Raw genomic sequence first — 70,062 nt, 5'->3', positions numbered from 1 at the left:
ATGTATTTATTATTTGTTAAAGTCATAATTAAGTGATTAAATTTATCTATTCTTATGATCAGCTTAAGCTTTTGGGATAACTGTACTCTATGTGAGGAGTAGTGTTAAAATCATGATTAAGTGATTAAATTTATCTCTTCCTATCCGCCTAAACTTTTAAGATAACTGGTAATTTAACATTATTTACTGGGCAGTTATGCATTGCTGTTTCCTACTTCCTATAGGGTGACTATTGTAGAATTGGAATTCCTTATAATTAATTATTCTAATTATATATACGTAAACTCTTCCATGTAGGGCCACAATTCGAGCGAGCACTTAAAATAAAATTAAAAATAAATGATTCATTATTATGCAGTAGGAGGAAACACTAGCTTGTGCAAAAAGAATCAATTTCTTGAATATGCAAATCTCTTCTCATTCCATCAAAGATTCAGAATATAAATTTCTTACATCACATATCATAAAACTCTTACATAAAATGATTCATTATTATGTAGTAGGAGGAAACACTTGTGCAAAAAGAATCAATTTTGAAAAAAAAGAAAGGGGCAATAATGTCAGATGCTGCCCGATCATGTTGTCTAATTATACGAACGACCTTTACGTTTTTTTTTTTTTTTTTTTTAATAATAATAAAAAAAAAAAATATCCAACCTTTATATATAGCCAAGTGAGCACATTTTTTTTGTGTGCCCCTTCCATGAATATGTTAAGTCATTTTAAATCATTGTTTGGAGAGAATATAGTTAAGTTCTCCTTGGATTGTTTAAGATAAAGATGGCAATCGCATAAAGCTTTAGACAGCGGAAACTAGAGGCGTTTTCTCAAGACCAATTAAATTATAGACTGACTTAATCATATTAGGACATCAGTGGTTTTCAAGGCCATTTTCAAGGGTCGGTAAAGGTTGGAGTTTTTTGTTGGTTTTTTAATCCGCATCGGCCATAGGTTGATAGGGTGTATCCTCAAATCATATCCAATTACAATCCTTGGATTGTTTAAGATAAAGATGGCAATCGCATAAAGGTTTAGACGGCGGGAACTAGAGGCGTTTTCTCAAGGCCAATTAAATTATAGACTGACTTAATACTATTAATTAGGACATCAGTGGTTTTCAAGGCCATTTTCATGGGTCGGTAAAGGTTGGAGTTTTTTGTTGGTTTTTTAATCCGCATCGGCCATAGGCTGATAGGGTGTATCCTCAAATCATATCCAATTACAATGTCAACAGAGCAAAAAATCAAATTTATATACCTATATAACTATAATTAACCATATGTCATATATTATTATATTATATGTCTATGTATATAGTTATATACTTGCATACTAACTATTAAATATGTTAGATATTATGTATAAAGTTATATAGTTATATACAAAATTATTAAATATGTTAATTAACCATGTCATAATATTATATACCATAGTTATAACCATAGTTAATATACAATAACACATGGAAATATATATATATATTGAAAAGAAGAGACCCAACCCAAAATCTACGGGCCATTCTCTTCTCAAAATAAAGGCTTTTCGGTTCCAGATGGGCCTGGAATTATTGGGCCTATGCTTTTCAGTTGTCTCTAGCGAGAAACGCCCATGAATATTGTAATCCATCTTGGGCCTATGTTCAAGGGCAAAGAATAGGATGCCTTCAAACGCTCTTGGCAAAAGAGAGGGGATTCATCTACGGGACCCTATTCCTACAATTCCAGAAATTCAGATAATTAAATAAATTGCTTTATTTTCGAAATAAGGACTTGAGAATTTTTTTGTGTGTGGCTAATAAGGAATTGATATTGAATTAAGGGACCACGGGAGAGGGGATTAACGAAAAGGAGAGAACTACCAATTATTTTCTAATCATTCAACTCAATGGGAAATGCATAAAGAATTACCGCTTTTAGTACTATATATATATATATACACTGTCCATTCCAACCCATTATATTGGACTGATGTAGTTGTATTCATCAGTCCTTTTTTCTTTAATAATGATTGACATCAGCTTAATGAGATGGGGTGAAATGGAAAAATGGTATTACTTTTATTATATATATATATATATATATTACTCTTTTCTTTAAATAAACATGTGATGATCAACATGCAATTGCCCGTCTCTTTTGGTCTTGGGGCAAAAATGGGGAAAACAACGGAAAATTGCCGACTTACCTAAGAATTTTTAATTTCTTCTTCCAACTTCTTAAGAATTTTATAATATTTATGGCTAAATACTCTTTTGCCCCCTTGAGTTTCAACACTTTATTCATAAAAAATACATCATATAATTTTGTTTTCAATACTCTAATAAAGGTTTATTTGGGATTATAGTTTCAATAAGTGCTGCAATTTTAAAAATTGCCTTTTTAAAATCACTACTTTTTAAAATTACAAAGGTGTTTAGTAAAATATGTTAAAATATATATATCAAATATTTGTTAGGCGAAATGGTAATTTTGGTTTAAATTCACATATTTTCAAATAAGCACCCTTAGAAAACGCATATATATTTTAGATTAAGTGTTTCTTAAATCGCAATGCCAAACACCTTACGTTTTTTTTTTTTTTGACATGCAAACGCCTTACGTTTTGCGATATATTTTAAATACATAGATTATTTTTGCGAAATCACAATCTCAAATACACCCTAATTCTTTTAGAAGAATGTTATACAAAAAGTTTTTTTTTTTTTTAAAAAAAAAGAACTTTTACGAAGTGATGTGGCACAACATGATTGTGAATAAAATAAATTTAAATTTGGTGAAATTCAATAATGTTATACCACAACACTTTGTAAAAATTTTATTTTTTATTAAACTTTTTGTAAGCATTCTCCTATATATGTCATCTTGGTAAAGATAGAAGTAGGCATGCAGGGAGCAATTGGCAGCTCTCCTTCTAAGAAATTGAAGGTACGTACTGAGCAACAGAACAAATCATAAGAAACTCAGCTCTTTTTTTTTTCCCGGAAAATAACAATGTCAATCCTGCCAAACACAGTAATAACACATTGGCTGCGTACCGTTCATTAGGAAGAAGGAAGCTGCAACCCGGCTTTTCATGTGGTCCAGAACACTTTTCCTATTGACCACAATCTACAATGCTATATATATATATGATTGGTATCTTTGTGTACTAGCTAGATGAGTGGATGTCATATGCATGTACCTTGAGATATAGAGATGGCAGATAAAGGAAGGAGTTTCAAAATAATGAGCAATGGGGTCTCTAAAAACGACAGTTGTGTTTATCTAGGTGACCCTAACGTTAATATTCACATGTCAACTTCACATCCCTAGTAAAACATTTCTAGAGCTCCATTTATGAATATATTAATGTGTTGGGACATCTGATAAGGGTAAAATCATAGCTGCATGCCACATTTGAATATTGTAAAAGATGATGGTGATAGACCGACTGATAGGCACAGGCATATAGAAACAGCAACCTCAACAGAACAAAGATGAGACAAGCACCGTTAAACACACAAATTTTAAAGGAAAAAATTAAAATTCACATACTCCTTTAAAATTACCAATTAATTGATAATGTCTTTCCAAATTTTTAATTGAAACAATGTTCACTTCCAAAACTAACAAAAAAATTGACAATGGCCCTCCAAGGCCAGCAAAAAAACAAAAATAACTATAAATTTTTGTTAATAAGACAGAAATACCCCTATAAATTCAAAAAAAAAAAAAAAAGATTTTTTCTTTCTTTAACAAAAACGATTTTTTTATTTTATTTCTTAGTTTCAGTTTTTTTTTTTTTTTTTCTTTGAATTTTGTTATTTTAATTGTATTAAGGATATTTTCATCATTAGGGAGGACATTGACAATTTTTGATAGTTTAAGAGCGACATTGTCTTAATTAAAAGTTTAGGGAACATTACCAATTAAAACTTAATGAAAACACCAAAAGTTTTTCTAACTTTTTAAAGAAAGTGGGACAAAGTAAAATATCCCAAATGGAGAAGAAAAAAAAAAGGGTTAAAAAGTTTAAGAAAATGATGGAAAAACTTATTTTATTGAAAATAATTTTCATCGAGTGATTACTTGAGATATTTATTTTTTTAATAGTATTTAATCCCGTCATACTTTTTGGAAAACCAGGAAAAAATGAGAGAGAAAGGGGAGGCAGCAGTGCCAAGTGCCAAGGTCTTAAAGAGGACAGGACAGAGAATGGACCAATCCCAAAAAATGTGATAAGAAATCATCAAGACAATAATACACCAGGTTTTCATACAATAACTCTCCCATCTTGTCTTAGATTCAATTATTTAAACATAATATTGCAGAAACTGACAGTATAGTATGTGTTCTATGTTGAGCTCCCACATCGATAAGATGACAGCTATATATATATATGAATCATGAATCATGATTTTGGGTTTGTGTTAACAATTTGGTTAGAAGTCTAAAATCAAATCATTTAAGTGAAACGATTTCAACATACAATATGATGGGCAAGCACCCAGCTGGTCGTACGTACAGCTTGATGGTTTTTGTTAGAATATTATATTTCCGGAAATATAATATTCTAACAGTTTTTAACTTGCTGCTTTGGCCATCATGGCATGTAAAATTTTTCTATGTTGAGCTCCCACATCGATAATTAAGATGACAGCTATATATATATATATATATATGAATCATGAATCATGATTTTGGGTTTGTGTTAACAATTTGGTTAGAAGTCTAAAATCAAATCATTTAAGTGAAACGATTTCAACATACAATATGATCGATGGGCAAGCACCCAGCTAGCTGGTCGTACGTACAGCTTGATGGTTTTTGTTAGAATATTATATTTCCGGAAATATAATATTCTAACAGTTTTTAACTTGCTGCTTTGGCCATCATGGCATGTAAAATTTTGATGATATATAATTAAGGAGATAATTAGGAGAAGGAACCATGATTGCTTTGTTTTTTTTCCTTCTTTGTATTACGCTACAAATGTTGTCCTCCACAAGAATTCTCCTGCGAAGTTCAGTGGCTTTAAATATTATGGATTGGTCAAATTTCAATATGTTGTTGGCTGTGGATTGGATTCTTGAAAACTAAAGTGAAAAGATAGAGAAAAGTTACTTTTTTTCTACCACTTCATGGCTTCACGAGCAGCACAATTAGTGAGTGTACGTGGTAGATTCGATTACTCACTACTTAGAGTCATTCTTAGTGAAATCTTTATTACAATTGGTCATTTAACAAGCTCTATTCTCTCTCTCAATTTTAACATTTGTCAGATTCATTCTCCAAATATCAAGAGCCAAAAAGTGAGAGCCACTTAATTTTTTTTTTTAAAAAAAAACTTCACAAAATTCTTTTCTGAACTTCCACATGTTTTGACATTACCCTATAATATTAAAAAAACTCTCAATTTAGGATATCTAACTTTCAATTTTTTGCAATGTCCCTCTCATCTGTTAGGATTTTCTATTAAATCTTTTCAAAACTCTTAAAATACCAATGTTTTGTAAAAAAATTCTTAATTTTTAAATATTATTTCATTTTGAAAGCCAATTAGTTTAATTTCTCTCCAAAGTGAAAGCCACCAAAACCTGGCCTAAAAGTGAAAGACGTGTTAAAAGAATAAAGGAAAAAAATTTAACTAAAGAAAGATTTGATATTTGATTCCTTTAAAAGATGATCTACAAAATTATGTTTTTTTTTTTTTTTTTTTTTTTAAAAAAGGAAATTCTTCGATCTCAAATTGATCAAATAATGTTGTGAGCTGTAATGAGATTGGGAAGTAGAAGCAAGATTGATGAGAAAAAGTGAAAGCCACTTAATTTTTTTGAGAAAACTTCACAAAATCCCCTTCTGAACTTCCACGTATTTTGACATGATCCTATAATATTAAAAAACTCTCAATTTAGGGTATTGGACTTTCAATTTTTTGCAATGTCCCTCTCATCTGTTAGAATTTTCTATTAAATCTTGTCAAAAGTCAAAACTCTCAAAATACCCATGTTCTGTAAAAAAAATTTCTTAATTTTTAAATATTATTTCATTTTGAAAGCCAATTAGTTTAATTTCTCTCCAAAGTGAAAGCCACCTAAACCCTAAAAGTGAAAGACGTGTTAAAAGAATAAAGGAAAAAAAAATTAACTAAAGAAAGATTTGATATTTGATTCCTTTAAAAGATGATCTACAAAATTATGTTTTTTTTTTTTTTTTAGAAAAAAAAAAAGAATTATTCTTCGATCTCAAATTGATCATCAAATAATGTTGTGAGCTGTAATGAGATCGAGAAGTAGAAGCAAGATTGATGAGAAAAAGGCCAAACAGAATAATGAGACGAAAAGTCAAGCCCCACCCTTCATGAATGATCACATGCATGCAGTCGATGTGTTATTTTAAAAGAGGCAGTGTCCTTCACTTCCATGCTATGGCCTACAAGTGAACGTCTGCTTCGTACAGTTTTCACAGTCATCTAACTCTCCCTTGGCCTTTGCGACCTGCTACCCAAACAGAAAACCCAAATTGTACCAATAATGTTAATTAATCTTTACATCCCATGACTCATACAAGCCATGCATGTTTTTTTTTTTTTTTTTTTCTCTCTCTCTCTCTCTCTCTTTGTCGATAATAATGCAACAAATTTCAAAATGGAGAGCAAGAGAGCTGTCACTATTAGTCGTGGCTGTCCTTTCCATAAGGAAAATACTGATCTTTACCATTTTTTAGCAATATGAAATGACATGTCATAATTGTTAAAATGATTAAGACTATAAAGTTAACAAATCTGCAGGCAATACTACCCTATTAATTAATTTGCAAGAACATTTTCAACAAAAGTTGTTATTTTAGCTATTGAAAATATCATTTTTATTTTATTTTTTTTAATTTTAACTCCTAGTATCTTATTACAACATATATATAATATCTATTTCACCTCTACTCTAATTAAATATTATTTTTTAGTATTGTTTTTATTTTCATTGAGGGAGAGGGAGAGAAAAATGAGAGAAAAAAAGGAATAAAAAAAATCTTACTAGTTCACTGTAGCAGATTTTAGAAAAATTTATATTTTAAAGTGTTTGCTAGAGCTTCAAAAGTGGTTGTTATACTAGCTAATTAATTTTAACAAAACTTCTATTTTAAAGTGACTGTTGGAGATGTTCTAAGAAAATTTGTAATTAAAGGTGTATATATATATATATATATATAGAGAGAGAGAGAGAGAGAGAGAAAGAGAGAGTATCCCTAGCTACAAGTATTGTTATGATCGTAAGGGTCTCACATGACTTAAGTATAATATTAACCACGACTATTTAAACTTTCAGACACAATTTCTTTGCAAGCTGATTTTTAATGGTGAGTTTTAAAATAGCATAAAACGTGGTAATACTGATACGTTATGTCTCAGATTCACTTTATGAAATAACACAAGCAACCCACACAGAAAACCATGCATATGTCTCAGATTCACTTTATGAAATTCATTTACTTCACCAATGATTGTCCACATATATAATTTGTGCATGTGTAATAAGTTAAAAGCTCATGCTAGACACTTCGCTTTTGGTTAGATTACGTGTAATAGGGACCATGGGTTAGTGTTACATGTACCATGTTTTTTCTTCCATAATAGAACACACATATATATATTTTTGTCTTTGTCTTTGTGTTTGACACTTGAAAGAGAGAGGTTCCAATGTTGGTAATTAGAAGTTCAAGTTGCAAAAGGCTCTTGAATCTTTGATGGTTCAGGCAATGCATTAGTGATAATTGATGAGCAAACAAACAAGATAACGAAGCTGCTTCGAACCTCGGTTTTTGGAAGTTATATGTGAACGTACGCCAATATCACACGGCGCCCCCAGTCCCTTTCCTTTACCTTCTTCCTCCTACCCATTTTATTTCTCTCTCTCTCTCTCTCACTCAGTTCCCAAAATACCCTTTCCTTCTCATCTTGGCAACTTACCAAAGACAGGAAAGGTCATTTCTTTCGAAAGGGAGCTGATGCTAAATTTTAGTTATTTATTTTTTATTTTTCTACCCCTACTTCTTTTTATAAAGCCCTGGTACCAACCAAAAGGCCATCATGATATTAGATTCCAATTTTGAAAAATTTGTTGTTTATATTGTTGGTAGTTCATATAATAAATATGAGTATCCAGGAGTTCATTTGTTTATATATATATATATATATATATATATATATATATATATATATATATTTTCAAGGGAGCTAGAGAAGACAAAAGAGCTGCGGAAGAAGAGAAAGAATGAATAGAAGGAGTTCGGGAGTGAAATTAAGATCCAATTTAATTGTTTGTCTATATTGCTTGCAATTGAAGTAGATAATTGTGAAATAGTCTTTATGGAGCCCATGTATCCACGTAGGTGTTTGGGCAGTCCGAAATATGCTCAAATAGGTAGGCTCATAAGGGACCGTCTCACAATTGCTTGATAGGGGTCTGGAAGAGCGGTGGAATGTGATTTACGTATATCAGCTGCGTAAACCATTTTATGCCTCGATGATTTTTTTCTTTTAGTCAACTAAAAACATTTTTAACTTGATCAATATTTTACCTATGTCGCAGCAACTATTCAAAACTAAAAATAAAAACTTTTTTCAAAAAATATTTTAAGCCGAAACAAATTGGGATCAAGTGTATTGAATTATAAAACAACATGCTAAAAACTTTTTTTTTTTTAATAATTACGTCTTATATTAAAGTTCGTGCAAGATGGAAAATTTCTTTAAATTTAAATGAAAAATGCTACATTTACTCTCATTTATTTACATAATTTTTTCACACTCGTATGTAACTTTTAAAATTGTTATTGAATTAAAATTCAATAAAAATCTATCTCATATATAATTGTGATTTTAAAAGTTACTTATGAATATAAAAAGATTATATAAAAAAAGTAAAAATAAATGTAACATTGTTCGATTCGAGTTATTCAATAATTGGGATACATGACTTACAATTCGGTGAAAGGTGGTGATCTTTAATGTCCGGCCAAATGGAGCCAAATCACCCCTAAGTGGGCCCCTCTCAAAGAAAATGCAATGTTTGGGGCCACTTCACCGTGTTACATGTGATGTACCTAGTTAGCATTGTATGTTGGATTTAAAAGGACGAAAAAGAAAGATACACACGACGAATCTCAATCTTTCCCATCCTTCTCGTTGAGAAATGTGCAACCTTGTTTTTTTATGATCAATCTTGCACCGGTGATTTTCCTTATGGAATTTTTATTTAATTTTCCTTTTTAGCTTAAGTCATGGTTCTTTCCCTCAATTTTTTTTTTTTTTTTAAAAAAAAAAAATAACTGACATTATTGATAATAATCAAGTAAGTATCCTCCACCCAAACATGTCGAAATGCTGCCTTGGCTAAACAATGGATTCTAGAATTATCCTCTTTTTCAACATGGTCAATTTGCAAGCTAAGTCGGTTATTTCACTATTTGCACAAATCTACTTAAATTTCGTTACAAGGATTTTACTGCGTTGACCACTTGTAATGCATCTCCTTTTAAAAAGATTTGTCGTAAATCTAACTTTATGCAAAATTCAGCTACATGGAGGGTTTCCATGGCCTTCCTCACCATTGAATCAAGGTTAACCTCTTTTGTAATACTATGCACTACAGTGACAAGCCTTCAATAGCCTCTGACAAAAATACCGAACACCATACGAACAATTTTTTGTGTCTACAGCAACATCTCAATTTACTTTTTGGTAATCTGTTGGAGATGTCTTCCACCCTATTTGGCTTTCTCGAATTTCTTATGAATTCTACTCATTGCCTTCGCGTGAGCTTTCCTAAATTCCTCGATGGAAGTGGTTGGCTCATATATGAGGCCGTTAGGGTCTTTAGGTTCTTCCCTATGAACTATTGTGTTTTTTCGAAACCAAATTTTTCGAGACAATACTAGAAAAAATTCAAATTCTGCTACAGTACATTTATTAAGCATTTCTTTTGCTATCTGCATAAAATCATGCCCATTACTAGTGCTTTTTTGAAACATTTTTTAACATGGCCCCCATACATTCATAGCTGATGAAGAATTCCAGAAAAATTTTCAAGAAGTATTTTCGATCCATCTTTAAATCAGTCTTTATTAAAGAAAATAATATCTAAATCCAATACTTTTCAAGAAGTTTTCCTCTACCCCATAAAAATTCTTTCTGCTCCACAGTTGATAAGACTGGACTGCACTTTTTTCTTTATGCAGGTGAATCTAGCTAGCTTACATATCATAGCACAGGATTTGCTTCGGCCTCGTTTGCCAAGAGCCCGGGCCGGCACTGTAGCTGGAACAGCAGTGCCGGCCCGGGCTCTTGGCAAACGAGGCCGAAAACGCTCTCAAGCATTTCGCTACGGCTTTGCCTTTGGGTCTTTTCGATGTGGGAGAAAGTACTCCTTTCCTTTGAATATCAACGAGACACGTTCTATTCTATAATATTGTAGGATCAATCCAACGGCCATTGCATGCTTTCTTGTTCTGGATAGGGATTGTCTCCTCGAAAATAGTACTGTTCTTGCCTATATATTCACGTGCATGTGAGTAAAAAAGAAAAAAAAAGTTTCGTAAAATACTATTGATATTCTAATATATATTATATTATGGTTTTATTAAAATTACTCTCCAACATGCTTATCTCCTCGATCAACAGTAATATCAGGGACTCCCATGAAATAAATACTTGATTAATTAGTTTGGCCTCTTGGTAACTCTCAAGAGGTTCTTGATTAATTCTTATACCCCTTGTTGATAACGTGTGATGCTTGGTAAAAGACTCTTGTTGTTTCGGTGTAAAATAATTTTGAAAATATATTTTTAATTTGATCGGAAAAGCTTTATTAATTTCCTTAAAATGGCCTTTTTTAAAAAAAAAAAAAAAAAAAAACTTTAAATCATTTTTCAAGTGTGAACTTTTCATTCTCAAACCACCAGACAATTGCCAGAACCCCGTTTGAACCTCATCCGACTTTTCGCTAGAACTCAAATTTTCGGTTAGTTTTTAATTTTTTTTTTGTTTATATTAATATTATTATGTTTTAAATAAAAATTCATTTTTTTTAAAGTTAATATAATTGAATGAATACAAAATATTTGTGATTTTTTCGTTTTTCAGCGAACAATATTTTGTTGAAAAATAACTTCACTGAAAACATTTTCCAATTAAGCTTTATAATAAAAAGATATCATGAATTTTTATGAGTAATTAATATAATAATACTTATAACATAAATCCATTAATAATACTTTTTTTTTTTGAGCATCCATTAAAATATGCTAATTTCAGTAATTTGTCTCCTTGAAAATAGTACTGTTATTGCCATTAATAATAATTAGTTTCACTGAACATGCTCCTCAAGGAAAATATCTTCAATGTGGTCGGTGCACAAAATTCCTGTTTTGTGCCCACCCTTCAGAGTTCGTCAAGTCAGCTTGAAACACATTAGAAAAAATACACAACCACACTTAATTATATCAGGTTTTATTAAATATTTTTTTTAAAAAAAAAATGCTGAGAGTGGCAGCAACCAAGTGTGGCCACCCCAGAGGGAGGTGGGGGTGGTTTCCCGCCACCTCTGGCCCATGGGGGTGGAGCGTGACCACCCTCGGCCACCCCAGCCACCTCGAGCCCTAGGGGTGGCCTGCAGGACACCCCCAGTGGTGGCTGGGGTGGCCCGCGCCTCGGCCACTGGTCACCCCAGCCACCTCGGGCCCTAGGGGTGGCCTGCGGGACACCCCCAGTGGTGGCTGGGGTGGCCCGCGCCCGGCCACATCTAGGATGGTGCGCGGCCACCTTATGGCCTAGGGGTGGCCAAGAGCCACCCCAAGTGGTGGTTGGGGTGGCCCACGAGCCACCACATCGCCTATGGGTTGGCCGCGCGCCACCCATGGTCGGCGAAGAGAGAGGGAGAGAGATCCGCCACCCATGGGCCGACGGAGAGAGAGATCCGATCTGTGGCGGCAAGGAGAGGATGAGTGGTGGGCGGCGGCGTCTAGGCGTGGCTGGTGAGTGGATTCGATCGGCGGGTGGTGGCTAATGATTGTGTGGGAGAATTAATCCTGTGTTTTGCTAATATGCATTTTTTTTTCTTCATTGTTTTTTAAAAAATTGTTGATGTGTCAAAATCTAAGTGGCCGGTGGGCACAAAAGGTAGCTTTTGTGCCACAACCACACATAAGATGCACTCCCTCTTCAAGGTGTGTTTTATCTTTAGTACGAGTAATGCTATAAATTTTCTTAGAATCCTTTTAAAGTTATCTCAAATGTGATAAAGCTTTTAAAATTACCGTTGAATTTGAGATGTGATTTATTGATTTTTCATCTATTGATAATTTTAAAAGCCTTCTTTACATTTACGATGAGTACTCTAAGAGAACTCTAAAAAAATTTATAAAGCAATTCCTCATTCGATCGTAAGAATATGTGGTGAATATGCTTGTATTTGTAAGTTATGCTCTTTAGGTTTATTTTTATTTTTATTTTTATTTCTTAAAATTAATTACAGAAAATAGCCATATGCCACATCATGAGGTGAGTAAGTTGAAAAAAAAAAAATAGAAAGTAGCATTTGTCATCTACATATTTATTAGTTAAAGGTTGCAAATTAAACAGCCAGAGTGGATCAGAACTGGAGGACAATTTGGTACATTCAACAAATTCCTTCCTATCTCTCCCAAGTTCCACCTCTCCAATTATTGCGTCCTTTATAGACTCTCTTCATTTCACCTCAAAAATCTCTGCTAATTATTTCCCTTAAAGATACTCTCTCTCTCTCTCTCTCTCTCCCTCCATGGCTAGTGTGCAAGAAATCTCGAATGCTTCACGCATGCAGTACATGACGGATGACTATCAGAGCAGCGATATTGAAGAAGAAGACGAGGAAGGAGAAGAAGTTAGCGAAGAGGAAGAAGAGGAGAAGGGCGAGAATGGAAGCTCGAATGGCGACTGCAAAAACATCTACTTCATGTTCGGACCTCGGCGGGGAGAAGGGTGGTCGCTAGGGCAGGTGTTGGACCCTCGAGCCAAGTGGGTTCAAGAATGGAACAGGGTGTTCCTCCTGGTGTGCGCCACGGGGCTCTTTCTAGACCCTCTCTTCTTCTACGCGCTCTCCATAAGCGACACGTGCATGTGCCTCTTCATCGACGGTTGGTTCGCCATCACCGTCACCGTGCTTCGTTGCATGACCGACGCGTTGCACATCTGGAACATGTGGTTGCAGCTCAAGATGGCTAACCGCTCCTTCGCCGTTGGCGCCACGGCGGGGCTCCGGGACACCTGTCCTCGCACCGTCGCTCTCCGCTACTTGAAGGCCAAGAGAGGCTTTCTCTTCGATCTCTTTGTCATTTTGCCTCTGCCACAGGTGAGAATTTCTGTTATATATATATATATATGATATTCATCATCATTTTATCTGATATTTGAGTTACAGCCACACATACATGATACATACATACATACATACCATTTTGGTTGAGGGTTTTTTTTGTAAGCTTGTGTGTTTGAGCGGATGACAAGTGCGTGACGCTTTCTAGTTGTTTTATCCATGCAGAATACAGTTGTCTTTTCCTCATCTTCACCAGGGTTAAAATTGGAAATATGGAAGTATGAGAGGGTTACTTATTAATTTCTGTGTGTATATGATCTCCTTGATATTAAGAAGAGAAATGTTAAGGGAGTAAATACTTTAAAAGACAAGGCAGAATTTATATAAAAGAAAAATCAAAATGATATTTTTTTAAAATTCATTTATTATTTACTTTTTGGTTTGGTGTGTGCATTAATTAATTAATTAATTATTATTTTTTTGATTCGTGCATTAATTATCTAATTTTCATGAAAGCAGAAAATGATGGAAGAACATTTATATATATTCACTACTAAAAGTTAATTCCCAACATATATTCAGTTGCGAAGAGCTAGAAGTTAAATTTAGGCAAAATTATATCTTAGATTTAATTTGGTCTTGGCATGTTAAAACTCTGCTAGGAGTTTTAATAGTGTTCAAAATATTTGACTATCATCATATCCACGTTTTCATGATGTAGCTCATGTGAATTTTAAATAATGAACAAATTCTAGTTGTCCAAACAACCTATTCACAAATCAAATTAATAAGTAAATAACTAACTAACAACAACTATATATTATAATCCACTTCAAAAAAAAAAAAAAACTATATATTTTACCCCTTTGAATATTGAATCCAACATTACTATGTATATTTTAACTTGGTGGGCCAGCAGTCATATGCTCCCTCTGAACACCTTGGCTCCGCCTCCGCATATATTAATATATTATGCTTCAAATTCATTCATATTAAAAATAAAATAAGAAAGTAAAGAAAGAGAGTTATATATATATATATTATGCTTCTAGCCTTCTACCACTAACAAAATGGACATATATATATCGCAGGTTGTCTTATGGGTGGCAATTCCCTCTCTTCTGGAAAGAGGGGAAGTAACTATTGTGATGACAGTATTCTTAATAATATTTCTGTTCCAGTATCTGCCAAAGATCTACCACTCTGTCTGCCTCCTGCGCCGCATGCAAAACTTCTCCGGCTACATTTTTGGAACAGTTTGGTGGGGAATAGCCCTCAACTTGATCGCATATTTTGTAGCCTCTCATGTAAGTTTACCTTTTTCCGCTGCACTAATATTTTACTTTTCTATATGCATACATGTGAAAGTTATTGTCCTTTTTTTTTGGCGGTCGATCGGAGTTGAAGGAACAATATTAGTTGAACAAATTCAAGATCTTCTCAACAAAAAAGCTTTATAATTAGCTCCCTTCTTTTCCCTAGAGAGAATAAAAAAATAGAGAATATCGATGTAGGTAAAAAGATTGATTAACAAAGTTCTTTATTTTAATCCTGCAATAGGGTACCATACTTAAAGTTCAAGTCTTACATTTAGTACACTAAAAGGTAGAAAAAGTGGCCCATTAAACAGACAAAAAAGAGAAATTAAGATAAATAAGACAAAGATCAGATGTGACAAAGTTTCTCAAGGCATAAAAGTAAACCTAGTGGGGGGTATCGTGATCCATGTGACGGGAAAAAGTTTTCCCATTGCCAAGAAATGCGGCGAATTAATTAGTATGCGTTACATTTTGAACGTACGAATTGTACATATATGTGGAGCTGTATAGTAAAGTAATATTTGTAAACCAACCTATCAAGAGTTAATTGCCTTGTATCACATGTGAAAACCTTTGAACCAAAAGACTCCTCAATTATTATCCACATATATAGAGAAGTTTTGTACTGTTAGGAAAATTTACACTTACAAATTAAGTCTTTCAGTGAGGCCAAATATAGTACGCTCAAACACCACTTAACCCAACAACTTGAGTTTATAAGTTTGGATCCAATTATACTATATGAATGGTGGGAGAGACCAATTGTGATTATTTTACCTAGGCGTGACCATAGTACGTAGCAGCACATGAGGGGTTTAGACGATGAGAACTGAAAGCACTTACTCAAGTCCGACTGAGTCATAGCTTGATCCAGTCCCACCAAAGCATCAATGAGAATCCAAGGTGACTAGTACTAATCAGACATATGTGAGAATTCGCCATTGCAGAGATTTGAACTTACGCCCTAGTACATGCTCTGACCACTTTAGAAATTTTCTTGGGTCATTAAAATGTGATAGTTCATAATTAATCAAAGATTTTGGCTTATGATCAATTTTTGTAGTAACCCAAACATTTTCTACTAAATCACCACTTACTATACTCCAAAAAGTTAAGCTAATAAAAATAAATAAATTTAATCATTTAATTTATATTATGCACTCTATATTAACCACTATATGAACACAGAGTTTTGCCAATTTTCTTCATGTGTCTTGTACAACTACTAATAATGAAGTAGATTTCATGGATCCAAATGCTGTCAACGTGTTTCACAAATTGTCTTCTTTTTTGAGACCATATTTGTCAGGCAGCGGGAGCATGTTGGTACTTGCTAGGAATCCAAAGATCTGCAAAGTGCCTGAAAGAGCAATGTGGAGCAACAAGTAGCTGTGGCTTAAGAATACTATCTTGTAAAGAACCTATCTATTACGGAACTGCGAGCATGGTGAGAGACAGAGCCCGACTTGATTGGGCTGAGAACAAAAACGCAAGGTCTACATGCTTAGAAAGTGCCGATAATTACAATTATGGAGCTTATAAATGGACTGTTCAACTTGTTGCCAACGATAGCCGCTTGGAGAAGATCCTTTTTCCCATCTTTTGGGGCCTAATGACCCTCAGGTACACCCACTCATATATACATCATCATTTTTTTTTTTTTGAAAACTTCAAAAAATCCCATTAATTTTTACGCGTTTTGAAATTAGCTATTAAAGTTCAAAAACTTTCAATTTTTTGCAATGTTCCCTCTCCGTTAAATATTTTTAAAATTCCCAAAATACCCCTATATTGCAAAGAGTAGGCGTTGGTCAAGATTTAATGGAATTTGAAAAAAGACCTACATGCACCTGAATCTTTGCAAATTTTTTTATTAAAAAAAGGGGAGTATTTTGATAATTTTAAAAATATTTAACGGAAAGTCTTAATATAGGGGGGATTGCAAAAAATTGAATGCTAGATATCTTAAATTGAATTTTTTTGAACTTTAAGGAGGTAGTTTCAAAACCCTAAAAAGTTCATGGGGGGTTTTGTGAAGTTTTCCTCCCTTTTTTTGTGTTAAAGAGAAATGTTTGGTTTCATTCTCTTATACATTTCTTATTCATCTTTCTTTTAAATCTATCATTGAATTTATTGTCACCGTAATTTGATTTTTTTTTTTTTTTAACAAAAATGAACAAAAAAATGTGCAAGAAAAGAAGTCAAACACATCTCTATAAATAATTTCATTTCCTCGTACTTCATGGGCACTCTGGTGAGAAAAAGAAAAAAAGAAAAAAAAGAAAAAAGAAGGAGCATAAACAATAATTTCAAACAGTTATTGAATTAGTGGGATTAGTTTAAAGCAAGACTATATATGCCTAAAGATTTGGCTTATGTGCATCGCTTTTTGACCCGTCTAATCACCCGTGTATTGGCTTCTACGTTATGTCTTTTTCATGCACATGCATGTGGGTAAAACAGACTTTGGATGGGCATCATGAACCTTTTCGAGGGTGCCCAAATGTTCAAATCATTTATTTTTTTGAACCTTTTTTGATTAAATGTTGACTTGTAAATAATTACATCAACCTTTATTATTAGTGACGTCACTAATCATTTTTGTTATTTTTTTATGAGCAGCACCTTTGGGAACTTGGAGAGCACCACAGAATGGTTAGAAGTTGTTTTCAATATCATCGTTCTCACCAGTGGACTCCTTCTCGTCACCATGTTGATCGGAAATATCAAGGTAATGCCTAATTTTTAACCATACAGTAAATTAAACATATGATATAGCAAAATAAAAACAAAAATTTGTATGTTAATATATATATATATATATATATATATATATTACAAAGTATTTGATTTGAAGAATAACATGGGATACATGAAAATTATCAAAAGACACTGTGCATGAACAGTAATTTATTGGGTACTGTTTATGAATAGTTACTTATCAAAAGATACTGTTTACTTTTGTCTTTTCTTGTCAGGGAGACACCGAACTTGAATTTTGTATTTTCTTTTGAAACTTCATATAGATCTAATGATACTGTTCATGAATGGTAATTTGTCAATGAATTACTTGTTTACGTCCATCTTTTCTTTTTGAAATTTTACATGAGTATGCAGTTTCACCCTTTTCCTCCCGAACTTCTACGGCTTCACTTATTTACTTTAGTCTTTTCTTCTGGAAACTCAAATGCATGGGTTTGCAACTTTATTTTCGAAACTTCACATGGTGACTTTGCTAGCCATTATTTACTTCTAAAAATTCACATTTTGTCAAGATCATCGTAAGGATCTTGGGAATCTTGGTAGATTGAATTGAGATATGGATTGACCTCAGTCATCTACTTGTGGATGATGAGGTTGAAGAGGTTAGGGAGATTTGTACTTGATCATCAACCTGATCATTGACTTTTAGCATCAATTCTTCGCACAGGTCTTTTAATTCATCTTTCGTTGTTACTTGAGGCATAGCAGAGACTACTGCAGTTTGGAGACTTGATTTGTTTGCTAAGAAATTCTCTCTTGAATTACATGCGAGGGAAATTCTTTCTAGACTTGGGCAATAATTCTTTTGCCTCATTGCTTCAGTCAAACGTACGGTTCTGGCCGAATTTCAAGAACATGGCCATGCATGTTCCACCACTTGAGAAACCAAGAAGGAATTATTATTATTATTTTGCTGATAATAACAAATATAGTCATTATAATGTAATATGGTAATAATCTGTGCAGGTGTTCTTGCACGCAACAACGTCGAAGAAGCAAGCAATGCAATTGAAAATGAGGAATATAGAGTGGTGGATGAAAAAGAGGCAGTTGCCGCAGGGGTTCCGGCATCGAGTGCGCAACTATGAGCGGCATCGATGGGCCGCAATGCGTGGAGTTGATGAGTGCCAGATGATACGTAACCTCCCTGAAGGCCTTCGGAGGGACATCAAGTACCACCTCTGCTTGGACTTGGTCAGACAGGTAACACTAGATACATACATTTTTAACACATGTCAATTTAATCTATATATATATATATATATATATTCTTCTTATCGAGCTGGGTCATACATAGATTGTTGAACGAATATAAATTTCCTAAAAGCTGAGTTTTATTAAAAAATAATGCATCTCCTTTACCATATGAGAAAGTGCATCATTTTTTTATTAGCATTAATAAAAACATTATTTTTTAATAAAACTGTTTCTTATCTGCTCAGAAATACATGACAGGTTTTATAAATTGATTTGAAGAATTTTAGGTGACAGTAAAAGGAAAAAAGAAAAGGATTGGCTGCACGTGCTAAAAGATTACAAGTGGTAACTTGCTCAAATCTGTTTCAGGTGCCATTGTTCCAGCACATGGATGATCTGGTCCTCGAGAACATATGTGACCGTGTGAAGTCCCTCATATTCACCAAGGGAGAAACGGTAATTAACTTCCTAATTCCAAGACTTTAAATACCAATATTAATACTATATATATATATATAATCGCCAAGCAAGCAAACATAAATACCAATATTAATACTATATATATATAATCGCCAAGCAAGCAAACATAACTCATATTAAGATTAATGTAGATAACTAGAGAGGGAGACCCAGTTCAAAGAATGCTATTTATAGTAAGAGGTCACCTTCAAAGCAGCCAAGTTCTTCGAGACGGCGTGAAAAGTTGCTGCATGTTAGGCCCCGGAAACTTCAGCGGCGACGAGCTTCTTTCATGGTGTCTCAGAAGACCCTTCATCGAAAGACTACCGCCATCTTCGTCAACACTCGTAACTCTCGAAACCACTGAAGCATTTGGCCTGGAAGCAGATGATGTGAAATATGTTACGCAGCATTTTCGTTACACATTTGTGAACGAGAAGGTTAAGAGAAGCGCCAGATATTATTCACCGGGATGGAGAACTTGGGCGGCGGTGGCAATCCAATTGGCCTGGAGGAGATATAAGCACCGCCTCACGCTAACCTCTCTGTCTTTTATCCGGCCAAGGAGGCCGGTGTCTCGGTGTTCTTCGATGGGAGAGGACAGGCTCCGGCTTTATACAGCTTTGTTGACTTCACCAAAGCCAAATCAAGATGATTTCGACTTTTGAAATCATATTAAAGCTTTATATGTGTATTGGGTAGAAGAAAACATGGGCTTCTTGGATCTTAAAAGTACTTATAAGGTCAATCATAATGGGGAATTTTTGAGGCCGCCTCAATTTGGTGACATCAATTATAATTGTTGAATATATACGTGTGAATGTAAAATGGTTTGAGTCCCATGCCGGAAAGATGTTGTAAGTGATAGTGAATTATATAAAAGTTTCAGTTTATGACCTGTAAAATAGAAAAAGTAAACACCAAAAGCTTGCGGGGATGTGTCGGTGGGCGAAAATAGCTTCGATGCTTAAATCAGTTGTTTGTTTCTGAATTGGGATAGATTGTTACAAGAGAGTCCAAAAAAAGAGATCCCACATGAATGAGACCTAGAAACCTCAAAATTTTTTGGCTTATTCCTTCCTGTCGGCGCTATCCTGGGATGAGTCCCGAGATTCTCAAGGCTGGGATTTAGGTGCTCATTGTTATCTACAAGAGGCCTCGAAAGACTTCTACTAGGTCTATATCTATTCCTTTGAGTGTTGGGGGCAATAGGTTTATAGTGGGCTTATAGTGTCTCCGAGGCCTAGATTATTGTTGAAGTTATTTCACATTGGTTATGGAAGGGGCTCGTGGTCTGTTTATAAGTGTGAGTAAAAGCTTCACTTCTTGAGCTAGCTTTTGGAGTTGAGAGAGGTACAAGACCACCTAACACTGGTATCAAAGCCTAAGTTTACTAACAAGTCTCGATCTAATAGCCAAATCTGTTGGCCCATGCAGGTCAAATCTGAGCTGGTCTTGGGCCTCTCTTAACCGCAAAAGCAAAAGGGTGAGGCTTTCCCTTACACTTATAAATTGACCACCAACCCTTTCAACAACCAATGTGGGATAATTCCCACAATCTCGCCCTCACACATCGGGCCCTAGGTCGAAGTAGGGACAACTTGTTTCTCCTGTGGACTGTTGGGTTGAGACTTATTGGTAAATCTGGACTCTGATGCGAGTGTTGGATGGTCCTAAGCCTATCTCAACCCCAAAGCTAGCTCAAGAGGTGATGCTTTCCCTCACACTTATAAACTAACCACTAGCCCCTTCCAACACCGATGTGGGATAACCCCAATAATTATATGGTGGGCTGTTGTTTGAACAGCCCAATTCCCAGCATAGTTGAACCCAAATTTATAAGATTAAACTTTTGAGATAAGTGGTATCTCAACACATTATATTATGGTCTCACTAAAAGACTTCTTGAGATATCAACCTCCTTAACAAAAGAGCAAAATGTCATATATCTCAACTCCTAATTGATTGGACACCTTTGCAGCTAACCATGTTTAATTCCAACAAGAGGACCATGGCATATCTTTTATAAATATTGTATTATTATTATTCTTTTTTTTAATATTTTATTATTCTTCATTTAGCCTTTAATTTACTCTGGTATTAAAGAGAGCCATCACTAATAAAATAAAGGAGAAGCTTCACTTTGGACCCTTGAATTATCACACATTTTAAAAAAACCTCCCAAATTTTAAAAGCTCACAATTTCACACCCTAAACTTTCAATTTGATACAATGTACCATATTTGTCAAATTTTAAACGTTAAAAGTGATAAAATGATGATTATACCCCTGATTTTTTTTATAAAATTTTAAATTTACCCTTAATTCAAATTAAAAATTAAAAAAAAAGTTATCCTTTTTTTTTCTTCACTTTTTTTTTTTTTGTTAAAACAACGGAAATCAAATGGTAGATTAGTCTTTTTAGGGGTTTCCGTTAGGGTTTAACAGCAAAAATTGACGGAGAAGGTAAATTGCATTAAATTGAAAGTTCAATTGGTGAAATTGGGAGCTTTTGAAATTTGGGAGAATCTTCTCAAAACACGGTTTAGGAAATAAATTTTTTTCTTTTTTTTTAAAAAAGACCATATAGATATATATATATATATATATATACAAATTTAGAGGCTAGTTTTTTTCTTTTTTGACGGAGGGACCCCCATCCCCTCCTTCCCTCCCTAGATCCCAATTATTCGATCGATATATTAGCATAGGACTTTAATCAGTAAACCTTAGAGAGGAATGCTACTATACGTCCTTCCATCACACTTCCATCCTATTCCTAGCTACTATATTGACATGATATTTTAATTCACTCTCAGATCAATTTCAATAAATAAAAATAATAAAAGGGAAAAGAGAGAATGGAGAATTGACAATTCCAAGTTAGGATAACATTGTATACTAGACTGGAACTTATAAGAGAAAATATATTTGAGAATATGTAGTTCATGTTTACCTGATATTAGAAGCCACTCATACGTACAGTGCTATCTAGCTTGAGGCGCACATTTTCCCCATTTTTATCCTCCTCCAACAATAAAACTCTTGTGCTATCTTAGTAAATTACACCTTCTTTGGTTTATCAGTTTTATCCTCTTAATTTGTAGGAACTTTTCTTTCTTTTGTGTGACTTGTTTATTCAAATGCTATTATGGTTAATGACAATTATTTTAACTACACTCTATTTTCTTCCAAATTCAAAAAAATCTTCAACTTTCAGGTGCAGCTTGGGCTGAGAACAAACTTCCATGACCAAAAACAAAATTGGAATATGAAAATAAAGATTGGTGCATGGGCTTTAGAATATTGGATTCCTTAAGCATTTTTCTTCACAACTAAGACATAGGATACAAGAACAGCAGTAAATGAGAAGAAACTATCATGCTTTCACTGGCTCAAAGGCTGGAAACTGGTTAGTCTCAGCTTCTGGACCCGCAGAGCCCCTGAAGAGCAAAATTGAAAGGCTGCCTACGGAAAAATAGATGAAACAGCCAGAGCAATGGGTCACAAACGAACCGAAATCTGTCCCTACAATGCATTGCCACCCAGGCCCATATGTTCCATCAAATTCCTGCAATAATACAACCCAAATCAATAAGCCATAAGACCAATCATCATGCCAAAGTTCGACCTGCATGCATACTTTCATGGATCTTTTGGGAAGTCACTCACTCGATCTACAGCATGCATATCAAATTTCAGGCAATTAAAAAGGCTTTTTGGCAACCCTTAGGGTTTGGCTTGAGTGGTAAGTTATTTGGCTTTAGTGCCTCGTGAAGCATCACGTCTAAAGCTTGATTTCCTTGACTGCAAACAATTCTTTAGGACTATACTCAGAGGCAAAAGTTCAAACTTTACCCAATTCAAGAGGAGGAGCGTTTTACACGGTATTCCTAATATCTAGTCGGGACGAACCCAATACTTCTGTTATAAAAAAAATAATAAATAAATAAACAAAGGTTTTCAGGTTAGGGTGTTAGTGAAGAGAGAGTGCAAATTAACTCCATGCAATAACATGTGGAAGATTTTTTTTTTTTTTGTCAAAAAAGGTAGGCGGGGCGACCAACATGTAGAAGACATAAAATTGGAGCTATACCTTTTTAATGGAGCGGGCGATTTCAGTGGCCTCAGTGACATCGAAAATGTCAAGAGCTTTTGCTGCAAGCTCAAGGGCATCTTGCTGCATGGTTTGGAGCATATCAGTCTCCCCAATCACTGCTTTTCCTTCAAGCATGGCTAGCTGATACAGGAAATATCTAATTTTCTCTCTCAAACAATTAAAGAAAACAAGCAAATTAATACGGAGACAATAGTTTGTGGATGAGGGTAAGATGGGAGTGGTCGAGATTATAAAGAGTTTGGAATAATGAAGAGGCTGGTGCTAATGGGTCAGCCACGTACATGCTTTGTCATAAAAACAAAAGGGCCAGCCACGTATTTTTATCTCTTTGTGTGTGGTTGCCAACAGATGCTGTGGAATTATGCCATTGGCCGTTTGGTGAGCCCACTGGATTAATTTATTATAATATAAATTAAATTATTAAATTATTAATTTTTATTAATTTAAGTTATTTTGACTTTTGTCAATCATTCACCTTTTATTTTAATTAAATATTCAATGCGTTAAGCTTTATTTATTAAGATAAGAGTTTTCAACCAAAAAATTAATCTCCATACACTAATTATGTCTGCTCACTTGAACAGTTCTTAGAACATACCATATTAAGTACAATTTTAAATATTATAAAAGATTTTTTTTTTTATTGGACACAAATTAATTTTTAAATGAGATATTTAAAACTTCAATCCGATACGTCTTTAAAAGTTCAATCCAATACGTCACATAAATTTAAGAGATAGGAAATATATATAGCATTACTCGGTTTTAGAAAATAAATTAATAAGCACATTTGCCATGGAGTGCAGGTGCAAGGAAATTTACTAGGATTTTATGGTCCTACTTTATCTTGGACACGTGGTTCTTTTTTGTGGAGTGTCAAATAACGTTTGGCCGTGTGTCGGCCGGCAGGATATGGTGGAACCGTAAGAATTTGTCGAGTTGTTATGCAGTCACTTTTGCTTGAAACAACGTGAAAGGAATCAAAGGATGAGACAGTTGAGAATCATGCCTTTGTGCCAGAAAGTTCCAGATTTTGTGATACCACGTGATGATTCCATGTTTGTTATGTGATTTAATTAACAACAGGAATCTTGGTAATTAATCGACTTCAAAGAAGGCTTTGTGGGGCCAGTTTAAATCGTGGCCATGTGGCAGAAATAGATGAATAATGGGTCAAGTGTTTAGTACACCATATGATACTGTACGCTGTTTATGTTTTGTCTGGAAAGAAAGAGATGGAAATGTATTTTTAGGGTATTTCGAGTTGGCAAGTCATAGGGTGTACATGTAAGTCATTATTTTTTTTTTTCCCTAGATAAAAAGGTTGGAGAGGGAGGCCAATTGTAGCTATCTTAGTTGGGCGTAACCATAGTAACACCCACCTGCGGGGCGCCGCTCAAGAAGGGCCTAGATGGTGGGAACCGCAGACGCTTCCTCAAGACCAACCGAGCCATAGCTTAACACCTGCCCCACCAGAACATCAATGGGACTCAAGGTGACTAATACTAATAGGTTAAGGGATTTCCATTACGAGAGTCAAACTCAGGCCCTAGTGCATGCCCAACCTCATAAAAATTCTCTTAATACCATTGAACTACCACCCTTAGTGGTCATTTGAATTGCAATAGATACATGTTGAGTTAGAGTGAGTCAAATTCAAAACTTTGTTTAAGATTTGCATTTTATGACTATTCCCTCGATCTTGCTCGAGCATGCAAGTTCCATGTAAAACCAAAAATTTCACTTGACCTTTGCTCAACCGTTGTTTGAGCGAGGTTATGAGAATTTTAATTAGGATTGCTTATTTAAATCTAATTATTGCCGTACTTATAACTACTATGTCTTGCATGATTTTTTTAAGTTAGAGATAAAAGAGTGGAATCCTGAAAAATCTAGAGAGAAAGCATATAGTCATATACTGTAATAATTCACAGAAAATGATAGCTACATATGAATTATCACTCCAAAAATACTAGTCAAGTTGTAATTAGAGCTTTTTACAATCATTTATAAATTAAGCCAACTTTTACCTAGTAGAGAACTCATCTATAATCCACTCATTCCATATGGACAATTCAATGTGAGACTATCTTTTTTCGGTGTCATAATCTTCTACATTCAAACCCTTAATGTCCTATTAGAACCATGTCAAGCAATGCTTCAACGTCACATGGTGTAACTAGGTTGCTTTAAGACTATTTTGCAACGACCTAGAGAAAGCATTAGCCTTACATGGACTCACTCTACAATGACTAGTCAAGTTACAATTGAAACTCTCAATAATCATTTATAAATCTCAATCTCACATAGTAAAGAATCAATAAGCAAATTATCACCCATTAGCTACCTTTGTAATCAACCCAGATACATATGCGTAATTCGTCTTCATAATATGTGACTAACTTTTAGGGTGTCACGTATATCTTTCTTGAGCTTAAAAATTTTTTGCTTCTCTCCTTGGGGTTTGGTTGGTGAGTTCATCAGAGCTGAAGTTTCAGAGATCAAACGAGTTTGTTCATAACAAGCCAATGTAAAAGAAGGTCAAAGTTAAAGAGCCACTTTAGAGTATGTAGCTAGAGATGGAGTGCGTCATTCATGGGATTACAAGCCTTTCTTTATTAAATTCTACAAAGATTATTATTGTCTTCTATGCTGAAATTTGTTGGTGGCAGATTTCGGCCAAACTGGTTTTTCTTTTGAACTTTGTTGAGGGTCAATTTTAAAGGACCCGCATTTGGGCCATAAATAAGAAGAGCCCAAAACCCATGGACTCGTTACTACGGGCCATCTGGTAAAGAGAGGCCCACCAAGACGACTTCTCAATTGTGCGGGTCATTGAAGGATGTTGTTGAACGGCAGATGATGAACAACTACATGCGCCCTATAGTCCCGATTGCAATGGATCTTATTTATAAAGTAGATGGGCAATTGGTCACTCGTTATTCAATTTACCCCAATTTGAGATTTGCTTTCACAATGATAAAAGAATATATATACTTGTATAGTGTTAACAAATCTAAGCTTTTGAAATATATGTTACAGATTGTTTCAACAACATAGCTGGCCATAGCTTGTTTCTCTCTTTGGTTGAACGATATAGGAAAAGTGGTTCGATTTGGGGGCAAGGGGAACCTTCTTCTTCTTTTTTTTCTCTTTTTTCTAATCAATTGACAACAAGGATTTGGTACTAAAGTAAAGATCTCTATTCAATATTCATAATATCTCTATCATAAAGATCTTTCACTATAACGTGGCCGGAGGGTTCTTTTTCTATTTCCTCTATTTATTTATTTATAGTTGGGATTCCTTGTCAAACCCCTCCACGTAAAATGTGGTGGCGATGGTGGCGGTTGGTATTGCTGATCCTCACTGACATTCAACCCACTTCTGACAAACAACGTGGCACCGACAATACAATCCGTGTCGGCCACGCAACGGTCCCCAAGCAAGCCAGCCGCAACACTTGTCGTGTCCTTTCTTTCTCCCTCCCGAAAAATTAACAAATCAGACAAAAATACCAAAAAAAGAAATATGAAAATACGAAGCATTCAAAAAAGCCTAAAACTTGAAGCCTCCCCAGCATCTTCTTAGCCACCTTTCTCTCCCCATCATCCTTTCTCGTATTCTCCTAATACTGCATTCACTTCTCTTTCTTTGATCAATCTTTTTTCACATTTCTCTCTCCCCAATTTACATTCCTCTGTATACGAAACGCATTTGGGTTCTCTCTCGCCGCCACGACACAAAATGCCGCGTCGCTTATTCGCCTGCTTCGGCAAAGGAGGTGCCTCGAACAAGTGCTCGTCCGGGGAGCGGAGCAGCGTGACGGCTGACGTGGCGGCGGAGGAGGATCGGCGCGGCGGGGCTGTGCTGGTGGAGCTGTTCTCGTCGCAGGGTTGCGCCACGTCGCCCGCGGCGGAGATGGTGTTGTCGAGGCTGGGGAGGGGGGACTTCGACGGCCAGGAGCTGCCGCCGGTGGTGGTGCTCGCCTTTCATGTGGACTACTGGGACTACATGGGCTGGAAAGACCCATTCGGGTCGAGCCAGTGGACCGTCAGACAAAAGGCCTACGTGGAGGCCCTCAAACTCGACACCATGTTCACGCCCCAGGTGGTGGTCCAGGGTAGAGCCCAATGCGTTGGGAATGATGAGAATGCTCTCTTGGCGGCGATTAAGGACGCACCGAGGTTCCCTGCTCCCACGTTCCAGGTTAGTGTTGCTCTTTTATGTTTTTGTGGATTTATTTATTGAAAATATGATTGGATATATACCCTGGCTATTAATACAATTTTTTATTTCTTTTATTTTATAAATTGATAAATTGATGTAGTAGTAGAAATGATTAAGATTATATGGTTAACAATTTAACCGCTAATTATACTAATTATGATTTTATAAATTTAATTATGAAAATTATTGGAATATTAACACTTTTATTATAATTTTTTTATAAATTGATGATGTGATAGTTCATAATTAGTAAAATGATTAAAAGTATATTGTTGAGTTGGGAAGTCTATTTTTTTGTTTAATTATTTTAACAATCATGGATTGTCACATTAGTTTGTAAATCTATTTATTGTAAAAAATTTAATATCCATAACAACACAACACTCTTTCGTTAGCATACTTGCAAGTGGGTTGTATTATAAGTGGTATATAGATAAATGAGTAATGTTATTTAGTAGACTATTATATGACTGTCATACAACTAGAATAATATGACACTTTCAAGAGCTGATTTTCATAATTATCACGTCATCTCAATTATATAACAGTCATATAGGAATTATTAACCCAATGTCACAAAATTGCCCTTTTTCTCCTCAGACATAGTATGTATTTGTTTTTCACATTTGTTATATTTGTTTAAATTTGTGAGCATACTCATGATGTCCTTACACTTCATGATTGATCCTGAAACATTAATTAAAAAATCTAAATTAATAAATAAGAGTACATTTTTCTTAGCAATTTTATTTACAGGGTGATTGATATTATCTCATAAAAACGTATGAAATAATTAATCAGAATATATTGGGTGGTCAAATTGGGTTGGGTGACAACATATTAGATGGAAGAATTTTCCAGCTGTGGCACTTCACTTGCGTAGGTGGTATGCAATTTTAGGTAGGCTGGTGGGGTTTGAGCCTCAAACAATCCTTTCCCCTTACCTGTATTTCGCTTTCTTGGTAGATCTGAATCAAATGTTGATGATGACTCACCAAAGTTTGAAAGTTACTTTCTCACCTAGTCGGGAAAGCCACCTGTTAATAGGTCGGAGAAATTTCTTTTCATTTAATTTATTAAATTGACACGTAATAGTCACATTCATGAGTGGGTGGATATTAGCTGCCTTTTAAGATATATTATAATTGCATGATTGCTTATTTGCTTTTGTTGACCTAATCTACTTGAGCATGATTACATAAGCACATGTAACTATTGTCACATCAATATTCAATGTTAAAATATTAATTTAAATAATTAAATTTATTAATACTTCTAAATTTAAGCTTATAAAATAATTAGTAATTTAATATGGTATCATATTAAAGATCCTAAGTTTGAATATTGTCCCCGTCATTTATCTTCTATTTCAGTTAAATATTCTACGTATTGAGAGGAATTTGAGCTCACACACGAGGGAAGAGTGTTAGAATATTAATTTAAAGGGAGAACTTTACTTTAGACCCTTAAACTATCACGTATTTTGAGAAGACCCCTCCAAATTTCAAAAATTCTCAATTTAACCCTTTAAACTTTTAATTTGATTCAGTTGACCCTTCTATCAGATTTAGTCGCTAACCCTAACATAAATGGCTAAAAGACCAAATTACCCTTTGATTTTTTTTTTTAAAAAAAAAAAGTCAGAGGTATATAAGCAATTTTATTACTTTTAAAATTTAAAATCTGATGAAGGGGTACATTGCATCAAATTGAGAGTTTTTGAAATTTTGTGGGCCTTTTTAAAATGCGTGGTAATTCAGGAGTCGTAATTGAAATTCTCCTAACTTAAATGATTAACTCTACCATTTTCTTTAAGCATACATTTTTAAGATAAGAGGTAAAACATTTTCATGCTAATCTATATATGCATAAACAAAATGAAGCTTTCAATAGAAAATTGATTTATCTTTTTTGAAGTATGAAACCTTGACTTGCAAGCAAAACTGAATTTGAACAGGCAAGCTTCCAAAGGGCTTCGCCAGACTCCCTTCAAGTCTCCCTAGCAGGAAGTCTAAGGACGAAGGTGGATAATCATGGCGCCAATGTCATGGTGGCATTGTATGAAAGCGGCTTGGTGACTGACTGCCCCAAGGGGGAGAACAAAGGACGAGTTCTTTCCAACGACTTCGTCGTTCGAAAACTCGAAAAGCTCTGCACTGTCAAAGACATCTCTGCCAAGAAGGCGATAAAGGGGACTGTTAACTTCTCCCTGTGGGAAGGATTCCATGGCAGCAACTGTTGGGTAGCCGTCTTCGTTCAAAACAGCTCTCATCAAATTTTTGGTTCGCAGAATTTTCTGTTGCCGGATGACATATGAGACACAATATAGCTCTCGATTAGGCAATTATATGTACAGGATGTGCTCTGTTTTAGGATGTTGGTTTCTTGTTTTCTTTCCTGTTCTTTTGGTTCTTGTGTTTTTGTTTTCTTTCTTTCTTATATTTACTGGCTGGATTTTATGTTTAGCTGACGGAGAGAAAAAGAGAGAGGGAGAGAGAGAGAGAGTTGCATCACTATCTAGTCCATTTCAGATTTGGAACTGAATTTCTTCGTATATTATTATGTGGAGGAGAGATGTGAGTGAGAAACTTTTACCCATATGTTTGTATTTGTTGGCCTTTTATTCAATGTCTATTATATTCAAGTGCATGCCTCCCGATTGGCCTTAATATTGATGGTTTGGATGATATAGATCATGTTGGGTTGATACAAACACGACCCATTTCAACCATTTTAATATAAATGGGTTGAGTTGACCCGATTAACATAATTTTATATTTTAAGAGCATAAATTATATCAACTATACACATTCACAAAATCAATTTGGTAATCAATAATTGTGGCTTGACACGAATTTGACCAATTTATTAATCATATCTAACCTAGCGAACCCGTTTTGACCCAAATTCTATTACGGTAAATTTGTGCCGGAATGGGGGGATATATCAAACATTACCAGCCCCATCTGTCACTAATCCCAGTTAAAATTAACCAATCATCTACTCCTACAGAGTGACAGTTAAGATTCATCAGAGGCCCTACTCTCCTCCAAGGATTTGCATCCAGAGTACCTTGAAGTAGTTTTTCTTGTATGTCATACGGCCCAAAGCCCACTCATGCATGAGAGCTTGGGATTTCAGTTTGATGACATGATCTTCAAGTCCAAATGAGCTCCCGGCAATCTCATTTTCAACTTCTAAAGAAAATTCATAGCAAAAACTTAGCAGCCCCTTGAAGGAGGGTAGAGAGCTTATCTTTTGTTTTGTCTAATCAAGTAGGGAATAAATGACGTCAGCCAAGGGCATTAAATAATAACTTTGGCACAAGGGCACATATCAAGATGTCCAACAAGAAGCATAAGATAAGACACTACATTACATTCCAAGGAAACCCATGAGTTTATTAATACAATATCAATCAAAAGAAACAAAGACTAGCCTGACATAGACAGGGCACCCTAGTCACAAAGATTTACAAGCATTTATTTTCATACAAAGAAAAAACCACCATCTACAAGTAGAAAGGCTCAGTCCAAAATCAGGTATATTTACCCTCACACGGCTCATCTCAAGTATAGTCGTGACAAAATGAGTTGTTTTTCTCCACGTGAAGCCCTGTACTTGCCATCCCATCCGTTGATCTTCGCACAACAGATACCAAGTTAGTGATGGGTGCAATGATGCAGCAAAAGCAGATGCAGCAGGAGCAAATCACACACTATGCTGAGTCTATTGCTTCAACCTGTTGTCTAGCCAAGTATTTCTCCCTTCGCTCTTTCTGAAAAAGATAACGGTAACAGGGATAAAACAAGGAGTGTAATAAGAACAAATTTAAGAGCATTCATGTCCGAACGGGAACGGGCATGAGATACGTACCCATTCATCTATTACAAGCCCTTCCCCAACAACCCGAGGACCGGTGTCTACAGGAGGTTTCTTGCGTGCTTCAAGCGCAGCCTCGGCTTCGGCTAATTGACGCTTCAGTTTTTCCAAAGCCTATGAAAAAGGAGAAAACACACACACAAAACGTTACCCTATGACATTTGTTCACAACAGATACAGCAACTATCAAAACTAATCTAACTTTTCAACTTACAGAACTAGGGCGCTCCATGTCTAAAAATACAACCCGCAAGATTCGCTCAACAGTTACTTGATCCTTTTGTTCATCAAACTGTGAGAAAAAGGTTATACAACAAATATTAGGGTCAGCACCAGCCAATATCCTGAAAGCCAAAAATTCAAAAGTAGCGGGAGATAAAGCAATATATGTATTTAGAACTGTTACCTCAATTTTAGTACAACTACAGCAATTGTATTTAGGTTAAATCCTACTGCTCAAACTGGCTGAGAAAATATTTGATCCTTTTGTTCATTAAACTGTATGCTAATAGGTCAAATTACACTTTTTGGCTTCACACTGCCTAAAACTAATAAAAACAAAACTAGAACCACTGATACATATATCCAAATGAAATGTAGAATTTACAGATGCAATGAATTCCATATAGAAAAGCAATAAAATTTGTGCATAAAGGAGGATCCACAAAGGGTCATTAAAAACAAAATGACAAACTAGAAACTGTATTAGCAGTTGCATCCATGAAGAACATATGATACAGCATAAATGAACCTTTGCTTGATTTTCCCTTTAATAATGATAAAGGACAAACCACAAAGGTGCACTCAGTAAATTGAGTTTTTAACTACGGACAATAACTATGATATTAGCTCTACATAGGACAGATATGAGAAACTTTGAGTAGGCTAACCATTTAGAGCACAAGAAATCACAAACTCCACAAAAATTATATTGAAAGAATTATGACTACTGTATTTTCAACCTTACCAAATACCACATAATACATTTTGTTTCCTTAATTATTTCCTTGGGTTTCTCATCCATCAATATGTTTCAAATCCACAAACTAGCTGAGAAATTAGCATTATTGCAACCAGAGGCCATACATCTTACCAGCTCAGGTACATATTCCATTCCTCCTTTCACCTTCAGACTCATGATCTTGAACTTAATCTTGCTCTTCTGGTCCAATTGTTTTTCATTGTTCTCAGTATGCTCCACAAACTTGAAAACTGTCCACTCAGATTCAGAAGAGAGTATGTCAGAAAGATAATACATTGGCGAGTATACAATAATCCCCATCCAACCCCACTTTCCCCCTCCCAATACAAAATTCAAATCCCAACATTCTAAGCACAAGAGTAATACCAGTTGCAATAATACTTTCTCCAGGAGCAAGGATACCGCCAGGAGGCCTCATATAACAGCTCTTTGGTGCTGTTGTTTGAAACTAAAGCAGGACAAACAAACAAACACATTAGGTGGATCTTCGAAATGCAGAATCGACATTTAAAGTATATAAAAAACTAATGCTACAAACTATCAACAACCCATGAAGTGAATCATGAAAAGACTTCAAAAAAGACAAGAACAGAGAAGAAACCAAATACCTTAAAAGCTACATGAGACCTGCTAGTGTTCTTCAACCTGATCGCGCTCTTCACTTGTTTACCTGGCTCATCTTCACAATGCACAAAACAAACACATATATAAGGCAATGATATGAAACTAATAGAAAGCATTTATCGTCTTTTCTTATTGCTCGAAACTTCAAAACCGTTGAAAAAAGCCAATTTGGGAGAAGTACTTTTCACTTTACCAGAGAATTCTTTCTAGTTAAGCTAAATATTCTATTGTAGATTTGGTCAGGATTACGGCGACCAAATATATGAAATACAATACTCTAATCCGCAATCTAATTACGCGAATCACGCAACAGCAACTTCTTCGGATTGACCAAAAAAGGTCAAACTCAAGAGGTTGAAGAGACGACGACCTACTTGGGAAGTAGAGGTTGCTGGCAGGGTCGAGTCTTAGCCTACGCCGAGGCGGTAGCAGCGATCGCGCCACGGACGACACCGTTTTGGGTGACGGGTTCGAGTTGGGGCCCTCCAGGTGTCGGTTGCTCTGGCTCCCGAGGCTACTATGAGTGAGGTTCTGCGTGGACGACGAAGACGACGACGTATTCCCGGATTGCCAAAACGTGCAGAGCCGGAATAGCTTCATGTCGGAGTGTGATTTGTTGTGGTGGTCCGCTACGGCCATGGTCTCGCCACAACCTAGCACGTGGCAAGCTGCTATTGGTGGATATTGGTTTTAGCGCATGAAAAAATTAAATTTCCAAAACTTTTATAGTTTCTCTCAAATTTTCCTCCTTGAGAAAGCCTTTTGCCGATTGTGGACTCGAGGGTTGAAGACGGAAATGGAAAAGTTCCAAGAGTTGGCACAAAGAAGCCGGATTTTAGAGGAGGATTCTACTGGAATTGACTTATATTTGACGTCCGTGCGGTTGCCTTCCTGTGTATGGTACCATTTAACATGTCGTTCCGGATTGTACTTTGGGACTTGCAAGTCATTAAGTAAGTTGTTAAGGGCGAGTAATTGATATATGTACAGTCATCGATCCGCGTACGTGCGGAGACTGCTTGAAAGTTGAAACACGATGCAGTAAAGTTACGGACTCTCGTATTGGCGCGTCTATGAACATCCAATCAGTACGCTAGACGTCAACGTATTTAAGTGAATGTGTGATGTCACGCGCTATTCTTGGAGCGTGAAAGACATCATAACGGCAGCGGTGTTAATTTATTGAGGAGTAGATGGATTGGGTAGAAGATGGAAGGGCATTCTTCCCTGAGTCGCAGGGCGGGGGTGGGGGGTGTTTTAATGATGTTTACGCAGATTAGGTAGGTGTGTTGTACGGCATTTACAGTAGTCGGCCAGGTTTCTTGGTAAGGTTTGGTTGGGAAGGTAGGAATTAATTAGGTGAATGGTGACATTCCCTGTGGGAATCAGTGGATTTGACACGAATTGTGTTTTTAAACAGATTTTTCCACGTGGCAGTAGTAAAAATTGAAAAATAACATTTAATAAATTTTTATACGATTCTTATATAGTTATGATAAATTGATAATGTGTCGGTGATGAGTAATTTTAGGTGGTTTATTTGTGTTTTACTGAGAATGATGTGGCTATTAAAATTACTCTTTGATTAAAATTTAATAATGATCAATCGCAAGTCTAATTGTAATTTTAATAGTCACATCATTCTTAATAAGACACCTAAAATTACTCATCATTAATTCAAAAGTTTATTTTTACGATCCCATTATAATAATTATATATAAGTGAAAATTAGGTTGAGCACTTGGGCCTAATAAAGAAAGCAATTACCAAAGTCAAACTTGAAATGTAAAAACATAGGAGTATGTATGTCTTTGAGAAACTTGGAACAAAAAGGTTGCTTTGAAAAATCAATGGCTGATCCTTATTAAAAAAAAACAAAAAAACAATGAAAGCAACGCCATTCGTATCTGGAGGCTGGATGGTGCCTCTTGCATGTTTTTTTAATCCAGCTTTATGTCATCTAGTAGGATGGATAGTTTTGTCCCCAATGAGTAGCTCAATCGGTTTGAACTACGCCTTATGAAGCGGAGGTCACTAGTTCGAATCCCTTCGAACTCTTCCCTTGCGTGGACATGTAAAAAAAAAAAAAAAAGGATGGATAGTTTTCATTTGGGTGTAAGTGTAAATAAATGGCAGCTTTTATTCCAAATAGAAGGCATGCCATTGTTCTATTTGCAAGTAAATTATGGTCCGAAACTAATAAACTAATACACTTTTCCCAAAAAATACTAGTTACATTTCGGGAGAGTCCTTATAATAAAGGGGGATAAAACTTCAAAAAAAAATAAAGACAAAGACTTTTGGGAGTAAAGAGTTAATTTTGGAGGGGTAATTACATAGAAAAGCATAAAATATAGGGAATGATTTTAAAATTTTGGAGGCTACTTTTCTTTCTTTTTTTTTGTTCTATTCAAAGTGATGATACTTCTTCAAAACATTTTGAAAACCGTTCCTTTTTTTTTATATATATTATTTTCAATTAAATCAAGCTCATTGTATGAGCTAAGTTTTGTTGGCGACTTACTTACTTAATCATGAACAAGTTAGTAGGTTAGTCCAAAGGTGCAAGTTAAAGTTGTTCACAAAGACTTGAGTCGCTGAATGAAGGCTTGCAGAGGCAAATTTGTGTGTATTACTTGTGTATTGTTGTATTTCATTTAAGATATTAATACATTTTGGAGGTTCTAGTTTGTATAGATAATAAAATAATAATAATAATAATAAAGGTATGTTGAAAGTTAGAGAACACAAAAAAGCATTATTCAAAATGAGAAATAAAAAACACATGTGAGAAATGGTTAACAAACTCCTCAATGGTCTCATGTTTGAAACCTAGGGTGCTACTTGCTCTTGGGCCAGTCACCCAGATTGAAGGCCTGCGACTCAATGCTTAATATTCTGGGTGGCTAGAGATTAGTATGGTGAATCTTGATTGCACCTAATGGGTGAAAAATGTGGTTACTAGTTTCACTAACCGCATTCGCGATTAGCGCATACAATTAGCAGTTAGCTAATAACCGCTAACCGTAATCGCCTAAGCTGTTATTAAATTTTATTAACCGTATCCGCTGGGCAATTAACGGTTAATAAACATATAACAGCCCGCTATACCACTTTTTTCAAAGTTGGACCTTTGGGCCAATTTTCAGTTATGAGCTTTATATATATACACACACACCACATTGGGCCAAATTGCTCCAAAATGAGCCCATCTTAAAAAATCTAAAATATTTTACCCTAAATATACATTAATTTACATATACTTACTTAAAAAAAAAAATCCCTAAATGTAAATCATAACTTGTTAAGAATACAAGTTATATTAATACGAAAAAAAAAAAATGCAAGTTATACAACATTTAATCATTTACCAATGCTTTAACAAGGACTTGAATGCAGATTTAAACACAATATATAAATAAAATTTCACAATCCTTGTGCGTTAACTTTTACACAACATATGATACAAATAAAACTTCAACAATCCCTATACACAACATACTCCCATTTGATTTTCTAGCAAACCTGTGAAAATCACAAGAAGAAAGATTATAAACTTGACATAATAATATTAAGGTACATGAAATGTAAGGTATTGTTTGGTCTATAAGTACACCATAGATACCTTGATAAAATAAATAAATAAAAAAGCAGAGCAGACCTAGATAGCTAGATAGTTCTACCGTATATTCTCAAATCATTTTTGATACCTTGATAAAATAAATAAATAAAAAAGCAGAGCAGACCTAGACAGCTAGAAAGTTCTACGGTATATTCTCAAATCATGTTTGTTGTCCGAACAGCAGCACCGTCATATTTCATATTTTAATAATTTTAATTAAGTGTATAAAAGTAGCACCATCAGCCCCTACTGGCTCCATGGGCCTCATATAACTGCCCATTGAGTATGTGAGTCAGATTTTGTCCCCCCCCCCCTCCCCCCCCCCTCTTTTTTTTTTTTCTCCCAAAAGTAGATAAGGAAATAGGCTACTATTATGCTTGTGACAGAGCTCTCTACGAAGTATATCTGTGAGTTGTCCATTCCGTCCATAGATCTTTATAATTACACATAAACCTGGATGACACTAACAAAGGTTTATAGGTCTATTTTTCTAGGTAAAAGTAGTATTCATTGCTAATTGCTGCAGCAAACATATCTGAACTTGATTGCTACAAATTTCTCCATAATTCCCAGAACAATTATATACTGAGAAAAATAATTAACTAATTGGGTCCCCAGCAAATCAAGTGAAAGAGGTTCTCAGCCTTCTCTTCCCTCCTCCCCCGCCTCTTCTCAATATCGGCGTTCATCCTCTGCGCCTGACTCACGCTCCCTCCAATGCGCGGCCACACCTTGTTTCCCTTTTGGGTTGCAGATTCTGCCGCAGCATTTCTCTTCTGCTGTATGCTCTTGAATGCCGTCTCCAGCTTGCACGCCCTCTTATTACCACCCATCTTCTCTCTCTGTGTTTACGTTTCTGAAAATTCACAGAGCGGTAGAGAAGGATATAAAGTTTTGTTTATGGGGGTAGTTTTTGGTAATTGATTACTCAGCAAAGGTTGTCTAGCTGAGTAAAGATGGACAGATCGGTCCATGATTATATAGAGGGGAAGCAAGAAAGTGGGCAGGAAATTAATTTTTCTGGCGGTTTACGGGCCGGGAAGTGGTTTTGTGAGAAACCGGGTTTGAGTTGGTTGGATTTTTAATAGCTCCCAGATTTGTGGCACTGGTTTTCGAAATTCCAGGGGTGCTTTTGTTTTGTTTTGTCTCCTAATTAATTATAGCACTGGGAAAGAGGCTGTTGATTTGGAAACTGCCACTTTAAACTAAAGAACACGGTCATTGACTTGTGTGCCTAAAGTTGGGTCTTCAATAAAAAGAAAAAACAAGACAGAAATTTCAAAAAAATAGGATTGTAGGAAATTTTTTATAAATCAATGTTTAGAAAAAACATATATCCTTAGCACGTAAGAACTACATTGAATTTTGAAAATTACATATACCCTTATGAAATAGAGGACGACTCTTCTCTAAAGCATATGCACTTTCTCATGTGCTTTTTTAATTGCTTAAATAAATACATGTTACGAACATAAGTTCGCAACAAGATAAATTAGGCTCTAAGCCTAGACTTTTTAATCATAAAGTTTGGGATTAATTCTTTTCATGCCTTTATTCATAGCATCCTTTAAATAGAGGATTTATTATATAAGAGAGGTAGGGCTGAGTTATCAACTCTTGTTGAAATAATATTATAACCCGACGTATACTAACTTAATATAAACCTCATACATAAAATTAATAAAGTTAGCCTAATATGAAAAGGTTTGCAAGACCCTTCAAAAAAAAAAAAAAGCTATGTTGAAATTTTCTGTTAGTTGTAATGTCATAATAACCCTTTTTAATTACCAAAGAAAAAAAAAATTTGACGAGTGGGAGAAAAAACCAACAAAATATGAAAAAAGTGATTAAAAAAAAAAAAGATATGTTTAAATTTTTTGTTAGTTGTAATGTCATAATAACCGTTTTTAATTACGAAAGAAAAAATAAATCTGACGAGTGGCAATTGATCAGAGAAAAAACCAACAAAATATGAAAAAATTTTTTGTTAGTTGTAATGTCATAATAACCGTTTTTAATTACGAAAGAAAAAATAAATCTGACGAGTGGCAATTGATCAGAGAAAAAACCAACAAAATATGAAAAAGTGATGGTCCATCTGGGGACAGCCCAACCCGCCGTTTTGGATTAAGGTTGCACCGACCCGTTATCCTTCCACTGCCAGGAGCGGGAGGTAGTCGCTGCTCTGTGAAACCAGCCTCACGCAGAGCCCTCCTCTCTAGGAAGCACGCGACCCAGGGCCTACGCCCAAGTCACATGACTCCACTCTTGGCTTGGAATGGGCGGGCCAGGTAGAAGCAACCAGAATCCGACAGATTGGGCCGGGCCAAAGTCCTATCACAATAATGTCCCTACTCAGGTTACAGGCTCGCGTTACCAAGCCCGACAAACAAACTCGTCTCACTAGAGCTTTATAAAGAGCAAAAGTGTCTCGCTTCTTATCGATGTGGGATTAAGGTACACATATGTGCTAGCTTTGGCAGAAAACTTGTGCTTGTTCGCGAACGCTTGCAGATTGCGTCATTACTTGAATACCTACAACTACAAGTATTGTAAACGTAGTCCACCTCTCAGTTTTGATTCCATTGATACAGAGTTATTCGCGTGGAGATTGGAAGAGTTCAGGCAGCTCCTGGATCAATCTTTCGATTAACACTATTATTAAAGAAGCAGACTCTCTCCTTGGAAGGCTTCAAGTCCTATTGCTGCAGAGTTCGAAATTTTAAAGCATAATTTCTCTTCTGTAAATCAATACATGCGAGGAAGTTGATTGTGTATCTAGTTTCTTTTTCACTGATTTATGTAAAGAGATGAAAATATATACTTACTCACATTTGGTGTCTAAATTTTTTAGGGAAATTGTTCAAAAGGGTCTGAATTTTACTTTTGTGACAAAATAAGAGTACAAATTTCTAATTTCGTTGAATTTTTGCCTCTAAAACAAATAAGTCATTCACTTGAATTTTTGGTCAAGCTCTTAACGGAAAACCTGTTAACTGTCAACCTACTCTCCTCAGATCAATTAGAAGTTGACATGTGGATTAAAGAACAAATCATTTTCTTCCATAACCGTATGTGATATGCGAGCAGTGTGGGAAGCAAAGAAAAAAAGTGCAACGAAAGAAGCACATATTTTCACTCATAATTGGGATGACATAATACTAATACGATTTAATTTAAAACTTGACAGTGCTAGGACCCCAGCAGCTCAACTCCATGACTTTTCTCATTGACTCCTCCCTTGACCGTTTGATCTTATCAGAGACTGCAGAAGATGTAATCTTGCTCTTTGTACGTTGTTGCTGTGATCTGAGTGCATAATTCCACCTCCGAAGACCTTGGTCTTTCAAGGCCTCGACGCCTCCAATACTTGCTGCCACAACAATCCAAACTCTGCTACCCAAACTCATGATTTTTTTTTTTTTTTTTTTTTTGCTCTGTTCTTTCTAATTTGAACTGATGCAAATGAACAACTACTTCTGTATTTGATGGTGTTGAGGTGGTCTTTCTTTTATATATATATATGGTGGGATACTGAGGACACGGTAAAAGGGAAAAACCGGCAATCAGTTGGAGGAGAAGAGCCCTGGTATTGGGATATACCAAAACCAAGTGTTTAGGTTGTCGGCTTTGTTATATATGGACTAGGAATAGGAAGTGAGTAAGACATATGCGCACGTGTTGGTTGCGTAATTTCATGGGTCAGCTCATTTGTCGTGTCTTTCGAACCTGCATGCACTGAGCTTGAGAGTTTGTAATTAACAAGCCAACCAAGTGACTACAGTGCTGTTCTTTGTGGGCAGGGGCAGCGGAACTACATCTACATGGGGCTTGGGGCTGTTTTTCCAAAAATTTTGAAAAATGTCCTTATGATTTTTGTAAGAGGAAAATGCCCTTGTTTGTATAGCCCCCTCTAACTTTTAGGCCGTTTTGTTTTCCTTCTTGTTCTTGGTATATATATAAATTGGCACTTATCGAAGAAAAAAAAAAGGCCAAACAAGCAACAAATTACCGATAAACAAATCAAGTTTTTACTTTTGCTTTCGCAGATGTAAAATCAGAATTTTATTTAATTAATACTTTAACAATTTTTCTTACATATGTGCTCAAACACTCTTCCTTAATAATTGAGATCCTATGTATCTTGTAACATCAAGATTCTTATTTTTTGCTCCATCCAATGGACTATCTATTTGGTTCCATCAAGATCAATTCTTTTTCTTTAAAAAATACTTTAATGGTTATAGAAGAACTTCATTTACCACCTTTAACCTTTCATCTATTTTATAATCATACTCTTAAACTTTTAAAAATGTCAATTTAAGGTAACCACCATCTTTTAAAAGTTTGCAATATCAACAATTCCGTCCAAATTCAGCATTAAATCAAACCATTGATGAATCTGGACGGAAATATTTTGAAATTTTCACTTCGGTCTATATTTTGTTAAAGCTAAATTTGGTCCAACTGGTCTAAACTAGTCAAATTATAGTAACATGAAATAGGAAGCGATGAAGGAGAACAATTTGTGATGAACCAACATTCAAAATTTGGTGAAATATTTACAAGAAAAGTAGGCAGGGGATCAATTAGGGCCCCAACAGCTCAAGTACATGACTTTTCTTAAAGATTCTTCAGACTGCTTCAGCTTCTCATGATCTTTCACTTTACTGGATATAGCAGAAGAAGACTGAGCGGCGAGCTTCTTGGCCTGACAGTAGGATCTGATGTTGTTCTTGGCATGCTGCTGAAGTGATCTTAAAGGATGGTTCCACCGACAAATCCCTTGGTCTTTCAAGGCCTCCACTGCCCCAATACTTGCTGCCACCATCCATGCTCTGCTTGTTGAACTCATACTTCTCTTTTTCACTTTGAATTGGAATTGGGAAGTTTAGTAGATATATTTGGAGTTTCTCGTTTTGATGGTGTTGGATTTGATGAAGGGTCTTCCTTATATATATACATAACAAGTGCGCGTGTGAAGAAAAGATGGTGGTTTTGGCAGCAGTTTGGGAGAGAGGCCATGGTATTCGGTTTCCAAATACCACCTGCGTAGATCATATACTGCGGCTATGAACCAGGACGCCTCGAGAGAGACAGGATTGGTAAATACATAAAGAATGGCGTGTGGGGTTGGGTTTGATCGTGATTTCTTTGTTGTTTGATGGAGGGGTAGTCTTGAGATTATGGTTGCTCTGCTTTTGAATTTAGGAGCATTTTTTACGTTTCCAATGTACCAAATTTGTCACAATCGTAGTTAATTCTATAAGTCTTTATTTTGTTTTTTCAAGAATGTTGTGTTTTTTAATATTATCATTTGATTAAAATTTAATAATGTTCAATCACAAGCTTAATAGTAATTTTAAGAGTTATGTTATTTTTGAAAGAATACAAGAGAAATTTGTAATATTACTCAACAATTGTCGCCACTTTATGAGCATTTTTCACTTGTTAATTGTTAAATTAGTGCCTCCGGTTGGATATTGTGATAAATAAATTTTGGGCACAAATTTCTTATAAATTTTGGAGATAAATGCAAAATTAGTCTATATAGTTGGCCTAAATTATAAATTACTCCATGTGGTATAAAAAATAATTTATAAGTCCATGTAATTGGCCTAAATTACAAATCACTCTTTGTAGTATAAAAAATAATTTATAGGTCTTTAGGGTATGCCAAAATAACAGTTTATTTCTAAAATCAATTTTCATTAAGTAACTTAATAAAATCTGTTACTTTGTCACTTTATACCCAATTAAAAACGCGACACGTATTATTATTAATTTCTTACTTTCGAAAAATGACGACTAGGATTTTTCACATAATACTATGATGCCAACTAAGATTATATATTAATCATCACTCCACGTCAGAGTGTTATAGTGTTATAGTAAATTAACATAATTTCCTCAGTCACTTCATAGAATGCGATCGTCAAATTCTCGCAAAATACTCTCAAATCGTGGCGAGGAAGATGAAAATGAAGGAGGGTTACGAACGGAGTAAAATTTTGGGGATAAAATAGAATATGTTAATTTACTGAAGCAGTATGACATGGAGTGAGGGCTGGTGTGTAATCTTAGTTGGTGTCCTAAAATGATGTTAAAAATCTTAGTTGTCATTTTTTGAAGTTAGAAATTCATAATAACATGTGTCACATTTTTATTGGGTATGACATAACAAAGTAATGAATTCTATTAAGTTACTTAACGAAAATTGATTTTAGGTAGTAAAAACTGTTATTTTGGCCTATCCTAAAGACTTATAAATTATTTTTTATATCACAGGTATTGATTTGTAATTTAGGCGAACTACAAAGACCTATAAATTATTTGTTAAACCACAATGAATGATTTGTAATTTAGATCAACCACATTGACCAATTTTACATTTATCCCTAAATTTTGGACATAAATTTCTTGCAAACTAGCATCTATAAGCTTCATGTGTAATGTCTCAATAACATGTTGGAATTACATTTTTTTTTTAATGAGAAGTGCTAGGGAGCCAAACAAATGAACCAAAAAAAAAAAAATTCAAACTAACGTGGCAGACCGTGAGTGGCAGACAAGGGAGAGAGAATTGCATTTTTTTTTAATTAAAAAACCATTTTCACGTCAGTTTAAATTTTTTTCTAAATTCATTTATTTGACTTCCTATCACTTCGCTTTTTTAATTGTGTGATTTTCATGTTTGAGTGGGCCACCCCAAAATCATTACAGTTAGTGGCGGGGATAGCCCAAACTTTTTTAATAATTTTTTGTTTAACAGTAGATTTATTATTATTATTATTTTTTTTTTTTTGAAAGGGTTTGAGAGTAGATTTATAATCTCATAATGACCCTACCAAAAAATGGCGGTTAGTAGATTTCACTAACTGCAACCGCTAATCGCTGGTTAGCGGTTAGTAAAATAGATAACCGTCCGCTAACCGTTTTTTCAAAATTGGGCTTCTTTTTGGGCGTTTTTGGTCTTTCTTTAGGATTTTTTGGGCCTTTTTGGGCTTTTTTTTTTGGCATTTTTGGGCTTTTATTTTACCCTTTTTCTTTTCTTTTTTTTTTTTTTGTTTTTTTTTGTATTTTTAGTGTCTCCTTGGGCCCAATTACTATAAAAAGAGCCCATATTGAAAAATTAAAAATATTTGACCCAAAATTTACATTTACTTGTACTCTAAAAAAATATCCTTAAATATTAAATCATAACCGGTTAACTTTTTTTTAAAAAAAAAAAACCAACATATAAAAAAAAAAAATTCAACACAATATAAAAAAAATTCAAAATTCAGACAACTGTCACAACATATAATGATAATACATTAATACTTAAATTGTGTTTATAATTAACACATTAGTCATTGTTTAATCCAATGTCAATTACATAATTTGATATTATACGAATCATATTATCATTGTACATTAATAATATGATTCACTTGAAGTCTTGAATAAAGTATTTGAATTGTCATTGAATCATATGATTAAGTATTGATATTATACATTTATATTTTTCATATGCATATGTAGACTTATATAGACTTATAAGTTTATAACATACATTGGAAATAAGTCTCTAGATATTTAATTGTTGTATTAATATGAATTGGTATACTTATGAGTTATGTCATATTAAATATATATAATTTATTATTATATAATCAAATGATTTAATAATCAATTGATCATGTGATATAATCATATAAATTATAGTGATAATATATTAATACTCAAATTGTGATTTAATTATTTTTTAAAAAAATTGTGATTTAATGATCAAGTGATTATGTTATATGTATAAATATTTTTATAATTATAATTATAAAAATATATTATATAAAAAGGCGGTTAGCGGTTAGCAATTACGGTTAGTAAACCCAATAACCGCTAGGCGGTTATAGCAGTTAGGCGGTTATCAGTTAGTATGGTTAAGCGGTTAGCGGGCGGTTAAAAAACCGCCCGCATTCACACCCCTAGAAATTTCTACAACATATCATATAAAATTATTTGTTCATTTTGTTTAGAACCAATTTAACAATTTTTCCTCAAGTATTATAACATTTTCGATGTTGGTACGTTTACAAGTACAATATTGTCCTCTAAGTTTTAACACTATGATCTTCGGATGACAGATTTGGACCTAAATCTTATTTGAATTTGTAATTGAGAAATTTTTAATAATTTTTCGATCATACAATTCCCAAATTCAAATTCTATGGTAAATATGTTATTTATAAATTTTACCAGTATTACTATTCATATACTATCATTATTACTCTTCATATATACTCCCTCGCCTGCCATAAAGTCATGTAGGGACACTTTGGGAAGAATTAATGTATACGCATTCAAAAAAGTTGGCAATATATTTAAAAGCAATGTGGGAGATCAATTAGGACCCCAACAGCTCAACTACATGACTTTTCTCAAAGAAAACTAGAGGCAGCTTAGCCAGCAGTTTGGTAGAGAAGCCTGGTATTTGGGTTTCCCAAACCATTTGCTTAGCTCATACGCTGAGCCCTTGAACCTGGGCGCGACTAAAGAAAGACAGAATTGCTCAGAAAGAAACATATATAAATGTGGGGTAGCTCTTGTCTGTTTTAGTCTTTTCTCAAGGGCACCCTTTGAAGAGAAATAAAAATTGTTTGAAAATGCCAAAAACAGAGTAAGAAGGCACTAATTGAAGTGATCAGAATTTCTCTTGTCCTCACTAATTTATTCCCTAAAAAAAACCCAAAATTTCAGATCCAACCCCTACTACTGTGGAGTAGATTTCAAAGCCAAATAATGGAGGCTCCTTCATGTTCTTCTTTCTCCATCTTGACCTTCTCTTATGCCCCCAGAACAACCCTTCTTTTCTAAGAGGCACCCATAAACTGCATGTGGCTTTTCTTTCTTTTCTTTTTTTTTTTTCTTTTTTTTTTATGTTGAATTGCATCTTTTTTCTGTGGTTGAAACTCTTTGATATGAGCATAAAAGATATAAAAAGGGGAATTATATATATATATATATATATATATATATATATATATAGCACAAAAATGTGGAGGGAGGCTCAATAATAGAAATTTAAGGCTCAATATGCGACATTCTGTAATGAAATAAGGAACAATTTTCATATCATATCACCATATATTACACTAAAATCTAGTTGTATTGGGACCCCAGCAGCTCAAGTCCATGACTTTTCTGACAGACGACTCCTTGGACCGCTTAATCTGATTAGAAATAGCAGCAGAAGATTGAGCAGAGAGCTTGTTGGCCTGATAATATGATCTGATATTGTTCTTGGCGTGTTGTTGCATTGACCTTATAACAAAATTCCACCTGCATACCCCTTGGTCCTTCAGGGTCTCCACGGCTGCTATGCTTGCTGCCACAATCCAGGCTCTGCTAGCTGAGCTCATATTTGTATGATCTTTCTGAATCTGGGTTTTGGAGATTCTTCTGTGTGAGTTTGATGGTGTGGGGGAGAATGCCGATGGGAGTGTTTCTTATATAGGTGGGTTAATAATTTTGAAGCGGTAAACTTCGAGAGTAACGAGATGGAAAACCACAGGCAGTTGCACCAATTGTTTAGGGAAAGTTGCCCTGGTTTTTGGAACCAAAACCATGTGCTTAGCTGGAGAATCCGGGTTTTTGGACACTTTTTTATTATTATTATTATTATTATTCAAAGAGGGGCGGGTTTTTGGACACTTGAGAGTGTTTCTTTCCGTGGGTTTTTTTTTTTTTTTTTTTTTTTTTCGTGTTCAGCTGTTCATCCTTGGTATTGCTGATTTTTAATATAACACTTGGTCAAAGATTCATTATAGTTTCAACCCGGTGGTACAAATATAGTTGTAAATTGAATGAATTTTAATATTTTATGTAGTTTTATTATTATTATTATTATTATTGCAATTTTATATAGTTTTTTATTTTTTATTTTAATTAAAAGAGGAAAAAAGTTACAAGGGAGATCTTTTCCACTCTTGATCCGAGAGAGAATGTATGATCCTATGAGAATGCTTTCAAACACGAGGTGGGAAGCGGCTCATTTAGCCAAAAAATGTGCTCTAAAGTTAGCACTCATAAAAATTTTCTTAGTTTTCCAGCTAAAGAAAGAAAGTAAATACAGAAAAATGTCAAAAACAACATTAGAAAAATTCCAACTCGTAAATAGCTGAGGTTGTCGAATAGCAAAGACAACATTGAGGGCATTCCCTTCAAGGATGAGAGAGTAAGCACCGTACAAAGCTACAGTTTAAACCGCTAAAAGGGCCGCATGAGCTTCACCTAAGGCAACATCCTTAGTAAGAATCTTCTTAGTAATAGCTTCAATGATGTTACCATTTGAATCACTAACCAACGTGGCAGCCACTGCAAAATCTGAAGACAAAGCCACATCAAAATTAACCTTGGTGAACCTGGTAGAGGAGGAGACCAAATGGAAGACTGTTTATACAGTGTTTTGCTTTTGCTATCAAGCGGTGGAATTTTATGTAGTCTCAAAATGGTGGTACTATACAGTTTCAAGTTTTGAACCAGTTTGCTTTTGCTATAAAATTCTGAATTTTTTTTTTTTTTTAAATGTTAAATTGGTTTCTATAGTTACCTTATAACAAATAAATTCTGTGGCTTCAAAATGAATTTATAAATTTATGTGTATGCCTTTGTAACAAAATGATCTCTCGGTATAAATTTTAATATTTTTTATGAGAATTTACCCTCAAATAAAAACTTCCTTTAAAAAAATTAATTAATTAATTTGGAAAGGAGGTAGTCGGCCACCCCTACTGGCTTGTTCTAGGAGTGGTCAACCACTTCCTGGGGCTTTTGGGGTAGTTGAATGATACCAAATGATTCGTGCTAGAGGAGACTAATCACGCTCATAGCTTAAGGTGGTTCAGTTACCCCATTGATAAGTTTTGGAGGTGGTTAAACTACTTTAAAAGGTCTTTGGAGGTGATTCAACCACTATTTTTTATTCAACATAAAGATAGTTTAACCACTCTTACCATCGGTTTGAAAGGTAACAAACCACACCAAAAGTCTACCTCTAAAGGTAATTTAGCCGCCCCCTGCGGGCATTCATGGGGATAAACGAACCATCCCCATAGCTTGAGAGTGGTTATGCCACTCTCGCCATAACAAGTTTTTGAAGTTGGTTGAACCACCATTAAAAAGCTTAACCATCCCAAAACGAGCCAAAATGAGTGATTAGCCTCAAGGGCCTATGAGGATAATTCAGTCACTAGCAAATCATTTTTTTTTTCTTGGACTTTTTACTTTTCGTATATATAATTTTTGTTTAAGGATAAATTTGTAATTTTATAAGTACTCTGTCGAAAAAAATGGGCGGAATTTGTACGGAATGATCATTTTGTTACAAAGACATGCCATAAGGAATTTATAAGAAACCACATGAATTTATTTGTTACAAGGTCATCGAACTGTACGAATCTATTTAGCAATTTTTTTTTTCTCTCTGCGGACTCTTTTGTAAGTGCCCTCTTTTATCTCCAGAGATTCTTTCTATTGATATTTCACGAGCATTTTATGGAGCATAACACCAGAGGGCTAAATTTCCCAATAACATGTACATGATATATGTTTCCAATTTCCAAGCAAAGACTAAAATCTAGTCTAACAGCCTGAAGCGAACATTAATTAGCATCATTTCCCACTATGATCTTAAGCAAAGAAAAGGGAAAAGCGAAGCTCCTACCCTAATGAAAGTTAAAAAAATTTCAAATTTCTATTGGAGAAAAATTGTTTACAAGAATCTACACTGCCAATAGCATACAGCATATCACTACGTGGCTGCAGTAGACATAATTTGGCCACAGCTACTGCAATTCCTTCAGACATTATAAAAATTTAAAGGCTAATGGAGTGAGAAAAAGAATGATTTATATGCAAAGGTACTTAACTGAGATGAGATATATCGAACTCATCCGGAAATTTAAAAGTGGCAGCTGCACCAAACTTCCTGCGCTCTCCCCAATCTTCCATGGAATCTTCAGTGCTATCCTCCTCGTCTTCATCACGGTGACTAACAGGTGAAGTGGGGTCGTATATACTTTTAGATTGGCAATGTGGGGTAGCAAGCATGTTCACTTGGCCGAAGTGAGAAATTTCTACCACAACGGTATCATCATCAACTGGGAGGGGTTGTTTCCATGGCTCCCCATCAATTCTCATGAATGTATGGTCAGCTGAACCCTTCCGAAACTCAAAACGGATTCCCTTTGCCTACATACGGAGAAAACAATGACGCTCGAAACTTGGGAGTAATTTAACAGGAATTTGATATGCATTTAAACAAAATAGCAGAAGAAGAAAAAAAATAGAACCAAAATTCACTTGATACTCAAATCCATCTCCTACCTGTGCAAGACGAGTCCCATGTCCATTTGGAGCAAGCAAAACAAGCCCATGCCAAGCATTTCTGAAACCGACAATCTCAAGTAGGCCGTCATCAATGAATGGAGAAGTGAGGTCCCTCTGCAAATTTATCCAGAAATTGCAGTTCAAATGAGTTAGTGAGAGATATATCTGCAAATTTAACTGCAATTTTGGGACAGCCTCTGTTCAGTAAATATCTCAAAAACAGAGAAAGATGGAGATAAATCAGAACTAACATCATCCGATTTCTTCCTTTTCGGTGTTCCCCAAGGATTAAGTCCACCAGAAAAACTGGGCAAGTTGAGGCAAACAATAGACCTGATGCTGCATATCACAGAGAGGGCACTAAACATGAGAAGTCAAATAACGCATGAGGTGTTGAATGGAATCATGGAAAGGATGTAAGTATTAAGAATCCATTTTGGACTAATTAAACTTTTTGAATAAGGCAATTCATAAAGAAAATGAATAAAACAACTGACAAATGACCAAGGTTGCGTTGAAAGCAGTTCGTTGGATAATAAAGAGTGAAACAGAAAATTAATAAATCACCTGCGAGGTATGTGAAGATCCTCCCACTGACCTTGTCTGTTCAGGATCTTAACCTGTGTCAGCTGTGCTATGTTCCTGTAAGAAAATTAAGACATTTACACAAGCAAACACAATTAGACAGAAGGCTAGTAACTTGAAGACCAACTAATCATGTCTCAAAAACTTTAGCCAATCAATTTAAAATATATATATATACAAACTAAAATCCAGTCCGGTAAATATTTAACTAAGAATCTACCACACATACCAATTCAATTCCCATATTCCTGGAAGTTAAGATAATGAAAACAATGTGATTTTTGCCAATGGCTCATGGTGGATAAGATAATCACAATGAGGTAGCAGCAATGCAGCAATGGCTGTCATCTGACTAAAACTGAGTGAGACAGCTCACGGGGGAAAATTGAAAAAGGAAGAATGAAGCTTCATATATTCTTGTTATATTACTGTTTCCACGAATGATTTTTTTTTAAAAAAAAGCAGCACCATTCAGCCGAAAATATAAACAAAAAAAACTTCAAATCACTATAAAACCTATTTGAACCATCAAAAGAGAAATTCCAAACTTGAGGAGATCTAGACCAGAAAAGCCTATACATAATTCCAACAGTAAACAGCAATAGGTTAAAAGACAAGACTTATTCCCAAAACTCAAATTACCCAAGCATGAGCAGGTTATTAGTTTTCTTCAGAGTAAATTGCAAACACCGTGGAAGAATACTAGATAAATTTTCAAACATAGAAATTATGGAATAAATTGTATTAAAAATTACAGAATAGATTGTCTTAAAAAGGAGATACTAAGTGTCCGGCATCTTAGTCTAACATAAAAAGACTACTGAAAAGACATTCCAATCATAATACAGTGAAAGAACAACCTAGCATGATAATTATTAACAAAATGCCAACGAAACACTAGCTAGAATCTGATACCTACAAGCTTTAAAATTACTTATGTTCATTGAATGTCTTAATTTCAGTTTATTCACAGGGAACCTCCAATCACCTAACAGAATACTCACCTTGAAGAAGGATGAAGTAGAGAAGCACAAAACCATCCTTGAGTGCATCCAAGCTTCAAATATGTACTCTGTCCCATCAAGAAAAAGAAAAGGAGGGGCAATAATAAGTGGCCTTTTTCATTTCGCCATGATAAATAATCGATTCTAAAATCTCGAAAAGGATGTAAAGTAGACCTAGAAATAATTTTGAGTATCATATATTCAATAAGGGTGGTCCAAAACCAAACTTAAGTCATAAATAACCATTCTTTTTGTCTAGCAATAAATTTTCGAAACAGAAGAAAGTTGAATGCTTTTCTCCGGCCACAGGTAATAGGATCCTCTCCATTTCATGGAGAGGATCCTATTCCCAGTTTAAATGCTTCACAATGCAAATATTAGGTTCAATTATGATATAGGACATTTCAGGGTGGATTCATGCAAAATTTGAAGGAAAATTTTGGTAGGAAAAAATTGGAATCTATTGGAGATTAAGGTACAATGAATCATGATTTGTTGAAATTTTTTAAATATAATGTATCATAATATGAGGAGAAACTACTTGTAACACGACAAAATTGGTCAATGTATGAATTGTTGAAGTACCATCCTCTTGATGAGATGACTTCTTTCAGTTTAAACTTGAGGAAAAGTTTTCTTAAAGTGGATGGACCTGTAATCCTTCAGGATGGGTTGCACAAAATTATATGAAAAAATTTTGAAGGAAGAAAATTGGAAAACTGCGTCATTCAAATCGTGATAAAAAGCAATTCGAATGGAGTTCATCCAAGTAGCGTGGCAGAGAGCTACATTGGAAGATCGTGCAAAGTATGTGAAATAGATCGGTCGAATGAAGGGTCAAACGGATTATATCGTGCAAAGCATGTGGGATAGATAGTTTGAAGAGGTCAGAAAAAATGCATCTTGGAAAGCCGTGGGATAGATCAGTTGACCTATGTGCTTTGTGAGATACTTCGGTTGACCAAGCTTCAACCTTCGTGGTAGACAGAATTGCAATTCAGGGTTTTCCGTTTTGTCTTCTAATATATTTTATTTCTTTATTTTAAAGAATAATTTTATAATTTTCCTTATGTGAGGAAATAAAATTACAGTTAGTTCTTTCCTTATTTTTAGAGACAATAGTAACCTTCTTTCATTTGGAGTCAACTAGGATTTCTTGTAGCCTATAAATAGGAATGTATTGGGGCATCAAACTAGCGTTGTTATTATGAAATTTCAATAAATTTTATTCAAAAAAAAAGTTTCTCCTTTCCTGGTGGATTCTAAATCAACTTGGATTAACATGTTTACCCTTGTATTCACTTTTCGATTGCGTCAAATTACTAACATAGTAAGAAATGGTAATACCTGATTAACAAATTGACTTTTAAATTTTTCTGGGTGTAACTTTCTCTCAGAGTGAAATGCATATGATACTTGAGCATCCATTCCTGAACAAAGAAAACCATATTGGTAAGGAGCTCAGCAACCACATAAAAAATTTGAAGGTATGGAAATGTTGCTCAGACGGAGGAAAAAAGAAAAAGACAAAAGTATGGAAATGTTAGAAGTTCGTGGAGATTTATCCTTACTAGTTATTTACATCCCAAGAACCATAGCCGTATAAACCTTTATAGAATAAAGTAAAATGATAAATAGCAAGTGTGTTGTCTCCCTTGGTTGTGTTGATACACACTAACCAGATATACTCTCCATTTCTTGTTGTTCTAAGCAGTAGCTATATACATATATACACACACACACACGCACTGAGGCTTGTCTTTGGGTTGGACACTGAAGAAACACCAAATCACAGCCATAGATGCTCAAAACAAGAGACTCCAGCCCTCAAAGTTGTACAGTCGCAAGACATATCACACCTTGAGGCCCATCATATCAATAAGATTCCCATCATTGAAGCAAACAGTTGATCTTACTTAGTTTTGTACATAAAGTCCAACCCAAATAATTCAAAAGTGAGAACTTAACCGTAATGCATTTATTTTAGAGACCTTATGTCTGCCCTGTACATACTCCTAATATCTAAAATAATATCATATGACAAAGCAATTTGCAATGGAAACAATAGCAATCAGAAAGCTACATTTTAAACTTGCATAGGTTCGTGGGAATTTTGCTTAATTTTTCATCTTTTTCTTTTTATTTGTGTTCTTCAATTTTCCAGGATTGTGATGATGTTAAGGGTTTATAAATTGTTCTTTGCTGCTACAAGCCTCTGAAATATTATTAGAAATCTAGTCACGCATTCAAATTTCTTACCCATGCTGAAGTAGTTCCAAAATCCCCCACGAAATGTGTGGTAACCCTCCTGTGAACAGTAAGCAGATGATTTGCCATTAAGCATGAAATTCAACACCCAACCAAATAATGGAAAAAAGGGGAGAGCATAGATGGACAATTCGGGTTTCCAGATTGAAAATGATAGATTGAAATCTACATGTTACCTAACACAGATAACCCAAATTGGAAAATACACTATGGTGGTATCTAGACTAGAATGGCCTGTTACTAGCTTGTACATGAGAGTGCAAGGATTTTATTTAAAGAGTTAAATAGAACTTCAATGAAGGCTTTAGATTAAAACCTAAAGGAGCTCCGAATGACTTCACTTTTCCCAAGGAGAGGCCAGTGTCAGTTTCAGAAACTTCAAGATCAGAGTCTACATAATAACCTAAGAATCAATAATACCCCATGAAGGCAGGAACTAATGTAACCTTTATGGAAATGGAAAATGAACACAGCGGTGACCTCCCTTACTAAGAGAGACTAACTAAGCTATAGACTTCTATAAGCCAGCTTCTATCCCCTTTAAGCTCCTTTCTGTATCATAATTGTTGTATTTGACAATACTAGCGTTGCTCACTTTCGTGCATGAAGGGCAGTTGTCCTTCCCCTACATTTTTTTCTTCTTTTTTTACTTATCATTTACCAATAACATAAAGGAGGTCTAGAACAACTTGCGGACAGAGATTCTAAACAATACCAGATAGTATAGATAGCACTGTGCATATAACTGCATAGCTTCTTCATTTACACAGCATACGTGGAATTAATTATTTAAAAAACAAAGAAAAAATTGTGTGCATAGCATAAATGGGAGAATAGTAATAAGAAGACTCACCATATTCAGCTTATCTGTTAGGGAGACACGATGAAATGCGTGCAAAGAATGGGGTAGTTCAAGCGGTGCAATAGGGTCACAAGATCCATCTTTTGGAGCCCTCATCCTCATGATAATATGCCAGCTGAAAAGAAAGAGTAGAATCAGCAACCTAACAAAGGTTAAAAATAAACAGACAAGAGATGAAGTTGCCTACTTCACTGATTAGTGGGCAAAACAAGTGGAGAGAAAGAATTATACAAATGTTGGAAAAAGGTAAAACCATACATTGAATCTATTAGTGAGGAGCAAGATTGAGAGAAAGTATATTACAACATTCTTCCATGATAAAATTGACCTGATATGGATGAAATGGCAACATAATGTTCACTTAGCCAACCAAGAATAATATTTACATAGGATATGTAAATGTACCCAACTTCTATAAGTAGGCATTACAGATCATGAGAACTCTTTAATCACAAGTTTATGACACGTCTGAATTTTCAAATCCAAGTCTTACAATATTTTTCTACATTGAGGCAACTTGCCAAATCTAAATATGCCTTGCATCCAGGAAGATAGTTGGCTCACCAAGAAATGATACTAGAGACGTTTATACTTTTCTGGTCTGTGTGTGTCCATATGCTTGTCTTATTAAGTCAAAGATATATTACCTATCAATTTTCATTTCCTTTGCAGTCTTTACTTGGTTCAAAAATGATTCCACTGATTGAAGATCTGTGCCTGGATTTTTCTTTCCCTGTAAATTAAAAATGACCATGTTATGCAAAGCTTCAAATGCTGGCCACATTTATGAAACGTTATTCTCAAGATGCAGAACACCAATAGATATCTATATTAGATCTTGAAGAAACAAAAAGAAAAAACTTAGTATCTCCATGATTTGACATGGCATGCATGATGAAGATGTAGTTTAGCATCGTTACCAGCTACAAGTAAATAACCACTAGGTGGCTTGCACACTAAGGGTCTGTTTGGGATTGTGTTTGAATGACTTAAAAGTGTGTTTAACACTTAAAAAGTCTGTTTGAAGAAAAAAGTACTAGTTTGATAAAAAAAATTAAAAGCACTTTTAAGGATCCAAAAAGGCTAAAAATAGTCAAAAACGCACTTTTGGCAAAAACTTAAAAATGAAGCTTTTGCCAAAAAACACTTTTTGACTTAAAAGCCCTATTTCTCAAATGCAATCCCAAACAGACTCTAAAACTTTCACTTAAAAAGCATCATAAAAAAGGTAGTGTTATCTTCTATGAAATATACAATTGTAGCTACAATTACAGGGACTAGTTATAGGCGAGAAATATTCATATCATTAGTAGTATGTCTTATCTATACAGCAGTCACTAAATCAGGGCAAACAAGAATAACAATGAGGAAATTAAACACAAAAACCATCACTATATTGACATTCAACAATTTCATCTATACAAGAACATTTAACATCACATCTTACCCAGCCAAAAGAAAATGGTATGTTGTTTCCAGTTCCCAATGGTACCGTTGCAATCGGAGGCGGCTGTGGTAGCTTGAGATCACTTACTACTCCAAGGAGCCAGCTGGCTGTCCCATCCCCACCAGCAACCTAACGATAAATGTGTACAATAGAAATAAAAGAAAAACAAATCGAGGTCAAGCTGCGATTATTTTTTGAACTTGCGTGTTTATGTCTGGAAATACAGAGGACATAACATGAGTCATACTTAAATTAAACTCACAATTATTCTCAATTTCTTTTGAATTTCAGCTGCCAAAACGTCTTCACTGTACTTCAGAGTTTCTAAAGTAACATAGAGCTGGTGTAGCACCTTATCAGGAGCCATTTCTCCCAAATCAAAAACCTGAAAATCGGTCACCCCAATGTCAATCCCATTATTACCAAGAAATCTTATAACCACAACGGCATATCCTATTCTTAAGACATCTTTCACCAAGAATCTAACTTTTGGGCAAGAACTGGAGTTACCTGGTTTTCATTTAGAAGAGCACGATATGTAACAAGAAGCTCCGTTCCCAGCTGGCCCCCGCTTTTAGAATTAATGAAGACTATAACAGGACAAGCAGGTATATGTGAAGCATTTTTGACCTCTGTACCAGGTACAAGTATGTAATTTGGAATGTAGAATTCCTTCATAGTATTATCAGTTATGATATCACCCATTATCACTTCACAACTGCAGATTAAGCAAGACCGTCAAATTCAGCAATCAAGTAATCACCGACCAATATGTAAGTTCACTAAAACTGTGTTGAAGCAATTTAGAAAAGTATTCTTTGATAACAAAAACTTGTCACATGTAGGTTTCTGCTAACACAAATTTGATCAGTTCAGGGTAAGACAGTTTATGACACTAACAACTAACATAAAACACAAACTTGTATAGTTGAATTTGTGAAGCAGACTCAAAGATGAAACAGTACATGGATAAACCAATTGATGCACAATAATATAGTCTAAGAAGCCTTGTTTGACAAGCTAACAAGCAAAGCACTATCATATACACGAATCACGATTAATAAGCAGAACAATACGATATTTCCATATTCACTACTCCATTCATATCACATACGTACATGTTATGTATATTTATATATCACATTGATCAAAAGTATAATATAGCTCCATAACCCCACACCTCCCAGCAAGAAAACAATGAATAGAAGCCCTAACATCCCTAGCTACAATTTGAGAATCCAATGACAATTCACGCAAGCGATTCCCCAAACGGAACGAAATCCTGTTCATCAACTCCATTTCCCTTCTACGCTCCGTTTGGTCGAGGAGAAAATCAACGCACACAAAAAAAATACAACCAAACAAATTTTATTTTATTGTTAACCCAAAAAACAAAAAAAAAAAACAGGATTTCTCAGAGTCTCTTTGCTTTCGATTTGCTTGGATTTGACGGCAACCAAACAGGTCGCTTATTAGTTATCGACAGAGGCAGAAAACGTCGTCATAAAGGGACAATAAATCGAAAGAATTAGATCCTTTACCTGTAGAGATATACTCGAAAGGAAGACAGACAGCGAGAGATTCAAAGCGTTGAGTACAGTGTTTGGGATCGCAAGCGATTCTTCGATTCTTACTCTGAATTATAGTTTTAAGAATGAACTTTTTCTTCGTTATTACACGCTTTTGCTTAGAAAAATAGGTGGGAATGAGAGAAAGGAGCGCGAAGGTGCTGATTGCTTAGCAGTTTAGGTTTATATATATGAAAAGAAAGGAAATTTGGTTTTGGTTTTCGGTCGGGCCTTTCCGCGGGATTTGGTAGCTGAGAAAGCTTTTATTTCGAAAGTTGCCGAGAGAGCTTTTTGATTTCTGTTGATTTGCGCCTAAAATATTAATCAGGAACGGGGGCAGAGGGGTCTACGGGCCCAACAAGATCTTCTGCAGTTTAACTTGTATTTTTATATTAAAGATTTTAAAAAAGTGGTACACCGTTATCAAAAACAAATCTGCATTAATTAAACTTTTTAAATAGACGTGTCAATATTAATTTTATATATATTATTTGATGCAATAACTTTAAATTTTAATAATTAAATAAATATTATTATAATTGTTTGTAATAAAGAGAATCATATATATATATATATTATTTGATGCACTAACTTTAAATTTTAATAATTAAATAGATATTATTATATTTATGTGTAATGAAGAGAATCATATTTTTCACGAAACATAATCTTCTTCAATCAATTTTGAACTGGAGAATATCCAGTGATCAAATCTCTCTAAAAAGGTCCTAATGCTACAAATGAGACACCTGTTTATTGGCAAAAAATAAAATAAAATAAAATATATATTTTTAAAAATAATTATTTAAAATATACCACGTGAATTGGTGTATAGTATCATTACTCTTTATTTACATTAGATTGAAGAAAATTCTTTCAATTTAATTTGTAAAATTATCATGTATTTTTTTTATTATATTAAAATGGTTAAGACTTAGACAATATATATTGAAATGAATGTACTTTTCTCGATGCTAGTAGACACTTAATTGAAAGAAATTTCTTTGACGAAAAGGAATGTTCACAAATAACATGCATTTGACTAAAACAATTAAAAACAAAATCTCTGTAGGTGACTAGGTGGACTAGAAAATTGAGCTCATTTTAAAAAATAAATAAATAAAAATGAGGAATTAAATAGATGTCGACAAATATAACAAACGCGTCTTAAATTGTGGCACCATAGAGGTAACCTTTTGAAAAAGTGATTTCATTACTTTCCTCAAGACGTGTGATAACAAGAGTAGCCAAACTACTCTACAACAGAAAGAGAAACAAGCCATAGAGGTATCCTTTTATAGCTACTACTATCATCAATTCTTTCTCATATCACCATTTTTGGAGACGTTGATGCACATTCCACGTCATCATAATTAATATATGGTAAAGTTTTTTTTTTTTTTTTTTTTTTTTTTTTTTTGACATGGTAAAGTTTATTTATTGGTTCATTTCATATGACAATATTTTACTTGAATTTCATCATGAAATGTTGGGTGTATATTTTTTTAGTGTTCTTCTGGTATCCTCTCAACTGTAATGTAACTTTTAAAATCACTTATAGATTAAAGTCAATAATGATAATCTCAAATTCAATGACAATTTTAAAAGTCACGTCATAGTTTAGAGGATACAAAGAGAACACTAGAAGAACACCTAATATTTCCTAATTTCATCTATGTCGGACAATAACACAATTTATACAAAGTTTTTCACAAAACTAATTTTTAAAGTTTGAATGCTTTGAAGGTATATCGTAGTGCCAACTTTCGGGTACATGCTCTAGCTAAATGGACCGCTTTCCATCTTGATTTTGAAAGCATTCTCATATAATCGCCTATTTTCTCTTCCATTCGGATCAGAAATGAGAAAGATCTTTCTTTATAGTCATTTTTTCTCGTTCAATTATAATAATAATAATAATAATAATAATAAATTCAATCTTCAACGGTCCCTCAATCAATTCATGAAAATCGATGAAAATATTATCATTGCTGCGATGGTGTGGTCGCTTTTGTACTGGATCCCTTGTCTAAACCAACGGAAACGTTTGATGTATGAAATAACGCGGCAACTTCGACATTTTAACTTATTGAAGGACTATGGCTTCTCCGGGAACGGGACAAGCAATTATTCGTCATTATGAAAACTATGAGTCGTCCCGAAGGTGATAGGAAATGGTGGAGGTCTTGTTGGCCAAGCCTTTGTTATTGCGGTAGAAAATTACTGGTGTGATATAACGTTTTGAATTTTCTGTATGAAAAAATGAAAATGTTTTGTTTTATAATGTTATTTTTTATTTAAATAGTGTTGGAAAAATAAACTTCTCATTTTGGACTCCTAGTAAGCCGAGGCTCACAATATGGGGACGAAGCCATGGGCTAGGCCCTCTTGAGTTTGTTCCGTGTTTAATGAAGGTCCGGCCTACTAGAATTAGCAGTGAGAAGGAGAAACAATTTTTGAGGACTAGTCGCCCAAGGCTACAAAACAAGTAATGCTACAAGTCCCTCTTGTATTCTTATTGAATCCCTTGAAGAATGATATGACTATTAAAATCACCATTGGGCTTGTGATTGATCATTATTGAATTTTGATCAAATGATGATTTTAATAGCCACATCATTTTTAAAAAGATATAAAAGAGACATCTATAATTACTTCTATAAAACCCCTTGAGCGCCCAGGAGTGACCCTAGCTCCATATTCAATCCAATTGCGGAGCTAACTCATAGTTTGCAGTAGTTGATTCCTGTTTGGCTAAGGATTCATTTCATGATTATCCAATGTAATAGGGATATCATCAAAGCCCGTATACAATCACTACTCCCAATTTAAATCAAGCTCTGAGACTTGGATAAGATAGAAGATCGAGTCCTAGTAGGAGTGAAGTTATTAGCCTATACATAGGTCGAACGCCAGGTATAACACTACACTGAAATATTTAGAGAATACATGTACTTTTTTCAAGAGAACTAACTTGAGCGACATCGGGCGCTTTCTCATGGTCATACCGTTCCGGAAACTGTTCTTACAAATAGTAATAAAAAAGTTAATTATGTGATATAAAAAGTAAAAAAAAAAAAAAAAAAAAAAAATTATAATGTTTTGATGTTAATTTTTTTGAAGAAATTGTGCATGAATAGTAACAAAGGGATGAAAATGGTTGTCAAGGACATAAATTTCCTCCAATGTCCTATAACATGTGAGAAGTACATGTTTTCTTTAACATTTTTAATTGTTATTTATTAACCTTTTACTAACCTAAAAATTCAAACATTGATTTTTGACATGTTAAATTCTTTCACAAAGTCATATTTATTATTTAGATTACTAACAATTCAACAGCAAATTACAGACAATTCGGATTCCGTAAGAAATTGGAAAGAGTCTTCCTCTGTGTGGATCTGCACAAAAATACTCAAGGAAACATAAATAGAGCTGGAATAGTTTGGATTCGTGGTCCAAAACTCTATGTGGCCCGTTTGGGAACTTGTGTTTCGGGAGGAGGCCTCCAATTCCAAATTGTTCGTTTGGGCCCATAAATGGAGACAGGATTTGGAGTTGGCAAAGCGAGCCTACGTGAGTTGTGAATTGGTTTTTCTTGTAACTTGTTATCTGCCCAAAAATAAGTTGCTCCTCAATGTTTGTTGTGATTACTGGCAAATGAAATTGGCAGGAAAAAAAAAAAAAAAAAAAGGGAAGGTAGAAATGGGCAAATAAGGTCCTAGGGGTGTAGTGTAGCCTCATTGTACATAGTATGGGGTATTAATTTAATAGTCTTGTGATTTAGTAATATGTTTCCTTTACCTTCAAAGACCCATTTTAAGCATGTAACTTTGTAAAGATTGAGATCATATGCAATCCCTAATAATTAGAGGCGCTTGCAATTTGTATTGAAATGCTCGGAGTTAAGGCTAAAGGGTAGTCAGCCACCATTGACCACCCCAAAACTTTGCTTTTGGACATGGTCCAACCACTCCAAAGCAAGCTAAGTTAGGACAAATTAAAGTATTTTTCAAATGAGAAAAATACCACATGTCAAAAATGGCAGGTGCACGGGGTGTTTTGGCCATCTTTTTTCTTATTTGAGTAAGTCTTTATGATCTTTTCAACTCTATTTACAATTTCATCCATTTAAAAATTATGATGTTATTGGCTGTGCAGTTCACAATGGTTCATTAACTCACTCAATTTTGTACACTCTCTCGAAGAGCTTGTTTTCTTTATTTTGAATCGTGGGGACAATCACCCACAATTACAATGGTGAAACCAAGACTCCAATTACAGTTCAAAAATATGATTGTTCCAACTTCTCACAGTTCGAAATAAAGAAAACAAAAATCACAATTTGAAAATACAATGGCAAAGGCTGTGGTTGTTTGAGGAATGAAGGATCCAAGGGTTCAAAAAAAAAGTTGGGCTTATTTTGTGGGGCTTGTGTGGAGCATAAGGTTTGGAGAATTGATTTGACGGTGTTTGAAAATCTTACAATAATTGTATACAGATATTACATGTGACGCAATGTGATTGGACTGACTGGCTTTTTTAATATAAGACAAACGACCCACGAAAGTAGATTGAATGATTGATTTTATGCGGTTAGAAAGCTCAATGATTAATTTTATCACTTTTGAATAACTAATAACTCATTTGATATACACAAGAAGCATAGTGACTAATTTTGTATTTAACCCTCAGTTTTATTGGTTAATTAGCACCTTACAGTCACGTGCTGTTCTTAATTTTCATGAATGCATTTAAGAATAAGCTCAATTTTCATAGAAAGCAATCACACTCCCATTCTTGGATAGGTGAAATATATTATTTGAGAGTGATCTTATAATCATAACATTGCTAGTATTAAGAAATTATGAAAATTCCACCTCTCAAAATTTACAACACAATTATTCTTTGCTACCACATGCGAAGCACTTCCTCGTTAGAAATAAAAAAAACAAGTTTCCCAAAAATAATAATTATAAAAATTAATATGCCTAATTTGTGGGTGTTCATTTGAATTTAATTTAATTCTTAGATTTTTTAATTTAAACAATTAACTCTTTAAGTAATTTGTATTTTTCAAATCAATCATTAGTTGATTTCTTTCGAAAAAGTTCTCTTAGGTGACTACGTGATGTGGCTATATGTGAACCTTTGGATGCGGATGCTTAATTGCTGATGTGGCTTATGTACAAAGAATAAGAGGAACAATACGCAGGATACTAACCGGAGGTGAGATGCGCCTTTCCGAATTCTCTTCAAATTTGGCGCCTTTTCTGCCATTTTCACGCTTTCCAAACCCTCGCACTCACACGGTAATAGTGACGGAGTAGAAACAAACCCAGAAGTAGAAGAATCATAGACGACCACAGAACCTCCGTCGTCGCCAATCAAAGATGGTGCTTCTCCACCACAAAGTCCCTTCCCGTAAAAGACCCTCCTCCTCCGTTCCCCCCTTCCTTCCCCCCAAAATTGCCAAATCCACCCAACCCCCCCAGCAAAACAGCGTCGCGGAAGCCCCGGTAATAGACAAGATGGTGTCGGTTCTAGCAGAGGCCGGGTGCACCCTCATCAACCCGGCAGGGCCGCCATGCCTCCCCTCCGACCCCAACAAGTTCCGCCGCCACCTTCACCGCCTCTTCTCTTCTTCCGAAAATGCCCCTGCTCTCCGCTCCGATTTCCTTTCCGGCTTATCTTTCTACATTCGTACCCCCCATAATCTTCGCAGGTCAGTTCTTTTTCACATTCTAATTCTTTCTTTGGTTTCGAGCCCATTTCCTTAGGAACCATAAGGATAATTAGATCCTAAAACGAAACGTATTTTTAAAATCGTTGGAAAAGAGGGGGAAACCTTGGATTATTTTAACATGTTGGGCTTATATGTGACTTTCCAGTGCTTTAATTTTGCTATTTTCCTGTATTTTCTCGGCAATCAAACAAAGCGTATTTTTAAATTTACCAAAACAACCTGGCCTCACTTCTACTCATAAGTTTTAATGTGTTATCTTTCAAAGCTTTCTGACATTTACATGTCTTCAGGGTTCTCACCCCTACGAATAAAGATGGTTTTGGTTCCACCAGAAGCGAGAGCTTTGTCAGACATCTCTTGCTGGTACCATCTATCCAACTAGACATTCAGAGCATGCTTCTCGAGAAAATTCCTGAATATTTCGATGTAATTCCAGAACATTTGGGAACATCTTTGTCGTTGGAAGATGATGTCGCTAGGCTTATCATTAATCAGTTCCGATGGCTTGATTTTATGGTCGATCCCAATGTCTTCACTGATAAATTGATGCAAGTCCTATCGATTTCCCCTTTACACTTAAAGAAAGAGATAATTGGATCATTGCCGGAGATTATTGGTGATCAAAACAATAGGACTGTGGTTGATGGCCTTGAACAAATGCTTCAAGAGGATTCCTCTATCATTGTACCGGTGCTTGACTCCCTTTCGAACCTTAATTTGGACGATCAGTTGCAAGAGCAGGTTTTCCATGATCTTTTCAATTAGTCTCTGTTGCTGAGAAAATGTCCAGGAAACAAAATTTTTAAGCATTTTGACTCGTACTTTAATTTGGTTTATAAGAAATGCAAAACTTTGCCATATAGTTGAATTGAGATAACAAACTGATGGTTTCTGCTTTCTCAGGTTCCCTGCAATAATACGTATGAGATTCAAGAACTTGATTGATGTTCTTTGCTTAAAATTTACACCAACCAAATAGTGCATTAGGCTTTTTTTGGTTGCTAACGAATATGGTGTCTCTAAAATTTTATTGTTTAGGACTTGGGAAAAGAAGGCAATTGAGTTAGTTGAGTTGGACATGACTGCTTTTCTTTTGGTTGATTATTTTGATTCTTGGTAAACCAGACCTACCGTTATAGTGAGATTCTTATTGACTGTCGTTTACTATATTTTCTCTGCTATCAATTAGGGTTCAATTGCTATGTCTAAGGTTTTTTTATTTTATTTTTATTTTTAAATTTTTTAAATTTTAATTTTTAATTTGAAGGTTACCACCATTGCATTATCATGCATCCGAACAATTGATGCGGAGCACATGCCATATCTACTTAGGTTTCTGCTGCTTTCAGCGACGCCGGTAAATGTTCGGAGAATAATCTCACAGATTCGTGAGCAGTTAAAATTTGTTGGACTGTCAAATTCTCGTGCATCACAGCACAATAAACTCAAAGGGAAGTCACTAGTAAACAACACGGAGGCTTCTATTCTTGATGCATTAAGATCAAGTCTACGATTCAAGAATGTATGCTCTTTGCTCTATTTTGTCTTGAGATTCTCTATATGTGTTTAACATAGCTTTTTGCATTTGCTGCTATCCACAGTTGCTATGTCAGGAGATTTTGAAAGAATTGAATTGCCTTGAGAAACCTCGGGATCACAAAGTAATTGACATATGGCTACTTATGCTCATATATAGCAACAGTGAGTCCCTGCAGAAGAGCATTGAAAAGATGTTCAAGAAGAAAATTATTGAAGATTGCATCGAGGAAGTAATGCTTGATCAGTGCATTTGTGGAAACAAGGAATTGGTACAGGTATCGATGACAATTATTTGGTTTAAGTAATATTTCACTTCGATTTTATATGTTCTGAAACTCTATCTGGGTCTCATTAAATTTCATTAGGACTATTTTCCTCTGTTTCTTTCGTTGTCTGAGTACTTGTTGGCTTGCAAAGAACAAAAAGCAAGGGAGTTTGGCATTCACATGTATACTCGTCTGTTTGAAGAGTTCATTGACACTTATTCAAGACAGGAAGTAAGCAGCCTAAATGTTAATGTGTTTATATATTAATGAATGAGAAGGTGTATTCTGGGAACTCTAAGTTGTGATTTCTTTGCAGGTTCTTGGTGCACTGGTTACTCATGTTGGATCCGGTGTTAGTTTTGAAGTGCAGTCTGCTTTGGACACTATGGCTCTGCTGGCCTCCAAATATGCACAAGATTTGATTCCTCTTTCTTCTCATATGAATGGTATCTTCTTTGTTCTGTTTAGATTCCAATGCATCTTTTTAGGCGACCCGTTGCCAAGATGTACTGATGTATTATTTGTTCTTAAATCCAGGTATTTTGGATTACTTGGAGGGATTTACTGTTGAACATCTGCACAAGGTATTGGATAGTATCATAGGCAGTATCGATTTTAGTGTTCTACCTTCCATTGTTTCACTGACTTTCTGATTGTGCAGGTTTATGAGGTTTTTGGCCATTTGGCACTCTCAGCTCGATCAATTGCAGATTCATATGGATCTTCGATTGCAAATGAAGTATTGATGATAATAAGGAAGCAGGTACCATAAAAGCCCTTTTCATATGGAATGTACACATTAAATCTTTGATCAACTTTGTTGAATATCTCTATTTTAGATGTATTCATTGTCTTTTTAGAGTCTCCAATAACTGTGAAGTGATTTCTGCTGCCCCTCCCTTAGGTAAGCAATCCAGATCTGAAGTACAAGAAGATGGGCTTAATTGGAACTCTAAAGATAGTTTCCTGTCTTGGAGGTGCAAATAGTGTTTCCTATGCATCTGCATCTCAGGTAGGACCTGGTAATACTGAACATAGATATCTTCCACAGGTGAAGTTTGTTGCTGACTTCAAGTTTTATGATATTTATTTTAATTATCAGAAATACAGAGGACGGCATATAAACACATGCCAAATATATATGGATGCATATGTGCATACATAAATACATATGTATATATCTTTTCTGTGGTGAATGTGTTGTATACTTTCTTACATGCATATATCCCCATAATTACCATATGTCAATCTTAACATTTATTAGAATTTAACAACTGAGACACTGTTTGCTTTTTGTATGGAGGCAATGTGTGGGATTGATAAGAATTTCTCAACAAAAGTAGTCTCAGGATGAAAAATGTAATATACTCTAGCTTAGTGCACATACAGTTCCATTGGCCTGTGACATTGCAATTTTGACATCTGTATTAAAGAAAAAAGTTCAATTTATCTCGGAAATAATTGCTGTATGTTGTTTTTGGTGCTAAAATCATTTAAAGAACTTATGATCTTTTAATACTCTTGTATGCTAATGATTTCTTTGAAATGCAACTGGCATTAGTTTGTTAGGTTTTGCCATATTTTCTCTCTTACTAATATATATTGCACAATGTGGATTTTCCATTCCTGAACATTACTGGTACAGAAACCAAATTGGGAAGAGGCTTTGGAACTCTTGAAAACATCTCTGGACTCTTGCAAACAGTTGTCATTACCTTTGATACTATTTTATGATGAACTGACTGCAATGTTGTACCACAAAACTCTTCATCCATCAATTATGGAATGGTAAGCGAAGTTTAACAACCCAATGCTGGTACTCTATGGCTTCTTAACAATATGGAAAAATAATCTTGTGATTATGTTTATTTCTAAAACTTGCATGTTTATTGTAGGATAGGGAAACATGTAGGAGAGTTCGAATCTGTTTTTCTGTCTGATATTGAAGGTGGGAAATTGTCTTCTGAGGAATCATATTGTGGTTTAGAAGGTGAGTTTTGTGGTGCAGTCTATGTTCCTGTCTAGACTAATAAAAAAGATGACAAAAATTTCCTACAAACTAGTTTGTAAGAAATTTCTTACAAACCAACTTCTAAAATTGACATGTGTCCCTTGCATGCGAGAAACACATGTTTTTTTTTAACCGCATGTGCTTTTCACATGCTTTTTTAATAGCATAGAGGACACATATTGCTTTTAGAAGCTAGTTTGTAGGAGTTTCCTAGAAACTGGTTTGTAGGAAATTTATGCCGAAAAAAGATTATGCTGGCTTATAGATTAGTATCTTTTCTTGTTCTTTTTGCAGGCGAATTGTGGATGAACTTGGATGGTGACATATCTCCTGTTTGTTTGAACATTTTGCCATTGACTTCCTCTTCCCTGCAGTATTGTTTTGGCCATGCTCTCCCATGTATCATACCCTCAAGAACTTGTCTAAATGTTTATGAATGCTGAAGTTGAAATTTTATTGTATGCAGGTCAGCTTCTTTACAAATTCTTCCGGCTAACTTCCTTTTACTATCAGCTGTAAGTGCATTGGACCTTTTGGAAGTGAGAAGAGAGATTAGCAATGGGATAAATAATTGGGATTTTCTGTCAATTTTCAGACCGAGAGGTTGACAAATCAAGGATCTCTTGGAGGAATTGACGCATTACTTGGCTGCCCTTTGCACCTTCCTTCCTCTAAGGTCAGAGTGACGCAAATTCTTTTCTTAACATATTGAATTGTTTCTATACCTTAATTTATCACTCTACTTGTGTTTTAAAGCTTAAGAGATTCAATTGCGTTTGTCTTTATCAGTTTTACTTCTCATCAATAGCATCAATTTGTTAAAGGAAGACTTTGAGTAAATTGAAACTTTAGTTTTACATAAAGTCATCTATACAAGAAGTAGAAAGTATGATAAATATAGCCAGGGGAGAATGTTTGAGCCAATAGACAATAGTGTCGATAGCTTGCAAGCTGGCTAGGGTGATGGACCTTAACAAACCTAGTTGATACATAAAGCAGAGTTTTTGTTTTTGTTTTTATTTTTTTAATTTATTATTATTTATTTAATTTTTTTAAAGAATTACTCTTTAAAAGATAAATCTAAGACTTAATGTAGCTGTAGATATGTTTCAGAAACAAGAACTTTATAGGAATTATTTGTGGTCGGAGAAGTTAATATTGCCAGTGAAGACTATGTAAATCCAATTGCCAATTTCTGGAACTCATTTTTCTGCTTTTAGTTCCCTATCTGTCTTTGCCAACTAATCATCTATATGAAGTTTAATTCCTATTTTCTTCCTACTCTTCTCTCCACCAATATTTTATATATTCATTTATGTATCTATTAAATAGTGGGAGTCAAATAAGCATACTCTTGAAAAGTTCATTCTTTTCTAATAAGTAATAAGAGAAACTCGGTACATACAATGTATAAAAGAGAATCAGCTAAAGAATTACTATTTACGATACTATTCAGTAATTTATCTCAAAAAACCAAGTGCTTGTTTGGAAAACTTAGAAGAAAGTGTTTCTCTTTTCAACACTGAAAAACACTTTTCAGACAGTAATTACCAAACAGATTTTCAAATGAGCTCCCACCGTTAACACACTTTTCAAAACAACTTAGAAAACATTTTTCAAAAAACAAAACACAAAACACTTTTTAGAAAACTTCCCACACCTTCATATGGGAATGTTTTGAAAATATATACTCATTTTTTCAGGTATGGAAGCTGGCCTTGTTAGTTATTAAAAAAAAAAAAAAAAGGTGGAGGATGGCCAACATAGGTCAAGGCCGCCAGATCTGCGTGGCTGCTGCTGGATCTGTTTGGCCTCCACTCTGGATTTGTGTGGTGGCCCCGCAATGGCTGTTGGATTTGTTCACGAGGGGTGGCGGCCGCCACCTATGGAGGCTAATCTCTATTAGGCTCATTTTTTTTTTGGGTTTTTTTTGTTTATTTATTTTTCTGTAAACACTTCTCAGTTTATTGCTTTTAGAAACATTTCTCAATTTACCAAACAAATTTTATTTTGTGAACCCCACAACAACACTTCCAAATGTGGCTCCCACCAGAAACACTTTTCAATTTTTACTTTTCAATACCCCAAGACACTTTTCGAAAATTTACCAAACTTCAGAAAACTGTAAACGAATAGAAATGGTGATTAGTGTCAATAATATAGTTATATAGGTATTGTTTGAGTTGAACGGTACTTCAAAATAATTTCGGTAGACAATAGGCAACTTCCTCATTAGTTATCTTTTGAAGAGGTTCAGCCTTTTGCTTCTTTTTTTTTTTTTTGTACTGTGTTTGGATTAGTCCTCTAGATTACTATCTTAAGTTCCTCGCTGTCATTTCTCCATAGTTAAAGAGAATTGATCCATTATTTAAACACCGTATACATCCTTCAAATAACTTAATCTAAAATTTTAACTTTTTGACGAAAACAAAAAATTGATCCCTAATATCTCCATAGATACATGCTAGTAGAGCTTCGAGTTCCAACTCAGTTTCTTCTAGTTAATGTCCTGAATCTGCATATGAAATTATTAAGTGAAATTTATTTAATTTGCTTTTAATTTTATAGTTTTGTCTTGATTGATAACATCTTTTTGTTACTGCACTGTGATCTGGCTTGGCTTTCTATATTGAGCCTGTCAATACTGCTGGCTGTGCCTAGTGTACTGACTTTTTTTTTTGGCTTGTGCAATACCAGTACCTTTCCGGAGCTGGCTGGAAGTCTTTGACCGGGAAGCAGAAACAGATTGTGTCCCTCTCTCTCTATTATGCAGCAAATTGGATACGGGAACTGGTAAAGTCATGAAGTTTGCAAATGTTCCCTTCATCTTTAGATGGGCCTATTATTTACATTTTGGTTTGTTACACTCCTGCTGCCACATGTAGCTTAATGCCTTCTGTACACAAGTAGAAGGAAGAATTGCATGTACAAGTCAAGCTACAAATGAGGATACTGTTTGCAAGCTATTGAAGCGTTTGAGGAACCTTGTGTATGTTCTCGTACTCTCAATTCCTTGACAGTGTTTGCTCGAATAGTTAGTTAGTTATTATTATTATTATTATATAGTTAAAACTCTGTGGATTAATTTAAGGGTGGTGCTTTGCTGAAATTTGTAATTTGAGTATTATTTTCCTTGATTGTTTTCTTGTTTCCAACTTTTGCTGCTTTAGTTCAATATGACTTTCATCTCTATTTTCCAATTAGTCTTGTCCAATCCAATTTCTCTCTCTTTCTGTAGTCATAATCTCTGTCTTTAATAATTGTTTTGCATCTATGCACTCAGTTTTGTCAATCTTATTGCATTGCATACACACACATAAATAATAAATTTGAGAAAATTCATATAAAGAGAAAATGTTTGGTAAAAGCTTCTGAAATGAAGTTTTCTGAAGAAAAATAATCAATAGTATATTCAGCTATTGTCTTACTTCTGATGCTAAAGAATAACGGAAATGTAAACCCTGAAACATAGATGTTGATGGAAGTCTTGCAAACAAAGAAAGTCACTACTTACACTTGATAAGTATTACTTATAGGCGAAAAAAAAAAAAAAAAAAAACTTACACTACACTATAGATATTGGGTTCTTAAGTCTTATTATTTTTCTATTTATAGTAAAGTTTAAAAATTAAAGCAATTGATTAGTCAATTAACTAGAGATATTAAACACTGCCATGGATGTGGGCTCTATCTTGTTTTAAGAGAAATACTTGTCTAAGATGGATTAGGTACTGCCTCTTGTGTCCTTGAAAGGAAGTTGAAAGATGTGAGGGAGCCCCACTGGTTAATTCAGTTGAAGTGCTGCAGTTTTGTATTTAAATAAACAAGAGCATGCTTTTTCACTAATGTGAACATTCTAGAGACCTGAGCAT

General features: G+C 34.8%; 9 protein-coding genes and 1 non-coding gene across 11 annotated transcripts in view; 3 read left to right on the top strand and 7 right to left on the bottom strand.

Moving 5' to 3' along the window:
* The first annotated feature begins 12,666 nt into the window (after positions 1 to 12,666).
* CNGC4 (cyclic nucleotide-gated cation channel 4) lies at positions 12,667 to 19,874 on the top strand. The gene is made up of 7 exons (XM_059586264.2): positions 12,667 to 13,363; positions 14,419 to 14,634; positions 15,956 to 16,269; positions 17,269 to 17,377; positions 18,376 to 18,612; positions 18,976 to 19,062; positions 19,218 to 19,874. The coding sequence occupies exons 1-7, from the start codon at positions 12,794 to 12,796 to the stop codon at positions 19,731 to 19,733; spliced, it is 2,049 nt and encodes a 682-aa protein (XP_059442247.2). The 5' UTR covers positions 12,667 to 12,793; the 3' UTR covers positions 19,734 to 19,874.
* A 2,463-nt stretch (positions 19,875 to 22,337) lies between these two features.
* Positions 22,338 to 23,413, bottom strand: LOC132175961 (Dynein light chain type 1 family protein). Its single transcript, XM_059588062.2, has 2 exons — positions 23,162 to 23,413; positions 22,338 to 22,636 (listed from the first exon to the last, which is right to left on the bottom strand). The coding sequence occupies exons 1-2, from the start codon at positions 23,297 to 23,299 to the stop codon at positions 22,445 to 22,447; spliced, it is 330 nt and encodes a 109-aa protein (XP_059444045.2). The 5' UTR covers positions 23,300 to 23,413; the 3' UTR covers positions 22,338 to 22,444.
* Positions 23,414 to 26,588: 3,175 nt separating this feature from the next.
* Positions 26,589 to 30,059, top strand: LOC132175615 (membrane lipoprotein lipid attachment site-like protein, putative (DUF1223)). The gene is made up of 2 exons (XM_059587614.2): positions 26,589 to 27,394; positions 29,373 to 30,059. The coding sequence occupies exons 1-2, from the start codon at positions 26,933 to 26,935 to the stop codon at positions 29,730 to 29,732; spliced, it is 822 nt and encodes a 273-aa protein (XP_059443597.1). The 5' UTR covers positions 26,589 to 26,932; the 3' UTR covers positions 29,733 to 30,059.
* A 714-nt stretch (positions 30,060 to 30,773) lies between these two features.
* On the bottom strand, positions 30,774 to 33,799 carry LOC132174705 (vesicle-associated protein 4-1). The gene is made up of 7 exons (XM_059586348.2): positions 33,278 to 33,799; positions 32,888 to 32,958; positions 32,646 to 32,727; positions 32,391 to 32,509; positions 31,512 to 31,589; positions 31,292 to 31,411; positions 30,774 to 31,193 (listed from the first exon to the last, which is right to left on the bottom strand). The coding sequence occupies exons 1-7, from the start codon at positions 33,540 to 33,542 to the stop codon at positions 31,134 to 31,136; spliced, it is 795 nt and encodes a 264-aa protein (XP_059442331.2). The 5' UTR covers positions 33,543 to 33,799; the 3' UTR covers positions 30,774 to 31,133.
* Positions 33,800 to 38,607: 4,808 nt separating this feature from the next.
* Positions 38,608 to 38,912, bottom strand: LOC148586702 (signal recognition particle RNA). The gene has a single exon (XR_015911816.1).
* A 750-nt stretch (positions 38,913 to 39,662) lies between these two features.
* On the bottom strand, positions 39,663 to 40,022 carry LOC148586701 (uncharacterized). The gene has a single exon (XM_088514890.1). It carries the CDS (start codon positions 39,933 to 39,935, stop codon positions 39,702 to 39,704), a length of 234 nt encoding a protein of 77 aa, XP_088371016.1. The 5' UTR covers positions 39,936 to 40,022; the 3' UTR covers positions 39,663 to 39,701.
* A 1,028-nt stretch (positions 40,023 to 41,050) lies between these two features.
* LOC132176591 (uncharacterized) lies at positions 41,051 to 41,584 on the bottom strand. Its single transcript, XM_059588843.2, has one exon. The coding sequence runs from the start codon at positions 41,378 to 41,380 to the stop codon at positions 41,111 to 41,113; it is 270 nt and encodes an 89-aa protein (XP_059444826.1). The 5' UTR covers positions 41,381 to 41,584; the 3' UTR covers positions 41,051 to 41,110.
* A 3,984-nt stretch (positions 41,585 to 45,568) lies between these two features.
* LOC148586700 (uncharacterized) lies at positions 45,569 to 46,036 on the bottom strand. Its single transcript, XM_088514569.1, has one exon. The coding sequence runs from the start codon at positions 45,924 to 45,926 to the stop codon at positions 45,660 to 45,662; it is 267 nt and encodes an 88-aa protein (XP_088370695.1). The 5' UTR covers positions 45,927 to 46,036; the 3' UTR covers positions 45,569 to 45,659.
* A 2,050-nt stretch (positions 46,037 to 48,086) lies between these two features.
* Positions 48,087 to 56,903, bottom strand: LOC132175364 (diacylglycerol kinase 5). Its single transcript, XM_059587295.2, has 13 exons — positions 56,602 to 56,903; positions 55,571 to 55,778; positions 55,323 to 55,445; positions 55,061 to 55,189; positions 54,261 to 54,346; positions 53,605 to 53,728; positions 52,743 to 52,791; positions 51,831 to 51,913; positions 50,484 to 50,551; positions 49,462 to 49,536; positions 49,146 to 49,233; positions 48,892 to 49,008; positions 48,087 to 48,756 (listed from the first exon to the last, which is right to left on the bottom strand). The coding sequence occupies exons 2-13, from the start codon at positions 55,763 to 55,765 to the stop codon at positions 48,430 to 48,432; spliced, it is 1,464 nt and encodes a 487-aa protein (XP_059443278.2). The 5' UTR covers positions 55,766 to 55,778; positions 56,602 to 56,903; the 3' UTR covers positions 48,087 to 48,429.
* Positions 56,904 to 61,931: 5,028 nt separating this feature from the next.
* LOC132176485 (fanconi anemia group D2 protein) overlaps positions 61,932 to 70,062 on the top strand; it is a 14,258-nt gene continuing 6,127 nt past the window's right edge. For both annotated transcript variants that reach the window (XM_059588709.2, XM_059588710.2), the window contains exons 1-16: positions 61,932 to 62,353; positions 62,665 to 63,115; positions 63,642 to 63,896; positions 63,976 to 64,188; positions 64,279 to 64,410; positions 64,496 to 64,625; positions 64,717 to 64,763; positions 64,841 to 64,942; positions 65,084 to 65,191; positions 65,825 to 65,967; positions 66,075 to 66,169; positions 66,485 to 66,563; positions 66,657 to 66,705; positions 66,786 to 66,866; positions 68,888 to 68,983; positions 69,076 to 69,179. In XM_059588709.2, the coding sequence (XP_059444692.2) occupies positions 62,022 to 62,353; positions 62,665 to 63,115; positions 63,642 to 63,896; positions 63,976 to 64,188; positions 64,279 to 64,410; positions 64,496 to 64,625; positions 64,717 to 64,763; positions 64,841 to 64,942; positions 65,084 to 65,191; positions 65,825 to 65,967; positions 66,075 to 66,169; positions 66,485 to 66,563; positions 66,657 to 66,705; positions 66,786 to 66,866; positions 68,888 to 68,983; positions 69,076 to 69,179 (2,417 nt within the window). In that variant the 5' untranslated portion in view covers positions 61,932 to 62,021. The remainder of the gene's footprint in view (positions 62,354 to 62,664; positions 63,116 to 63,641; positions 63,897 to 63,975; positions 64,189 to 64,278; positions 64,411 to 64,495; positions 64,626 to 64,716; positions 64,764 to 64,840; positions 64,943 to 65,083; positions 65,192 to 65,824; positions 65,968 to 66,074; positions 66,170 to 66,484; positions 66,564 to 66,656; positions 66,706 to 66,785; positions 66,867 to 68,887; positions 68,984 to 69,075; positions 69,180 to 70,062) is intronic.

Source organism: Corylus avellana, chromosome 3, assembly GCF_965113065.1.
Source record: "Corylus avellana chromosome 3, dhCorAvel1.hap1.2, whole genome shotgun sequence".
NCBI classification, from domain to species: Eukaryota; Viridiplantae; Streptophyta; class Magnoliopsida; order Fagales; family Betulaceae; genus Corylus; species Corylus avellana.
The sequence above is the reverse complement of the archived record's forward strand: the minus strand, read 5'-3'. Positions and strand labels throughout refer to the sequence as shown.

Bases quoted from the DNA above. Each gene is read 5' to 3' on its own strand.
- CNGC4 (XM_059586264.2), top strand. From the start codon at position 12,794: ATGGCTAGTGTGCAAGAAATCTCGAATGCTTCACGCATGCAGTACATG. The intron at 14,635-15,955 runs GTAAGTTTACCT...CATATTTGTCAG, and splicing joins CATATTTTGTAGCCTCTCAT to GCAGCGGGAGCATGTTGGTA. The intron at 18,613-18,975 runs GTAACACTAGAT...AATCTGTTTCAG, and splicing joins GCTTGGACTTGGTCAGACAG to GTGCCATTGTTCCAGCACAT.
- LOC132175961 (XM_059588062.2), bottom strand. From the start codon at position 23,299: ATGCTTGAAGGAAAAGCAGTGATTGGGGAGACTGATATGCTCCAAACC. The intron at 22,637-23,161 runs GTATAGCTCCAA...GTATTATTGCAG, and splicing joins TCGCCCGCTCCATTAAAAAG to GAATTTGATGGAACATATGG.
- LOC132175615 (XM_059587614.2), top strand. From the start codon at position 26,933: ATGCCGCGTCGCTTATTCGCCTGCTTCGGCAAAGGAGGTGCCTCGAAC. The intron at 27,395-29,372 runs GTTAGTGTTGCT...GAATTTGAACAG, and splicing joins TCCCTGCTCCCACGTTCCAG to GCAAGCTTCCAAAGGGCTTC.
- LOC132174705 (XM_059586348.2), bottom strand. From the start codon at position 33,542: ATGGCCGTAGCGGACCACCACAACAAATCACACTCCGACATGAAGCTA. The intron at 32,510-32,645 runs GTATTACTCTTG...CTGAGTGGACAG, and splicing joins AGAAAGTATTATTGCAACTG to TTTTCAAGTTTGTGGAGCAT. The intron at 31,412-31,511 runs GTAAGTTGAAAA...CCTTTTTCATAG, and splicing joins ACATGGAGCGCCCTAGTTCT to GCTTTGGAAAAACTGAAGCG.
- LOC148586701 (XM_088514890.1), bottom strand. From the start codon at position 39,935: ATGAGTTTGGGTAGCAGAGTTTGGATTGTTGTGGCAGCAAGTATTGGA.
- LOC132176591 (XM_059588843.2), bottom strand. From the start codon at position 41,380: ATGAGTTCAACAAGCAGAGCATGGATGGTGGCAGCAAGTATTGGGGCA.
- LOC148586700 (XM_088514569.1), bottom strand. From the start codon at position 45,926: ATGAGCTCAGCTAGCAGAGCCTGGATTGTGGCAGCAAGCATAGCAGCC.
- LOC132175364 (XM_059587295.2), bottom strand. From the start codon at position 55,765: ATGGGTGATATCATAACTGATAATACTATGAAGGAATTCTACATTCCA. The intron at 55,190-55,322 runs GTGAGTTTAATT...ATTTATCGTTAG, and splicing joins AAAAGAAATTGAGAATAATT to GTTGCTGGTGGGGATGGGAC. The intron at 49,537-50,483 runs GTGAGTATTCTG...ATTTTCTTACAG, and splicing joins CTACTTCATCCTTCTTCAAG to GAACATAGCACAGCTGACAC.